This window comes from Podarcis melisellensis (assembly GCF_964234715.1).
Source record: "Podarcis melisellensis genome assembly, chromosome: 3".
In the NCBI taxonomy this organism is placed as follows: domain Eukaryota; kingdom Metazoa; phylum Chordata; class Lepidosauria; order Squamata; family Lacertidae; genus Podarcis; species Podarcis melisellensis.
In genome coordinates, this window is record NC_138530.1 from 59802152 (window position 1) to 59874240 (window position 72089).

Genomic DNA, 72089 nt, shown 5'->3' on the forward strand with positions numbered 1-72089 from the left:
CAGGGTGCTCAATAAGTTCTCCCTCTTGTATCATGGTGGGAAGGCCCAGTCCTGACAACACTGTTGTGTATCAGGATTAAGGATAGATGAATCTGTCTTGGTTTTCTCTTAGTTTTTTTTTTTATTTATTTGCTAGCTCAGTTCAGTTCTACAAATTTCTGCATAAGTTTGCTATTTTTAAAAGAAGTCCTCATGACAATTCATCAGTATTTCAGTGCTTCACAGACCTGGTCTCTGTGATCCTGACACCACCTCTGTAAGGTTGGTTGGTATTGTTACCCCTCCTATTCTAGGCAGAGATTGGAAACTGAGTGATAATGGCTTCCAAAGGCTACTTAGCAAGTTCGTGGCAGAAGTGAAATCTGATTTCTCACTCACAGCTGGAAATCCATGTGTGCGTGAATATATTAATGCTGTCCGAAGGACTGGAGAAGAAGTGGACTTAGCAGCTGTGTGGGAATATACACCAGTACTTGTGGGCAATTTCATTCTCAGTAGTTTTGGCTAGAGCTTCTATTTGGCAATATTTCTAAGTAGTGCAGCCTTCCTCTTGGCTGTTGTGAAGTGACACAGCTGCTTGTTCTCAACAGTCTGTTTTTCTCCTGACAGCCCCTGTATCCACTATCTGCGCTCCTCCCTAAAACACGAATTGTATGTTATCCAATATAAATTTTCTGGCCATTTCAACTGTGTTTCAAGAAATAAGTCAACCAGAAAGGAAGTACATTTCAAGGCTTTTCATTTTCAGGGAGCTTTTACTAAAAAATCCTCACTTAAGAAGGAAGAATGTTGCCCATTACTTTGAAATTTCTTGACTGACATCTTTAAATTTTACTTTCTATTTCCTTAAACAGACTTCAGGTGAACTTCACAGCTTTTACTGTTAACAGGCACTTCAATAGATCACTAAGTATTTCATTGGCAAGGTGAGTACTGCAAATCATCATCATGTTGGCATCTTTTATGGGACTGAGATTATCCCTCTTGTCGCATTCAGTTATGTTAATTTCATACAATAAAATTATAATTAAAGCCTAGTTGAATAACCATGATTAGCAAATGTTTCAATATAACATTTTGAAAGTAAGGTGTTGCCTGCTGAGTATTTTCATGTATCCTTCTCTTTTCTCTTCAAATCTCCTCCCTTAAAGATTCCAGGAAATGGTTCTGCTGATTCAGCTCCTGCTATTTCAGGGTAAGTATGTGCCTCTGGAGATTGCTTTAGAAATTGGCTCTTCTGTAAAACCTTGCTCTTATTTTTGTGCCTTACATCTTGCTTTAAAAATAAAATAAAATCTTATATGTAATCTAACCTCTCTCAAAATGAGCTTTTCAAGAAGAAACAATTATGAAATAATAATCCAAGAGGCATTGTAGGCAAGGAATGACAGTTAGATATTAGATGGAGACATCTGCTAACTCAGGAAGACGTACGTTTCCCCATTTTCTTGGGGTACCTGGTTCAATCCCTGGCATCTCTGTGTCGGTCTCAGAATGCACCCCACTTGAAATTATTGGAGAGTAGCTGCCAGCCAATGTAGACAATGAGCTAGATTATGGGTAGGCAAACTAAGGCCCAGGGGTCAGATCCAGCCCAAATGCCTTCTAAATCCGGCCCACAGACGGTCCAGGAATCCGCGTGTTTTTACATGAGTAGAATGTGTGCTTTTATTTAAAATGCATCTCTGGGTTATTTGTGGGGCCTAGGAATTCATTATCTCCCCCCCCTAAAATATAGTCCGCCCTCCCACAAGGTGGACTGAGGGACAGTGGACTGGCCCCCTGCTCCAAAAGTTTGCTGACCCCTGAGCCAGATGGACCACTGGTCCAACTCCATATAAGGCAGCTCTCTATGTAAGATGTCTCTGTTCCTCCAAACTGGTTGAATGGACATTAGAAGAGCAAATGTGATGATGATGATGATAATTTTATTTTATTTGTACCCCACCCATCTGACTGATTCAATGTAAGCAAGGGTGAAGTGATGCACATTGGAGCAAACAAAACGAACAAAACCCCATAAATTCACTTATACACCAATGGTTTCTGAAATGGTAGTGACTGACCCAGGAAGAGACCTTGGGGTCAAAGGAGACAGCTCAAGGGAGAGTATGGTGGATCAGGTCAATGGCTATCATGTCCAGCATTCTGTTCTCATAGTGGTTGACTATGGGAAGCCAGCAAACAGATTTGATCACACAAGCACTGTCCCATCCTGTGATTTCCAGCAAGTGGTATCCAGAAGCTTTGCTGCCTCCAACTGTGGAGGCAAAACATAGCCATCATGGCTAGTAGCCATTGATAGCCCTCTCCTACATGAAAATATGTGGACCCAGTGAAAAAGTCCAGCTGGAAGATTTCACAGGGCCAATATCCTCCAATTCTGCTTTGGTTCAAAATTAGATATGATGTCGATCATCACATTAAGCCACCCACAGTGGCTGGGGAAACCCAGCCAGATGGGGGGCTATAAATGTAATCATCATCATCACCACCACTACCACCACCACTGAAAACAGCAATGCTCTGTTAATTCTCCTCCTCTTCTTATAACATGTACCTAAGACAATGAGCACTCACACTTTACATCGTGGGTGCCCTTTGCAGGATCGCATGTGGTGCTACAGTTCCCAGGGAGCTTGCTGGCAAACAGGGGCTGGCTTGCGTCTCAGTGTTAATTTTTGGAGGTTCACGCCCAGCCTCAGTAATCAAGTTTCTGGCTGGGAGGTGGGGCCAGCCCCATTTATAAACAGGAGGCAGAGCCGACAATAGCCAGGTAGTCTGCTCTGGAGATTTGCCCTCCCTACCCTCCCTTTGTTCAATGTTTATTGTTTGCAGGTTAATTTTTTCTTCCTGTTTAGCGGGTCAGCTATGGTCTTTGACTGGTTGCTGTTGAAGGACCGGGAAGAAATTATCCTGCATTGGCAGGTTTTGTCTTCCCCATAGCAATTCATCACAACTTTGGAGGTTATGACCTTGGGTGGAATCCTTTAGTCTTTTCTTCCCTGGGGGGGGGGGCTGAAGTGGTGACTCACCCCCCGCGGCGGCGATTCCAGGGTTTCCCTCTTAAAGGGGTTATATATATGGCTGTCACTGGCCATACACTGAAAGGTCATCAGTGAGCTACCCTGCGTGTGGGGATATGGGTTTGGCTGCTTGCTACACTTATGTCTCGCAGAGCACCCCCATAACCCATTTAGGCTGAGGAGCCCCAGTTCCCCCTGGCTGGGGGGCTGGGAGGGATACACGCCCAAGGCCTAAGCCAAGGTCTTCCTACATTTGGAAGTTTAATAAAGTTGTGGCTTAATTTTAATTCCATATAACATTGTCAGAGTCTTTATTCCTTCCTTATAATTCCTAGAATTTTGAATTATGGTGCTGGAGGAGACGCTTGAGAGTCCCATGGACTGCAAGAAGAACAAACCTATCCATTCTTAAGGAAATCAGCCCTGAGTGCTCACTGGAAGGACAGATCGTGAAGCTGAGGCTCCAGTACTTTGGCCACCTCATGAGAAGAGAAGACTCCCTGGAAAAGACCCCGATGTTGGGAAAGATGGAGGGCACAAGGAGAAGGGGACGACAGAGGACGAGATGGTTGGACAGTGTTCTCGAAGCTACGAACATGAGTTTGACCAAACCATGGGAGGCAGTGGAAGACAGGAGTGCCTGGCGTGCTCTGGTCCATGGGGTCACGAAGAGTTGGACACGACTAAACGACTAAACAACAACAACAAATGATTCCTGGGGGCTGGGGCTGTCGCAGCCTGGTCACGTAATGCATAGTACTCGCAGTTGCTTCATTTCATTAACATTGGCTGAAGCAAGGGAAAATGCACACTATGGTAACATCACATCACACAAATTCCAGACTGTATGCATTATGGTCAGTGGAATGGAAACTCAAAACAAAATTGCTAGTTTAGATAGCAATCCCATGATTTGCATCATTTCTAATTGGGACTCACTGTGCATCAGTCAGTACAATGGAAACTGATGCGCTGCATACGTAGTCGAACTCAAACCAATGTCCCTTTTGTTTAGGCACTGCTATAAGCATGAGTCATTTCCACTCGCCTCCCTTTTATGTGAACAGGATGATATCATTCCTTTGGTGCATTATTTTAATGCAAAACCATTCAAACTATTCCCACACATATTAGGCCATTTTCGCAAGTCACATTCAGATCTCGCATTTCTTACAGCTAATTCAAATGCTAAACTCTGCATTGGCTAAAATATGCATTCAGTTCAAGATGGTTCTGTTCTTCTGCTTTACACCACACATTTAACTTCATTTGATATACATTCCAGATGAAGAATAATCTTACCAGAAGTTTTTGGACTTCTGTCCTTCATCCTAAGATGTTTTATCTAAGCAGGAGCTCCCAAAACAATCCCGAATTTTGCAAGTAGCACAACTGATTCATACTTGCATTTCTACGTGGCAATTTGATTACAAACATAAAGGAAATATGGTGCTTTCACCAAAGCCTTTATATTATTGCATTCTTCTTATTACATAAAACAAATGCTGTAAGGTGATAGCCTTAGCTGGAAAACAAATTCAACCATTTACTAACAAACAAAATCAGAAACAAGCCATTTTCTGCTGCACTTCTGATATTTGTAACAAGTCTTTAATCAACGTTCTTGCTAGTCTATTTATTTGAGACTGTGGCTTGGTTGACCTGAAGAAAAGCATTTCTAATTCACTGGGTTTATGTGGATTACTTGATTAATCATTTGTGACAGAGAATATCCAGTGTTATGAATGTCAGCATGGTATATATTGCTTTGAATAAACTATTCTTTCCTAGGATTTGGGCTGAGAGTTCTGAATGCCATTTTTGCTTTTAAATAAGGCAGACATTCAACATCTCCCATGAAGCCCAATGGAAAAGGAAGTGATTCATATCATTAATCCCAGGGTATGGTCTGAAGGCAGATGAGGCTAACACCTTGCAGAAGCTAAGCAGGTGTGGCTCTGGTTTGTTCTTGGATGGGCAACTACCTTAGAAGCATATTGTTACACACTACTCCACAAGCTGTCTAAGATTCCAGGCACTTACCCAGGGTATGTGTTTCCTTTTGGATAATGAGGCATGGAGGAGACTGTGGTGTTTTATGATATATGGTTTATTTACACATATATACAAGCTGAGTCTGGTTGGAGGATAATCTCAGCATCAAACCCCATGTAGAGGATCCCTTACTTTTCCCATAGACACAGCAAGCATGGGTTTAAAGACAGAGAAATCTGCCCTCTTTCTGTGTTTGGCACAGTTTAGTCAAACCTTGATTAATTCTAACTTTTACTAAATCCTAGAATTAGGGGTGACTTGCACACACAAACTCTGGCACCCAAAACCTATAACAATATGTATGCCACTTAGGGTTCCATAATGAATGAAAGGAAAGAAAAAGGTAAAAAAATACATTTTAAATAAATAAATAAATAACCTGCAGCCCGAAATAATTTACGTCATATTGTATGACAAAATGAAAATGCTGTTCGTCTACAAAAGGAGGGCTCCTCCAGAATTTATGTTTAGTGAGCATTCATCTTGATTTGCTTGCACAAATTATGCTGAGGTTATATAATATCCAGACTTTATTTAGCATTCATTATGATTTGCTTGTAGGGAGAAAAACCGGCAATGAGCATTTATGCTGGAGTCATCCAGATTTGCTTGCAGTATGTCTATATGTCTTCTCATTCACCATTGATTCATTCTACACTTTTCAATTCTGTTCCCCATCGCTATCCTAACTGCAGAAAGTTCATTTCTTTTGAAAAGTGGTTTGTTGTGCTAAGGTGGCAGAACATTTTAATCCACTTTAACTGTGCAAACCTAAATTTCCCAGTATGCACTTGAATCCCGCCTGCAAAATACTGGCAGACTGGAAGCACTACAGTTATAACCTAAGAAACCTCCACGAGTGAAAAGTAAAGGAAGGGGAAAGTACAGCTGGCTACTTCACGATTGGCAACTCACAATGGTTTGCTCTTAACCAGTTAAGAAGCTGGTTGTCTATATCATACTGCAGAGTGGTGAGGAGAATTTCACCACTCTGTTGCTTCCCCAGGTTTCTGAAGAGAGATGCAGATGGCTTATCAAGTAGCAATATGCATGCTGTGATAAATTATCATGTGGTAAATGGTTGCCTGTTATCTGGAATGGCACTCCAAAATAAAAACGATGTCCTGCTGGCATGGCAGGGAAGATATTACATTAAACTGACTATTTAGAAGTTTGCTAACCCAAAATCTGCCATGTGGGCTGCCTAATGATAGGGTCAGTTCAGATTTCACCCAACCTGGGAATAGAATTGAAAGGGTCCTATCATTTAAAATACATATTAAAATATGTAGCAGTGCAATATTCCTATGCCTTGTCAGAAGGAATTCCTATTGAATGTACTGCTAACTCTCAGGTATATGGAGTTATGGATGCAGCCTAAATAAATGTCAGAAACGCATGCTTTTCTTTGCAGAAACTGTGAGAATTCCTAATTACAGCATGGCTTCCCTTCAACAGGGCTTCATCCCTCTCAATTTCTGCTTACTATCACTGAAATTCCAGCCTTGATGCCTTAGGCTGATGGCCACACACACACGCAACATGAAAACACACACACACCTTGGCAAAGCAGTAACTGATTGTATAGCCTTAAGTGTATGATTAAAGGTTTATTGAAAAACAAATGCGCGAGGGTTTCTTTACAGTTCCACTTCCCCGAAGCAACCAGTGGAGCAAACTTATCATGATCTCTGTAAAGTAATTAAGCCCAGCAAGGGAAACAAAATGGTGTTTTGTTGTAAATGTGGCAAGGCTAAAACCATTTTTATCAAGCCAGGGTGTGGGTGTGTGGGTGTGTTTTGAGTTGTCAGGATCTCGCTGGGAGAGCTAAGTCACTAGAGGGCTAGGACAAAACAGACTTTATTCAAAGGCATGTTAAAGCATCCTATCACAAACAGTGCTTTGAGTCAAAAGTCCGATAGGCAGGCATACTCCCTTCCAGCACAGAACATGGTAGTGATGATAATAATGCATTTTGACATTCATTTGATGGCTGGGAAAGACCAAACTCATCATTTACAAGAGTGACATCTGTGGGGGAAATCCAATGAGGAGGGTTGGGAAAGCACTCACACGACTACAAATGCTTCCATTTGTTATTTTATTACATTGAAAAATGTTCTCAATATGTTACACAGCCATGACCATCCTGTGCCAGACTTCAGAATTGATTAAAATACAATGTGTGCCACCACAACCTGGCTGATTGACCATTATTCATTAATGTCTGTCAATTCAGTTCAAACTACCACTTCCCCGTACAGATTCACTCACTTACAAAACTCCCATCTGCCCCAATGCAGTGATGGTAATATACACAGGCAAGCAAAATTACAGATCTGGCTGGATCATGTCCTTGCTTGCACTGCTGCCCTCCTAACCTGCCTTTGAGGCTGTCAGCACCTATTACTGACCCAATCCATTCATTTCTGCACCATCTCCCCTTCTCCCCACCTGCAATTATTTCAGGAAAAAAGTAAACTTTGCTTGGATTTAGATCTTGTATTGAAGACTGAACCATTCTGATCTTTACGGGCATTACGCAAGCTTAGCCTGTTATCACCTAAAGTTAAACTGAGCACCGCACATATACATTGAAGACAACTGGCTCGCATTTTCATTCATACATCTTATTCTGAATTAATTACATTGTAAAACTGCATCAAGTGACTGTGTTTGACCCTTTAACCCAATTCTACATTTATTCTTCTGTGAAACTGTATTGTCAGATTAAGTTAAACCACTTTGCAATCCAAGTTAAGTGCTCTGCCACCCTGCAATGCTGCTTAAGAGATTGTTTTACACCCTATTCATTTCCATTGATTTGTAAAACCAACCTCGGCCAATGATTTTTCTACCATGTTTTTTTTATTAAATCTAACACAATTCATGTTGTCATGATTTCTGAGGCATTTCTTTTGAGGGGGCAAACAGCCAGGTCCTACAGATAGAAATAAACTGGAATAGATTTAAAGCCTAAACCCATACAGTTAAGAGAGACAGGGACCAATAATAAACAAAAGCAGAAGACTTAATTTGTTGATGGATTCAGAACATTCCTCTGTGTGGCGGCATAATGTAGTATGTCAAAAGATTGTGTGTGTGTGTGTGTGTGTGTGTGTGTGAGAGAGAGAGAGAGAGAGAGAGAGAGAGAGAGAGAGAGAGAGAGAGAGAGATATGAAATTACTGAGTTGTTTGGGAGTTTAATGCCACTGGGATACTGATACTGACTGCCGAATTTCATACAGAGGTAAGGAAAATGTGAATTAAAAACAACAATAGTGTTCTAATGCATAAGCAGCAGAGGCAGGACCTGCACACAACAAATTCATAGCAGACACAAACAATTGGGTGAATAAAGACAAAAAATTAGGATGCAAGCTGTGGATGTGAGCTGCTGCCCCCCAAGGATCCTGCAGGTAGTATTTCTATCCACCTGCATTTTAAGTGAATTGAATAGGGAGCTCTATGGTGGAAGCTGCCAGAGTATAGCAGAGCTATGTCTCCACCCAAGCCAGCCTAGCACAAAGGAAGTTTGGGTTGCAATATCTGCAAGACTGGCTCCCAGAACACCTTAACATTACTACAAAACAATCCATTCAACTCTTTGGAACTCAAACTCTGTTCCTCTGATCTGTCATCTTCTGCTCCATGTCTTCCCTTCAAAAGACAGTTTTGGAAAGTCTTGCCTGTCTCCTAATTGAGCAATGTCTATAACACATTATGAGAAATTCAACATCTTGGTACATCTCATTTTAACACCACCTGATGTGCTTCAGAATTTTGAACATCTGCAGGAGGTTTATGGTATCTCACCCACAATTAAACGAAGCAGAAGAGATCTGGAGGCAGCTGGCTCACAAATTTACTACATGCAGAGATGACAGGAGTGAGGAAATAGCTAATTACGTTGAAATCAGAATGAAACTACAGTTTCAGTATAGTTAATTGGGTCATTCAACTGTAGAATTTTGGTAAGCAAAGTAGGGAATATGAGATTTATGTTACAACCACTCCTAAACTGGTCTTCCTTTGATTTAGCATTATACCCATACAGACATAAGCTTAAGATCAGCAGATGAAGCTACAGGTGATCATTTGTCTGCTAGTGCATTTGATGATATGAAACATACCTTAGATGTCTCAGTGAAACACTTAATCTGATAGGTCAGACACTATAACAGCTTCACCAAAATTGTCCTGGCCCTTTGCTAGTATCTTCGTTAGTGTTGTGGTCAATAGTATGCTTACCGCCCCAACTACAGCACTGTTTCATACTGCCATGCAAGTGCATATAGTGGTTTGACGCTGGGGAAATTGCTTACATCAAGTGGGAAAAGTGAAGTGACCCATTGTATCAGGAATGTTTTCACTTACCAAAGTGCTGTTAAAAATATCCTGCTCCTGGCAAGATTTCTGCTGCAGTTCAGCGAGGATGCCGCTGATATGGTCTAATGAACAGAATCCAGTTCAGAAATGGGGAATTCGGCAGGAATCCAGTGCCCAAATTCAGGTTCATGAGAGATGTATGTAGGGTGTGAAGGAGAAGATGATCATGTACAGCAAACAGTATGGCATAAGTACATCAAATGTCATTAGCCCAAAGTGTCTTTCAAGATTGATGGGCTAAAGGGAAGGTAAGAACAGATGGCTCATGATTCATATATGATACAAAGCAGCCTGGGGAAGCAATGAGAGAACAGGTGTTTCTGGGGGCTGATGATGTTTTAAAGGTTAGCATGGATTGTGTACCTGCTCAACTTGCACATTTCTAAATTAAACAGAAGCGACACAATAAGAGTGCAATCCTGAACTCAGTGGATTTCTCATCCAAATAAAACATGCATAAGGACAACTTGCAAGTCCTCTGTATTCTATCTATACAAGAAAACTGTGAAAAGGCTGCCCTGAATTTTCCTACCACTCAAGAAGGAAACCAGCTGTTATTATCTGAACTGGTCATTTTTGAAGTATATACTTTTAAACTTTTTTTAAAAAATAATAATAATAGGTGCAATATGACTTAGGACTGAGTCAAAATGGGTGCTGTTCTTGAAAATGTTCAGTACTGTTGAAGAACATCACCTTTTTTTTTGGACAATTTTTCAGGGATTATATTAAGAGGGGGGGAAGTGTTTGCCTATTTAGAGTGAGGAATATGTAATGTAGAAAGTGTTGCCCTCAGTCTCAACTGGCTTTTTTCTCTCAAGTGACTTACTGAGCAGTCCTGCCCTGCAGTGATGAGGGTGCCAATTTTCATTCGATCAGCCTCCCTAGTCAGAGAGGAGTCCTGCTGTTGGAGAATGCTGTACTGTATGCCCCAGCTCCATCCAAGTGGCTGAAGGAGCCATTAGCCAATGGAAAAGCCCCAACACAGGGCATTTTGGATGGAGTGCGAGCAGATCTACTGAATCCAAGCCCTGTGGATTCTCCAAAGGGGTTGATCCTCAGGACTTCAGCTATGCCAGCATGGAACTGGTGTGGCCAAAATAGGAGAGGTAGGAGATACAGACCAATCGACCGACCAAAGGCACTTTCTGCTCTGGCCAGGAGGAGCCGACAAGGCATGGAATGTGGCAGAAGATCTGCTGCTCTGCACCTTCCCAGCCTCCTATTGGGATTAGTCTGCCATTCTCATAAATAAGTATGTCACCACCTAGTTCCATGGCATTATCATGTTCAATACATGATCCCTGATTGAGTAGGATCACACCAGGAAAATGAGGGGGCGGGATATGATGGTGGTAAAGCAGCAGCTCAGAGAGAGGAAGCAACGGTTGTAAACAGCCATAAGAAAGATAAAAGAAAAAGTTAAAGAGAGAATTTCAGGGGCAAAAGCATTATTTTGACCTGAGAAATCATACAGTGAACATTCAGCACAGCCCTAGTTTTATTTCTACAACAAAAATAGAATTGCATATCAACACATCTTTGGACGTACAGTGAAGGAGTATTTTCAGTTGTTGTTGGGGAGGTTTTTGTTCTCATCCCATGATCTATCTTATCTTTCCAATTTTGCATTTTTTCCCCTAAAGGATACTTTCATTCTTCTAATTAACGACTCTCCTGATACTTTCATGGATTCTTTCCTTGTTGCTCCTAATTTAAACTATTTTTACTGTCTCGTGCCATGCACACTAAATTTGCTTGCCAACTCCCCTGCTAGTTTGTGACCTTGTTCAAGGGGACAGTGTGAGAGCAAATAATGATGCCCCTGTCCCAGCTGGAATCTGAAAAGCATAGTGCCATCACTACTTGTCTAATTTGAGAGTCGCAAAGAAGCACAGGAACCAAAACTGTGGTTTGTGATTTATCTGTGAAGAACAGGCACTAATGAACTGCTCCATACACACCCACAGCCCGTGGGATTTCTTTCCTACTCTCAATAGCACAGCCTTTGTTAGTTAACACTTCATTTGTAACAATCACAGGGGTGATGGAGACTGGAGGACTGTGGTTTTCAACAACGGGATATGGGAAGCTACAAATAATAAAAAACCCTATTAATTTAGGCCACACAACTCTATTGATTTGCTCAATCAACCTTATAGTTTATGTTGTTATTTATTAGTTTCACTGCTGTTTACTTTTCCAAACACGTTTTCATCCACAACGAGGACAACCCTCATGGGTGGCCAACCTCCTTGGTCCCACAGAAACATTTGCAAGTCAGAAAAAAACCTGTCATGGGCACCACACCCCCCCCAAACAAGCACTACAAGCTACACAATAGAATCCTTCTTCCAAGACTAATTTCAGCAGAGGGAATTGACTTTGTGGGCACCTTTGAGGGGGCAAGTGTGTTCATGGGTGCCATATTGGTGACCCCTGCGCTACCCCAACCTTCCCCAAGGTGGTGCCCTCCAGATAGGACTACAACTCCCATCATTCCTGACCTTTGGCTGTGCCATCTATGACAATGGGAGTTGAAATCCAGTAATGTCTGGAGGGCATAGCATTTGGGAAGGCTGCTCTACAGGTTAACCAATGTGAAAGGGAAACTGGTATTATCACAGAAATTTCTGCAGACCATAAAAAGATAAGAATTGTCTTGCCCTCTCAATGAGCTAGATGGGTGGAAATTGGAAAAAGGAAGAATTCCTCACCAACTCATAGTGGAAGCAGAGATGGGTAACACACCCTTTAAAAGGCATGTATTAAGAGTCATCAAAGTTCATATCCTGAGCTGAACAACCATGAGCTTTGACAAAATCACCACTCAAAGTAAGGCTCTTCCATAGACATGCGTAGGATAGATCTGGATTGATGCAGAGTTCTGCAGCTATTTTGAATTCTTTTGAGGGTAAAATTCTGGTGGTAACAATGCGATGAACAGGCACAAATGCCAACGACACAAAATGCTGTGGTCATCAAATCCACCCCGCTGCTAGCAATTAAAAAAATAACTGTTTTCAGCCAGAGTGGTGTCACTTCCAATGCACCTTCTCGTTTTGTTTGACAGTGCCACAACAAAGTGCCTGCTTTCAGCAGGACATGGCAGTCAAATGAAATAAGTTCTTATGTATAAAGGCATTTGCTTAAGTTAGCCATCAGAAAAAAAGGAGTGAGAGAGGGAAAGAGGAAGGGAGGAAGGAAGGGAGGAAGAAGTATTTCTCTAGCTTATATGTATTTAGTCAAACACACCTGCTTAATGTTTTTCAGAGAATCACTGCATTGGGTCCCCTTGCACCTGCAAACAAGCCATGTGAATTATAATCAGAGATTTGTTGTGTCCTTTTTGGTAAGGACATTCCTGAACTGCATGAAGCTGCTGCTTTCATGCTTCGGATGCCCTTGCCCGAATACAAGTAAACAGGTTTTTTGTTTTAAGAATACAGTCTCTGATGACTTTCCCCAGCATTCACTTCATGCATATGCCTGTACCTCTGTTCTGAGAATAATTAGCAACGCCCACTGGCAAAAGGAGACCTGCAGCAACCTAGCTGTGATATCTTGCCAATGCCAGCTGTGCTTCAGTATTTATTTACTGAGATCACCGTATTTACACAGGATGAGCTTGCTGAGATGGCAAAGGGCTGAGCTAAGACCCAGCAGTTAGGCTACAGCTTGATTTCAGAAAGGGGAAGCAGCAGGCATGGCTCACATTAACTCTTCTGGCAAAAGAGGACACTCTACTTTAAATAAGGCTGGTGGTGTTTTCTCCTATCGGTGTGACAGAGCCAGCTTGAATTTCTCTTCCATATTTTAAATCCCCTGAAAACTGAGATACAAGGTTACACACTTTCTCTGACCCTCTCGCTTTCTCTATCTGTCTTCTTCTGCCACCAGTCTCTTCTCCCAACAAGTGGGATTCCAGATGTGTCCAAGACCAGGAAGTATTTATTTATTTTTGGTACCATTTGCTGGACTGCGGCCAGATTGGATAAAATAAAAGAGGATGCTTCAAATTACAATGCAGAAGGTAATGTTAAAATTCAGGGCAGACCCGTGCCTACCTTATTTTCTAGAACTTCCATTTACAAACCAGTGGGGGAGTTGAGGAAGCTTGATGAAACTGGGCTAATCCAATTCCTTTAGGTTTATTCACACCATATACAGAACCCAGCTATAAGCTGCTTCTAGCCATGTTCAAGTGCTTGTGTGAAGTAATGTGCACTTGCTGATTAGTACAGCTCATCTGTTGAACACACAGGTACACAGACTGTACACTTGTTGAATGTTGCGTGTGAACAGCTGTGCGAGTGCACAGTTCAATTACTGGTGTCCATAGCTACACAGATTGCTGACTCATTGAATGTAACTTGTGAACACTCATTCTGTCAAGAGCTATAAGCTATAAGAGCATTACAGTGGTACCTCGGGTTACATACGCTTCAGGTTACAGACTCCGCTAACCCATAAATGGTACCTCGGGTTAATAACTTTGCTTCAGGATGAGAACAGAAATCAAGCGGCGGCAGCACGGCAGCAGCGGGAGGCCCCATTAGCTAAAGTGGTGCTTCAGGTTAAGAACAGTTTCAGGTTAAGAACAGACTTCTGGAACGAATTAAGTTCTTAACCTGAGGTACCACTTTACTTGTTTGAAGGGGCAAACTGTGTTCAAGGAGCAGCAGTGTTGTGTCTTTTAGCCAATCTCTCTATGCTGCACTTGAAATTGATACACACAACAGTTTCTATTTCTTGCCCTTGGATGATATTCCAGATTCATATGATGACCAGAAAGAACTATTGGCAGCAACCCACTTTTGAAACCTCTTTAACCTAGATAACCTTGCAAGAGAGAAGCAACACTTATAAGCTGCTGCTATTATAAACCTCCCTCTGAGGCCCCTATTGAAGCACAGAGGACCGGAAGGAAGCCTATTTAGACTGCTATTTAAAAGGGGAACACAATGGTACATCTAGATTTAAAGTGGGATGACGAAAAGGTATTGAAGGCTCCCCACCACTTTGTTCACCAAAAGGATCTGCTGGACCTCAGTCTCCTCAATGAATGGAAGGAGGCTTTCCAATCACAGAATACCTAGTCTGGATTAGTACATCAACTTGAGTAAGTTCTTTTTTAAAATATTTAATTTATTTAGTTCTACAAAATCAATGACACAATTAACATTCTTGAAAATATTAGAATTAAAACAAGATTCTTCCGAACCTTGGGACTCCCCTCCTCCCCTCCTCCCCTCCATGGATTCTTTAAATACCTTTGTCAACTGTATATTATAAATCATCCGAATTACAGTCCTCAGTTGTATCCAAAGTCTTTGTAACATTGAAGGAATTACTGAACGCCTGCCAAAGAAGTCTTGAAAATATGTTATGATATATACTGTATTGTGAATTTTATATGTATTTACATGGAAACCTTAATAAATATTTTATATATATATAAAAAGAACGCCTGCCAAAGAGTTCAAGTGCTTATAGCAGGCATAGGCAAACTTGGCCCTCCAGATGTTTTGCACTACAACTCCCTTGATCCCTAGCTAACAGTGGTCAGGGATGATGGGAATTGTAGTCCCAAAACATCTGGAGGGCCGAGTTTGCCTATGCCTGGCTTACAGTGTTCTTTTAGATACAATCTATATTTCTCCCGTTCTCTATTGAAGTTTTGATCTTCCTGATTTCTGATTTTCCCGGTCAGTCTTGCCATCTCTGCATAGTCTAGCAATTTAATCTGCCAGTCCGCTTTCATAGGCATCTTATCTTTCCAATTCTGGGCAAGTAGCATCCTTGCAGCTGTAGTAGTGTACATGAACAGTCTCTTCCATTCCTTCAGTATATCTGCACCTACAATTCCTAAGAGAAAGGCTTCTGGTCTTTTAACAAAAGATACTTTAATTTTTTTTAAAAAAATAATTATATATCATTTCCCAGAATTCCTTTATCTTTTTACAATTCCACCACATATGATTAAAGGTGCCCTCTTTTTCCTTACATTCCCAACAGACATTTGAACTAGTCCTATATATTTTCGCTAACTCACTGGGAGTTAAATATCAACGGTACATCATCTTCATATAGTTTTCTTTCAACGTATAACACACTGTAAATTTTAAATCCTCTCTCCAAAGTTTTCCCTATGTAACTTGAGTACATTCAGTTGATGTGGTGTAGTGGTTAGAGTGTAGGACTAGGGCCTGGGAGACCAAGGTTTGAATTCCCACTCGGACATGAAGCTCACTAGTCAATGTCACGCAGCCTAGCCTGCCTCACCTCACAGGTTGTTGTGGAAAGAAAATGGGGAGGAGAGAGAACCATGTATGCCACCTTGAATGCCTTGGAAATGAAAATGTAAGGAAGAGATGACCTGTTCTATTTTATTCCACCATGGTACTCAATGTAGCATAAACAGTCTTTCATGTGGTCTCCAACCCAGACACTGACCAGACCTGGACATGTTTAATTTCAACAGGGGTGGTTGTATCAATTGTCTTCAGATCATGGCTGACTATAGTGAAATAGGTGCATCACTTCATAGCTACAGAGTAGGCAGATCAATTACGGTCCTTTGTCCCCCAAAGAATATTGGGAAGCATAGTTTACCCTTCATGGAGCTACAGTTCCCCTGTGCACTTAACAAACTACAATTCCCAGGATTCTTTGGGTAAAGCCATGTTCATTGAATGTGCTTCACATGTATGGTGTGGATGTGATTCTAGATTCATTTTTCTTTTTCTTAAGCATGAAATCATGTGCATTTCTTTTTTACCACACCTTGATTAAAATTTCATAGGGCTGGCATGAGAAAACTAAGCGGGTGTCGACAGTTTACAGATGGCTTGAAATTATATGGGGGGGGGAATCACACATGATCAAGCAGTGAAATTTCATAAATACCTTAGACATAAGCAACCTCAGATTTAATCTACCCTGATTTATGGGAGTTTTGCCAAGAAATCTTCACAAACACTTACTATGGTTTTCCATCAGGTATTGATTAAACAGAAGGCACATCAAACAGTTCAAAAACCGTAGACAATGATGACATAACTCGGGCAATGAGGCTTGAATTAACACTGCCTTATTGTCAATTGACTGTTTCAATTGCCTATTTCAATCTGCACAGGATGTATTCTGTTTTTCGGAGTGGGAAGCGTTACTGATTTTAATCAGCGTGGAGTGATTAGCATTCGCAAAAAAGGAACGTGAGGAACATCCAAAGCATGGATTATATGACTTCTTCTGCTATGTCAAGGATGATGGTAGTGCCTGTGAGCTTTATCGAGTGCCGGGGAGAGAAACAGATCAAGTTGACTTTCATCATACTAACGTGCAATAACTGATGCCAGTCAGAACATAAGAACTTCGGGACTGCTCTGCTTGATGAAGACGACTACTTCAATATTCTCTTTACCAGCTGTGATCTCACAGATGCTCTGGTGATGTCAGAGTCACCTTTGGGTGGAGCGGCGGGGCACCAATTGGACAAACTTACCAATCCGCAATTAGATCCCTTTAGTTTCTGAGGCTTTGCTATGCCTGTATTTATCTTAAACAGAATTGCCAGTCTGTGTTCACACAGCAATGAAGATTGCATGGCCTTCCCTGTATTTTTTTTTATTAAATATTTTTATTAAAGTTTTCTTGGTTTACAAAGGTATGCACAATGTCTCTTTTTTCAAGTTACATTTTCCATAGGTCAGTTTCATTTGTTGAGACATTAGGGTTACATTAGGAAGAAAAGGGGGGAAGAGGTGGGGGGAAGGCGAGTGGGGATGGGGTCAGGAGGTGATGTTTCTATTTTGCTTAATGTATGTGTGGGGTTTTGTTTCAGTGTTGTTTGTGCGAGTTCTCTTTGTTATTTGCTTGTTTTCCTTTGGTGGTGAGAGAAACTGGGGTTGGCCTAGGGTGCGGTTGCTTGACTCATTGCAAAGTATTGGAAGACACAGGATCTACCCACTCTGGAAGAAAGGCAGATGAAGGTGATGGACTATATGGGATTGGTTGAAATGACTGGCAGAATCCGAGACCAGGGAGAAGAGTCGGTGGAAGAAGATTGGAAGAAATTCAAAGAGTATTTACAGAAATATTGCAAAATTAATGAATGTTAGAATGATGTTGGATAGAAATTAAGTAGTTTCCAGCTGTAATGTATTAAGAGAATATGGAAAAAAAGGTTTAGAAGTTGGTTTAAAGTTTATTGATAAGGATTTGCTGAACCTACAATCTGAATTGGAATACAAAGAAAGGAGGTATGAGGAGGTCTGGGAAGTAAGTTAAAGGAAAATAAGTTATGGAAAATTTGCGTGTTTTTAATTATTTTTATTTTTCTATTTTTGTTATTTTTTCCTTTTTCCTTTTTGATTTTTATTGTATTAATATTGAAAATTCTAATAAATATCTTGTGGTTGCTTGTTTGTGATTGGCTGTGGTGAACTTTGTTTTCGTGTGTTACAATTCCTGCTCCGTGATTGCAGTCATGGGATTGTTGTCTTTCACATGATAGTATATGTTTTGACTCCACAGAGTTGGAAGTGACGGAAACAGGATGTTTGTGCTACTCTGTTCCGTGAAGTGGAACTATTGTCCTTTGTTTTTTTTCTCTTTGCTGTCTGTTGCTAGAGAGAGAGGGAGCCATGTTGCAGTGCTCCGTGTCTGTTTATATGTAAATAAAGTAGATTAGCCAAAATCCTGAGTTGCTGAGGACTGTTATACATGATGCACAAACTCTGCGGATCCTAAGTGTGCCGGTGTCAGTTGGCATCAGTAGCTGTGATGTTCAGGCTGAAGAAAGCTTTTGAAGCTCCCGAACGATCGACCAAGAGGGAGAGAACATGCCAGTCGGGCATGTGTCTCTGCCAGGGTCCTACTTGAGTGTAGGCTGCACTCCTGACAGGTGGGTGGGTGTTTTTGAATCAGGTTAGCCCTGTTGATTTGTATGCTGCTGGTAGATTCTTATCATTGTCTTGTTGGGCTGTGTACGTGGTAAAGGGGGGCCATACTGGGGTGAAGGTATCTTCCTCTATTTGTCCCCATGTCAGTTTCAGTTTATTGGTTAATTTATGGCAAGATTCCATTGCCTCTCTGTGCCCATGTCTCTGCGTGTCAGCCTCTGGAGCTGAACTGGGATGCTTTTACCATCAGTGAACTGCTCCAGCCCTAATGAAGAAGCTGTACACTTTCAGAAGAGCTTCACTCCCCATTCTGGTTCCTGCACAAATGCACTCTGATGATGCTGCAGCTTGTCTCTCTGGGCTTCTCCCTGATCCTTTTTCCTTAAGTCCACCTGATGCTCCACTCTCCCACTGTCCCCCTTGAGCAAAGGGCATTCTCTACCCTCTGCAGACCAATGATCCCCTCTCCAAGTGTTATGTCACAAGCATACCTTTTTCCATGGGCGAAGCCAGGTTTTTTGCTGGGGGCAGGGCATGCCATTGGTGGTGGTGGTGGTGCTGGGGGAACAGAATCTCAGTCACCCATGTATTTTTATTCATGGGGGGCAGCTGCCCCTCCCTTCCCCCCTTGGCTACCCATGCCTTTTTCCATCTTGCACCCACCTCTTGTTTCATCTTCAACAAATGTGGGAATAAACGGGGCTCTTCTAAGATAGTCCTCTATGATAAGCTGCACTCCTGAACTGAAGTGATCCCCCTTGAAACCAATAGGACTTAGTACAATTGGTTATCTATAGGATTGAGCTGTGAGCTTCTTAGAAGTTTTTTTTTTCCAAGAGAGAAGGAGTGTATGGACGAGATGGATGGATTGAACAGACATTCCAAACTTTTTTCCTTTAAAGGAGGAAGGGAAGGGAAGGTTGATTTAACCCACAGACCTTACAGGAAAGTTGTGCTCAGCTAGGCAGGTGCTCTCTCATCTTCTTTTTCTTTTTTTCAGGGTTCTCTCTCTTTTTAATGTTGCATATTGATTCACAGCTGGGGAAATAGTGGAACAAAGAGCAGAGATAGTAGGAACGGTGACTTTCAATATCCCTAAAAGTATGCATAGAACCTTGCATTCCCCTGTAGTCTAAGCTTACCAGACGTCCCCATTTCCCGGGAACAGTCCCCGGATTTACAGATCATTCCCCATACAAAATCCATTGAAGTTGAAAAGTGTCCCCAGATTCATTGAAAAAAATCTGGTAACCTTACTGTAGTCTCTTCCACCAATGCATTATAAACATGTCCCACTTTTCCACAAAACAATGCCAAGTTTGCCTCTGTTACTGTACTTGGATGAGAGTCATTAATTTTAACTTATTTCCTATTTCCCAACTTTTGATCATCTGGTCTTTAACAGTCTAAGTTCTATACTTTCCTGACAGGGGTGATAACATGATCCTGTATGTTTTCTAACATGAAATATAGTTGTATGGGAAACCATATTGATAAATTTTCTTATTTACTTATTTACTTACTTATTTATTTATTTATTTAATTTGTTGAGCTGGGTGGATATGTTATTTATTATTTATTAAATGGTTGAGCTGGATGGTTGTCCAGGGTGCCAGGCTGAAGGAGGCACCAAACTCAGCTCATTGACGTTTTTTAAAGGTAGTGCCCGCAGTAAGCTAGCGTGACAAAAAGCAAGAGTCCGTAACCATTTTCCCCCAAGGTTCCACAGTTTATATAGGTACTAATTTACAAAAGAATCTTCCTGAAATTAGTTTTAAAGTATGTTTCTTTTTTCATTTTTCACTTTGATGTTGGAAAAAAATCAGTGGAACGTAATCTGTGGAACATAGCCTTGCTTTGGGGCAATGTTGCTGAGCACCTAGCACTTCAGACACTCTAAACACAATAAGCACGACATACATTATACAGTGGACCCTCCGGATACGAACATAAATCATTCCAGGGGTCCTTACGTACCCCGAAAAGTCTGCAACATGAGGCACCGCTTCTGCATACGTGCATGCCGTGCAGAGTGCTTCTGCATATGCATGCGTGGCTAAACTCGGAAGTGTATACCGTGTTTGCCATGTTTGCAACCCAAAAGTTGTGTTATCCAAAGGCAACGTAACCTGAGGGTCCACTGTAATAAAATTAAGTTGTAAGCTGTAAGAGGTCAGCTGGATGCTTTTTTTTAAACTCATATTTTTTTCTAAAATCTTTTTTGAAGATAATTCTACAGTGGTACCTCGGGTTACATACGCTTCAGGTTACATACGCTTCAGGTTACAGACTCCACTGACCCAGAAATAGTACCTCGGGTTATGAACTTTGCTTCAGGATGAGAACAGAAATTGTGCGGCAGCTGAAGGAGGCCCCATTAGCTAAAGTGGTGCTTCAGGTTAAGAACAGTTTCAGGTTAAGAACAGACCTCCGGAACGAATTAAGTACATAACCAAAGGTACCACTGTAATGGACGTTGTAAAATAAAAGATGCTTGCCAAAAGAGAGGAATTCCTACCTGACCTTCATGTTCAACTGCCTCTTCTTGCAGCACTTAGGTGTGGGGTCCTTGAAAGTGGCATCAGCATCAAGGGCTTCTGCAAGATCTTTTGCTGTGAAAACCACTTTCCCTATACAATGTGATAAACTGCACATTCCTCCATGCATGAAGTAGCAGTCGTGATGCCTGTTGTATGCCTTGCTTACAATATTCAAATGGAATAGGACGTCCTACCACGCTATGCTCACTCAGTGCTCACTGGATCCTGAAGCTTAGACTCCAGTACTTTGGCCACCTCATGAGAAGAGAAGACTCCCTGGAAAAGACCCTGATGTTGGGAAAGATGGAGGGCACAAGGAGAAGGGGATGACAGAGGACGAGATGGTTGGATAGTGTTCTCGAAGCTACTAGCATGAGTTTGACTAAACTGCGGGAGGCAGTGGAAGACAGGAGTGCCTGGTGTGCTCTGGTCCATGGGGTCACGAAGTGTCGGGCACGACTAAACGACTAAACAACAACAACCACGCTATGATTGATTTCAAGAATCTGAAGTCCATCAGCTGGTCTGCTAGGCAATGTGCTTCATGGCAAAGACCTGCCACAGGGTATGAATGCAGTTTGTCATTTCAATGTAAGGAGTCTTTTTTTGTTTTGTTTTGTTTTGGTCCAGTCAGGTAAGCAACATAATCATAGACTTGGCTGCAGCAGTCCTTATGTCAATGTTGTTTTCCTTCAGTGTCTTCAGCAAGAATTCCATAAGCCTTTCTCCAGTTGATTCATGAAGTGCCCTAGATTCTATGAAATGTTCCTTTACACAAATCTTGCCTCAAAGAGGGCAGCCAGCTGTGCCCTAAATAGGGCAGAGGTCTACATAATGCCTGATTTACCTACCTATTTATTGAAAACATGTGTATCACAGCTTTCTGCTAAAATTCTTCTAGCTGGCTTTCCTTTATTGGGGGGAAAAACAGATTTGCAATAAATCAATATAAACAACCAGATGTTGACTACAGTAAACAAAAGTAAAAACTATTAGAACACAATAAGCATTGGGTAGCTAATGCTTGGGTAAATAGTTTTAACTTAGCACCTAGAAGCTATTAAAGCAAACATTAAGCAAACCTAACCAAGGTGGTATTCCATATTAGCACCAAGGAAAAGTCTTTCTCCCCTGTCACCATCATCTTGACCTCTGAAGATGGGGCCACTTTAGACATAATCTCAGCTTCTATGTCCTGCCACAAACTGTCAGACTGACCTAGTTAGAACAATGGACGTGTTCAGAGGTGTTTTTCTTTTAGAATTATGCCACAACTTTTCTTCCCAGCAGTTGGAACATCTTTTGCAGTGAATACAGAATAAAATAAAATAATAAAAAGGCAAATGATGCTCTGACTGCATCTTCTATTCAAATATGGGATAACATCACCTTTTTGATGTTCTCCAGGCCAACAACTCCAAGTTACAGCAAATTTCACTGGACCACATTGTGTACTGCTCATGGTTGCTATAACCCCGCACTAAAGACACATGACGGTAAAAGGGCAGAACTGTGGATCACAGCTTCAGTGATTGTAATGTCTGACCTGCAACATTCTTAATTAGTTTAAGTGCTCCTCAGAAAGCTCAGTATGACTATACTTGCTACCAAAGTGTAGACTATTAGGAACCACCATTCCTCCCAGTTGGTGACTTGCAGTATCTTGATCCAAACATCACACCAGTGCTATAACTGGTCTTTGCTCACCACTCACACACCTGAAAGGTGTGCAGAAGAGGTTCTGTCAGCACCATCAGTCACCTACCTGGTGAGTCTTTGGAGTCCGTGGGCCCTTGGGTAAATCAGAGGTTGATATGGATATTACTTCCCTACTCTGATGCCTCAAAGTGCTCGCCAATGGGCTCTGCATTTTCAGTTAAGACAGGAGAGACTCAGTGGGCTTGTCCTCTATCAAGAAATGATATTCTGAGGGCCTTTTTTCTATCGGGAATGATGATGTCCTGTGGTCTCCTGTGAGAAAAGACACTCAGTCCACCAGTTACAGGTTGATGGGCCTCTCCCATATTTTGCCACAGCAGTTTGGCACCTGCACATCTCCTTTCCCAAGGTAAGGTTCTATTCCTCTCCTTTGGAAAATGGAAAAAGGGAGAGGCAAGGAGGTCTGGAAAGCCATTGCATTTCTGGGAAATACAGTTGAATGCTTCAAAAATCTTCTTAAGGGGGCTTGCACAATTTATAGACAGTGCTTGAGGGACTCACTTAATCACCCTTTCCTAGGAGAAACACCCTCCCACCCAAAAACTGTAGGTTTCAGTGTGGTAGGTACATATGTTAAGTCATTGTCCTTATAATGGGCTGTTTTCAACAATGAATTGAACAATAAATTACCTCATGATCTCCTGCTGGCTTGTAAAATTCTTCATTATATTGGTTTTCTCTCAGTGGCTGTTCTATAGGTTTTGAACTGAAGTATTAAATCAATGCAAGCCTTGAATCAATGGTTTCCTTTGCATGCTTTAATTGATTCATGGAACAGTCAGCAAGTCTCCATGTTCAATCGCCAGTGAATATTGGCAAATCAGTTATATTGCAAGAAATTTGCCAGCATTTGAAGACCAGAGATTTAAAATGAAATATACTCTGCTAAAGTTCTTATGACTTTACTTTATTGTCCATAAAATAGTGAAGTTTTAAAAAATCACAGTGTTCCAATCTGGCTTTTTCTGTGATGCATCATCCTCGGTCACTCCCCCCCCCCCTCGGTCTCAGAACTGCGTCCCTGTTGCAGGATTAATGTTCCTTTAATTATTTCAGACATAAACCTAATGTTTTCCCAATGGTCATAATGGCCCAGAAATGTTTTGTCACTTGTTGGACAGATACTTTATAGTCAAGGAAATCTTATGGCAGTGACAGGATTCCTTGCTTTGGGCTGACTCACACAACAGTATTTCATTTGTATTTATTTTTTTAGCTCTCCCTCAACAATAGTGCATTAGGAAGGAATTCTGCGTTAATTTATCCTTGCATGTTATGTAATATACACTTGGATAGGGAAGATCTTCCCATACTTGGTTCATGCTTTCGTAATATCTGAGATCAACTACCATAATGCACTTCACATGAACTGCAAATCTGGCAGTTCCTGGGAGGGGAGGTAGTAGCTGCATGGGCTGCCTCTTAGCTTCCTGAGCAATCTTGTTCTACTTCCATTAAAACCTTGGATCCCAGTGCTAGACCTTTTGTGAAGCACTATTTTAGAAAGCTGTACGTGGACATGATTTTCCACCATGGCCTTTCTGCCTGGTTATCTACACCACATTTCTCTATGGCTATGTGTTTTGCTGAAGAGGGCAAAGCTTCCCTTCAACTGCACCCCCAGGGGAGAAGGGCTGAACGAGATGGGTTCTTGACCTGATCCAACAGAACTCTTATGTTCTTTCAGTGACAGATGCTGCCTCAAAGTGCCTTGTTCCACTTTGCCACTGGTAGCAACTGCTGAATTGCTTTTGCTAATTCAATTCTGCCTGGTAACAACATGTGGAGAATTGGTTGAAAGCAATGACAGAGTCCTGGCTTTTGTGCATGTTTAGGAGTAATATCTGGCCTTTGGGCTGCCGCTGACTTGAGTCTTGAGCAAAACTGCAAAGCAAATGCAAGTCAGAGGGATATGCACATCCCTGCTGGCTTCTACCAGGTTTAAAAGAGAAATAGATGGTGCTCATCCTTCATTGTATGTATGGATGGCTGAAGAGTGGTATCAGGAGGCAGTTGGTTACATACTTGTGTACTGAGGAGATTGCAAAGTTTAAATGCAATGCATTATAGGTGGGGCTACCTTTGAAGATTATTTGGAGACTGCAGCTGGTGCAGAATTTAAAAGACAAATTCTTGACCAGGACATATAACACTGACTAGGCCCTAACATGAAACACCAATTCTGGCATTACTGCACTGACTACCAATAAGTTTCTCAATTAAAAAGGGCTGGTTTCGTATGAGCTTTGTATGGCTCAGGACTTCAGTACTTCAAAGACATCCTCTCACCACATGAACCAACCTGAACCCTGAGATCATCACCTGAGGTTCTTTTCTGTTGTGCCTCTTCCATGGGAAGTCTGGAGGATGGCAACATGAGAACGGGCCTGTTCAGCAGTGACTCCCCACTTATGGAGTGCTCTTCCCAAGGATGCATGCCTGGTGCCATCATTATCCATTTTAGATGCCTGGAAAATCTACCTGGGCATTTATTGAAGTTTTTCTGGTATCTGTGGCCTCTTTCGGTGGAGCAGGAACTGTCTTTTATCTGCACAATTGTGCTCTTAGGTTTTCATTGGTTCTTTGTTATACTTGGTTTTAGTGTCTTAGTGTTTCTGAAAGTCAACGCCCATGAGGAAAGTGTATAAGAATAATAATGACAATGAAAATATCAAACAGACAAAACAGTCTGGTCCAGTCTAATATCAAAAATATGTAAATTGGTGGATTTTGTACACAAAGCAGAAATAAAAACCATTTAAGTAAGAAATGAGAGAAATCTAAAGTATCCTAGATAAATCCATAAATAATAAAGATGTTGACACCTGAGGACACTTAATTATCATGCCTTTCCTTTAGCATGTATTTTGCTCCCTTTCATTTGCTATTAGTCAGCTAGCCATTTATTTCTGTCTTCTTCCATCAACACATAGGATTTTTATTGTTAATATAAATGTGAGTGATATTAGAGATAGCTCTGAGCTTAATTGCCTAATTGATTCACCATAGCTGCAATCAGGAATGCTAATTAAGCACTGGTTGAGCTTTATACTTGCGGGGGGGGGGGGAGGATCAAATTGTTATAGAAATCTGTTTGGCTTTCATTCTAATAGGCATTAAGACTTGCATTGTGCACTTGCATTTATTACATTCTGACACATTTCCCCATCTTAATGATGTTATTAGCCTCTCTGCACAAAGTAAATGCTCTTCAAGCCTTTATAAATTATTCTTTAAGTATCTGATAATGTGCTTAAATGGGCAACACTCTATAGGAGAAATGAGAATCAATACTAGAGCCTAAGGAGATGTCTTATAACAGTACGCATTTAGATGCTGAAATGGTAGATACATTTTTGTTATATCTTAGATTCTTTCCTTTGTATAGAACTTGTTTCTCTTGCTTTTCATCATGGGTAGATGTAAAATGATGGCATAATTACAATTCATAACATTGCATTAAATTATCCCGAGAAGATCTGGAGATAAAAACTAAGCTTCGACTCCAACACTTTCAAACCTTACAATGCAAGATGTAGATTTGCATAACCGGCCTTTGTTCTCCCACTCCACTGCTGCTTCTTAAACCTGTGACAATGATGGCACGTGCCACCAGCATCTGGCAGAGCCAGAGTCTCTCACTCACACCAATATGTCTCAGGAGCCTTATCCAAGTCTCCAGTGTAAATGCTTTTGACAATCACAAAACAATTTGGACTGCAGGCTCAGGCACAGTGAGCCTGCAGTTGTGGGGCGGGGAGAGACATGGGAAGAAGTAATAAACACAGGGCAATAAACTTTATCGATTACAGGTGTTAGTAGGCTTTGGCATAGGCACTAGATGTGTTTCCAGATTCAATCATCCCATCTTCTGGCTGATTATTTTCAGGGTCAGTCCTGAGTTAAGGATCACCCTATGAAGAAGAAGAAGAAAAAGAGGAGGAGGAGGAGTTGGAGTTTGGATTTGATATCCCGCTTTATCACTACCCGAAGGAGTCTCAAAGCGGCTAACATTCTCCTTTCCCTTCCTCCCCCACAACAAACACTCTGTGAGGTGAGTGGGGCTGAGAGACTTCAAAGAAGTGTGACTGGCCCAAGGTCACCCAGCAGCTGCATGTGGAGGAGCAGGGAATCAAACCCAGTTCCCCAGATTACAAGTCTACCGCTCTTAACCACTACACCACACTGGCTCTTCACACTATGAAGTACGTCAAATCAGGGTCCTCCCTCCAGGAACACAATTTGAAAGGAGGTTCTATGGCCCATCAGTCTCCGTCTCAGCCTACAGACAGAAACACCCTCCAAACCCCTTTCATGGGGTACCCCAATTCCATGAAACAGGGAGGGGCTCCAGCCCAACCCCTCTAACTAGACTAATGATTCAAACCAATGCCTTATCCACCAGCAAGTTGTGACAGTTGCTATGAGGTAGGCAAAACCTCCAGAGAGGCCCAATTCATCTGCAGACAAATTCCTCTCTGGCCCCCAATACGGTGACCAAATAATTCCATAGTAAGATCCTAAACATGCCCTGTGCACTCATCTTCAGACAGGGCCATACCATGATGCTTAGGGTGGGAGGCCCATCACCAATTTGTTGCTAGGTGCTGGCACAGCCCACTTAAATGCGTTGGAACCCAGGTGGGGGTAGGCCACATCCAGGCCACACCCACCTTGCCTGCTCACGATTGGCTCTTTCACAGGTGAACCACCTGAGCTGCCCTCAGAGGATGTAACATCTGCTGGCTGTGCAGGAACTGGGAGTCTTTTCCTGGCTGCACCCGGCAGCAGTCACCACTCACCAACAGAAACTCGTAAGCAGTCCTTCGTACATTTTAAAGATGTCATACAAGTATCAACACTTTTCAGAATTCAGAATTTGAGCTCAAAGTTCAACATTTGGATTTTGGAATCAAATTTCCACATTGAAGTCTGAAAATTAGCCTATTTTGGCTGGTCAGAATGAATATATGAAGTTACTATAACATGGAAAGTCTAATGCAGGTTACCCGTCAGTCAAATACTGGTTGTTTAAGTATGTCAGCTGTCAGATAGGATCAAATACGGAAAGCTGCTCCATGACAGATCCTAAAAACATTGAATGCAAAATGCTGGTGTTAAATATTGGGTATCTGCCAATAATTTGCCAAATATGCAAAAGCAACTCAGAAAATAATGAGCAGAGAATGCTCACCTTGGAAATATGCAGAGCAGAATTTTGAAGGAATTTTTTTTGCGATCAATTTGTTTAATCTCTTCTATACCGCCCAGTGCCAGAAATGCAATATTGTCACAGTTTCACATTGAACACTTTACTTTGGGGGCCGGGGGGGGCCGGGGTTCAAACCTTAACACATGATACTAATGGGAGACAGACCAAGATAAACACTTTTGCAGATTGTACAGATGAGCGAATGGACATGAAATTTCTCCAACAATCCTTTTACACACGGATTTCCAAAATGGGAGATCTCATCTTCTAGATTTACTCCTAACTTAAATCACCATCTACCCTCTGCTTCCAGACTCCCTAAATGCTTCCAGACTCAGTCCGACTCAGTGTGGGGGCATGCTAGTTTAAAAATTCATAGGACTCAAGGCTTCTTCATGCTCCTGACATTCACCTCCCTGCCTCCACCCAAAAAGCCCCCCAGAGCTGGAATTCTTTGTTAGTTCCTAACATAGTTAATTCATACCCATTAGAAGTAAGGGGAGGGTTTTTTATGGCCAGAGTGAGCTGGCAGGACTTAGGAAATGGTGGTTACTTCCTCGCAGATCTCTCTCATACATCCATGCAAACACATCCACCCACTGACAAATCTCTAAAGTGCTCCTTCACAAACTGCTGCACCCTGAAAGATCCTTCCCATTGCTTAGCTTAACGATAGATAACCCAAGTAATTCTTGCTCACATGTTCAAATGCAGTTCACTACGAAAGTAACCAATTATCGGATCAGGACTGACCTGTGGTATCATGGGTAGAACTCTCATACACTTCCCTAGGAAGCCATTATAGCAATGGGTGCGATATGCCCCAGCCATGTGGTTCTGTCATCTACACTTCATTAACATCAATGATTCTTTGCACTTTGGGGTGCTATTTTTTACATTTAAAAACCATTAAAAGGCAGCAACTTCAAATGGTTCATAAATGAATCTCCCAGGAAAAGTCGACGATGACTAAAACCTCTTTGGAATTTGATTTAATGAATTAAGAGTTTGCGAAAATTATGTTTATTAAGAGGATATGTTTCATTTATACAAATATCTATTTATGAGCCTAAAATGCCATTTTGAACATTATCCTCTATTACTGTACAATAGCATACAGTAATTATTTTGAAAGTATTGCTGATGTTATAAGAATTTTAAGCTCATATAAAAAATAAATAAATGTTCATAACTGTATATATAAACCACATGTCTGAAACCCCACAGATTAGGTCCTGAACAAATTGACCTCAAATATTTCTCTGCAAGGTCAAAGTGAGAAACCTCCCCATTGTCTCTTTACTCACAAATCCTGGCCTCACAAATCCTGTCTTAAGGGCACATTAAGATATGAACAGGGTGTAAGCCTGTGACCTGTGACCTAGATTCAGAAATTAAGTAGTTATACAGTAATAACAAAAGACAGGCGTGCCTGGCGTGCTCTGGTCCATGGGGGTCACAAAGAATCGGACACGACTAAACAACGAAACAACAACAACAATAACAAAAGAGTGGCCAAAACCGAGATAATTCAATCAGGTAACTTGCCAGACAGGAGATAAACAATGCACTCAGATTTTTGTTGTAGACTGCTTTTTCTGTGATGTAGGTATGATGTATCTGAAGAAGAAGAAGAAGAAGAAGAAGAAGAAGAAGAAGAAGAAGAAGAAGAAGAAGAAGAAGAATAGTAGTAGTAGTAGTAGTAGTTTGGACTTGATATCCCTCCTTTCACTCCCCTTAAGGAGTCTCAAAGTGGCTAACCATCTCCTTTCCCTTCCTCCCCCACAGCAAACACTCTGTGAGGTGAGTGGGGCTGAGAGAGTTCAAAGAAGTTTGACTGGCCCAAGGTCACCCATGGGTTACACCCCTTCTGTGATGTATGTATGATGTTTCTGAGGGTAGTCTGGGACTCCAGGGCGGGCAATTTAAAATGTCTATATAAGGGCTTGCACACATGGCTCTGGGTCCTCCTCCTCTCTCCTGCGTGTGGTGGAGCACCCTGTTGCAACAGTTAATAAAAATCAGGCTTACTAGCTGCTTTGCTTCTCAATATTCTCTGGTTGGTCTCTGTTATTTTCTCCTACTGATAGAGAACCTACAAAAGGACTCTATATGGGCTCTTGGGTACCCCATAAGGGAAAAGGAGCAGGTTTTTTTACTTATATCACTGAAAAGCTAATATCTGTTCTTAAAAGAAAGCAAACAAACAAACAAAAACACCTTGTTAACTCTACACTAAGCACTGATCTCTAAGGCAATAAGCTTCCATTACATTAACAAGTGCTCAATAAATAATTTCCCCGGTACTACGTAAAATAAGATTTTTGTATTGCTTTAAGCAAACATGTTAAAACAGAAACTAATTACTCAAAGCCCCACCTCCATCAATATCCTGTTATGTACTGTTTCCATAGCGATGAAAATATTCCCAGCAAGGGGGAGAAAGCAGTTTGTGATGTAATCTCCTTTTCACAGAGAGACAGACATAATATTATGTAGCATAAACAATATTTTTGTTCTGTTTGTTCTGTTTATAAAGAGTTACCAATATGTGTTTGAGAAGTCTTACACAACACATGAATGATGGCTATGAGATCAATCCAATAAAAACTTAATGCGTCCATTCACTGCCGTATATTATTGGCATATGCATTCATTGAAAATGAGCCACCCTGAACAATGCAAATATGTGAATATGTTTATTTCCAGGGCTAGGAAGTTATATTTCTTTGCTGCCCTTTTGCAGTTTGATATACAGTCATGGTAGGGGATTCTTGTCAATCCTTTGATGAATTACAGGTTACCGGGAGCCTAGACCATCACTGTTCACATTATAGCCTTTAATATGAAACCACAGCCACAGCCAAATACTCTTGGAATAATCGGTACCCGAAAGGAGGAGGATGCTCCTGGCACTGCCTCAAATTAGTATTTCACTATGATCGAAAAGGTAAAAAGGGACTCCAGCCAGCTAAGCACATCCTCAAATAGCTTTATAGCTTCCTCACTGGGCAAAACTCCACTATAACCTAATATTGAAAACTGCTCCATCGCCTGTGTGGGCCTTGAGGGAATGGTTTAATAAATCAGAGGTTTTTCATGCCTCTATATTTCTCAAAGCAATACAGGAATCACTGCTGATGCATACACACTTTAAAATATGAAAAATAAGAGGGGTTGAGAGGAAAGAACCACTTTATAGCAAGCAAAGCATTGGGGGCATTGTATATCATGGAGGCAATCCACACCTCTTGTGATTGAATAGTTGATTTGCCCCTGAATTCATCAAAATGTAGTTGGTACCTGATGAAGCAAGAACTGGGGCAGGGGTTGTTCAGTACTTGGATGCTAACTTCCTAGCTTTTACATATGCACTTCATTTACTTCTATCTTATTTTTGTATCTATGTTCATGAGTAGCAGCCACTGACTTCACGCTTGCGTATAAAATGGAGCTGACATGATCTTTTGGGTGGGGTGTGTATGGATATATCAAAGGAAGGATCAGAACACTAGCAAATACACAGGCTCGTCCTGTAGCCCCACAACAAAGGATTGGAAGGAATAATTCCTCATTTCAATGAGATCCTTGGGACTGAAAGTTGAGAAGTGCACCAGGGCCCTGCCAGTTTGGCATTGACCCAGATGTGCAGGCCAAGCTTAAGGGCCAACCCAGGGCCCCAAAGCCAAGCTGGCAATGGGTGACCCAAGAATGCCCAAAACCAAGAATGCCACAGATACCCCTCCCAAAAAAACCCCCTGTGAAACACTTTCTGCTCAGACTAAAAGCTATTTAAACCAATTAGAAAACAAACCACTCAATAATAATAATAATAATAATAATAATAATAATAATAAATAATTTTTTTATTATTATGAGTTTCCCCAGCTACTCTGGGTGGCTCCCAATTGAGTATTAAAAACAATACAGCATTAAATATTAAATACTTCCCTAAACAGGACTGCCTTCAGATGTCTTTTAAAAATAGGATAGTTGCTTATTTCCTTGACATCTGATGGGAGGGTGTTCCACAGGAAGGGCACCACTACCGAGAAGGCCCTCTGTCTGGTTCCCTGTAACCTCACTTCTCTCAATGAGGGAACCGCCAGAAGGCCCTCAGCACTGGATCTCAGAACAAAACAAACAAAACAAAAAAAACTCCCAGTGTTATGGAGTAGGCAAAAAAGAGGAGCCCCTGGGCCAGTTTGGGTCTCCCCCAAAATTCCTACTCAGCTCCCAGAAATGGGCAACCAGCAAAGCCCATACTGCTTAGGGTGGGTGCAAAAATTGGAGCAAAGTGAGGCACCCTGGGGAGGAGCTCCTTGATAAAGTGCAGGATTGGCTCATTAGGGCCTGTCTACCATTGCCTATTGCCCCCCTGGGCAATATCACCAACTCTTCTTTTTTAAGGGAGCTCAGGATGTGGCTAAGACGCCGTCATTAAGTTGGGAGTGGCATTCCCCTGTCTCCTCTCCCCATGGACCTCCACAACCCTTCAAATCCCCCCTGAAAGGTTGGGAGAACCCCCTGAATGATGCGGGTGGGGGGGAGGAGAAAGGGGAATCATTCAATTTGGTAAGGAGAAATGTTTGTGCTCATGGAATGATCAGAAGAATTATCTGAATTTCGATAAGGTTTTCCATGTTTGTGAGCACTGTAAACCAAATTCCCATGAACATCTATTGAGAAAAATGGACAAAATGCTGTAAGTGACCAAGCGACTGAACTATAAATCTGGTGTGACATTCTAATATGTCCAGGTCTTGCAGTGTCAAATCACAATCTATCATAAAACTTCTAAAAGTGAATCGGGTAATTTTAGGTAAAAAGAAGTTCCAAAAGAGGCTCAGCAGGTTCACGAATACATGAAAATATTACTATTGCTCAAAAACTAAAATCCCTATTTTTCCAGTTTTTACTTTTAAATATATAATTTTCTGTTAGCATTTCTCATTTGCAATACAGGCATCTGTCATCGGTAATGAATAATGTGCCGGAGTGACACTTTTTATTTAGAAAAATAATAAAATGCCTCATTTGTCTGCAGCTCGGAAGACAAGAAGTATGAATACAGTGATGCTGTCAGTGTTGACAACTAGCATATTCTCCCTCCTTCGATATGGGCATAATTATATGATCCAATTCTGCCTGATGGTTTTTACTCTGCAGAAAGAGCAATAATGGTTTGAAAAGTGAAGGCCTCTTCTTTTTGTGTGTGATAGTTGCTGATTTGTATAAAATATACTTTATTTTTGTAATGTATGAAGTTACTTCCCAACATTTGCATCCTAAGTAGGCATCTATTATTCTGATGACAAATTAAATTATTAGTGTGTCTAAGCTTGGACTCTTCATGTCTTGAGGAAGATTGATTGGCAGTAGGTTCGGAACAAACAAAAGGCAGTATTTCTTTATGTGATACATAATTAGTAGAATTCATTGGCACAAACACAAATGGCTTTCTAATAGGAATAGACAAATTCATAGAGGGCAGGACAATTGACTTTGAGTTGTTATGATTAGGAAAGGAACTTCCCAGTTCAGAACCAGTAGACCTCAGATTTACAGATCCTGGAAACAAATGGCATCCCCTAGGAGGAGACGGAGCGACTCGCTGCATCATCTCATTTGGAGTTCTGGTCATCAGTGCCATGTTTCTGCTGAACCCCAAGGAGACTCCTATGCCATCAAACTCTGACAAGCAGCTCACAGACTCCTTGAAGGACCACCCTGGGAAGACAGCTTCACATCTTGAAACCCCAGCGCCAAGAAGTAGCCAATGGCTGCAAAGGAAGGCATCAGCCCTTCAACTGGCCAGATGCAGCATTTGGGGCATAGGGCCTTTCATCAATGAATACCTAGACCACTCTGTAACAATCTGCCATTTGCTCCAAGTCACTGCCAAGACAACTATGTTCTGCCTCGGGTACAGATTTGCTAACTGCGCTGAAGGGGGAGATAATTCAGTACCTTTGACTCTTCCTTACCAAACAGTGGGACAGCAGGATTTTGCAAAGAGCTCCACACACATAGTCCCAGCTGCTTCAAGTAAGCTTCAGTTTGATACAGCAACATGCTACTTTTTTCTGTATAACAAAATATGTTATTTTATTTTTCTCTGGTATATGTTATTTTGAGAAGAAGGGAAACCAAAGCAAATGACTTTATGATTTTGGCATCTTCAAATCATTTGATACAGGCACTCAGCAGAACTGTAGTCTCTCACAAATTGCCATTTGTTAATGAGCATATGGACTCCTTAGCTCCTTGCTATGCTATTGTTAGGTTGTTTCAATATATAAAAATGCTGCATAGTACACATTCAACAGACTTTGAATGAATGGCTTTTACAGGTTGGTGAGGCACTGCTTGACCTTCCTGGTTCCGGTATCTTATATTTTATGCCCTGCGTTCTGCTAAGTATGTATTCAGAGGTGATGAGTGACAGCACCTAACCTGGAATGGGCTCAGCAATTTCTAGCAGTGTCATCTTGACTTGATATTTATTTAGCATGGCCATGTGTCTTAGAGGACAGTTCTCTATTTGAAGGGCTCTCAGGGGCAGTGGAAGAGCATATACCTGTGCTGCTCAGGGCGGGCGCATTCCCGAGGGGTGTGGAGGGTGCCCTCCCAGGCACGGGATAGCCGCGTGCACACCCACAGATCCCACTTCCTTCCTCTCCTCTTCCCGCTCACCTGCTTCCTTCCCGTCCTCTCCCCTGCCTGCCTGCCTCCTCCAGCTGGGACACAGGGCAACAGGACACAGCCTGCTCATGACTCCCTTGCCTACCACCAGCCGTCAGGGGAAGGGGGGAAGAAGGAACCGGCAAAGTGGTGCAGCAGCTCCCCCCTTCTCCCGGCTTGAGGTAGGCGTGGGAATCCGAGTTGTGGGCGGATGGAACACCAAATGTCACCCCCACTCAGGGATGACACCTGGAGCGGTGCACCCCCACCACACCCACCTTCCTCCACCAGTGGTCAGGGGAGGACCCTCTTCAGAGGCATCCTCTATTTGAGGGGTTGTTCAGTCCCAGGCTGGTTTAGAGCAGAAACAAACCATAAGAAGGGAAAGCAGGGCCTTGAAGCAGGGTTGCCATACGTCTAGAATTTCCCAGATATACAGTGGTACCTCTGGTTACAGACACTTCAGCTTACAGACGCTTCAGGTTACAGACTCCGCTAACCCAGAAATAGTACCTCAGGTTAAGAACTTTGCTGCAGGATGAGAACAGAAATCGCGTGGCGGCAGCAGGAGGCCCCATTAGCTAAAGTGGTACCTTAGGTTAAGAACAGTTTCAGGTTAAGAACAGATCTCCAGAATGAATTAAGTTCTTAACCTGAGGTACCACTGTATACAGAATACTGCATTTGATGAAAGTGTCTGGATAAGAATTGGTCACATGTTCGGGAACCTCTGGATGTATGGCAGCCCATGTTGGCAGTGCCGAATTTCCATAAAAATAGATCAAAAATGGCAATTTTGCAAAAAAACAAACAAACATCTGGACAGTAGATGATCAGGCCCATATGTCACCTGGTCACAGTCTACCACAGTGGTAAGATTTATTGGATTTCTGCCTAAATTACAGTAATTTTTCTCTTTCTGCATCTATACAGACATATGGAATAGCATATGCAAACAGCATGCATGTCTGTGTCCTCTTTTGCCTTCTTTGTGGTTGATGAATTTTCTCTTTCTGTTTTGGGGAGGAGATGCAGAAGTGGGCACTCAGTGTCTGTGAATGAGAAGAGCAGACTTCCAGTTGTGAAATGGGGCTCCCATCTGCAGCCACCTGTCCACTCCCAAAAGCTGGTCCAGAGGATTGGGAGTCCTCTAGAGCAGATGTGGGAGGCAAGGGAAAGCTCCATTGCATGAGCTACACTCCACTTTGTCTGTTCCATTTGTGGCAAGTTGCTACCCCAAAGTCTCCTAGGTCACACAGCAGAGGAGTACAGTGGTACCTCTGGTTAAGTACTTAATTCATTCCGGAGGTCCATTCTTAACCTGAAACTGTTCTTAACCTGAAACTGCACTTTAGCTAATGGGGCCTCCTGCTGCCGTTGCACCGCCGGAGCACGATTTCTGTTCTCATCCTGAAGCAAAGTTCTTAACCCGAGGTGCTATTTCTGGGTTAGCGGAGTCTGTAACCTGAAGCGAATGTAACCTGAAGCGTATATAACCCGAGGTACCACTGTATTTACATGAGCAGGCTGGATCATATGGGTTATGACCCACATTTGTGTCAACAGGAACAAGGAAGGAATCAGGGATTCTTACAGCATATTCCTATGCAGGTCTACTCAGAAGTAAGTTCAATGAGGCTTCCTCCCACGTAAATTTGTACAGGTTGCAACCTCAAGAGAGAGTTGTTGGCCTGCATTCTTCTGTGCTGCAGCACCTCTGCAAATGTCCAGGGGATAGTATTACAGCTACCAACTCAGCAGTTATCTGGTGACACAATGGGCCAATAGTTTTCTGCCTCATCCTACGAAGCCTGTTTGGCCCAGCCACGTTTTGCATCTGAACTACTGATTGTTCAGGCTGAAGCTAAGCTGCCCTCTTTCCCTGCTTGCCTCCAGACCACCAGTCCTGACCATGTCCATCTTAGGACTTACTATTCCGGGGGACCATAAAGTCAAAATTTGGCAGGAAAGCTTACCAGTCTAGTATTACTGGAATAACAATAATAAAATTGTTTGAGGGATAAGTAACTTCAAAATGAAATTAGGAAAGTGGCCCACCTAGCTCTTGTAATATCTTTGGGGGAAAGCTCTTCCAGTTCCAATCACCCCCATAGTGCAGTGCTACTTATTAGTATTTATTAATATTTATATTATAGCAGAACACAGCCACAAGAAAGATCATATTGCAACACCTATTCAGGGACCAGATTCTTATCAATGGGAAGATGATTAACTTATTTCTTCTAATAAGATTCAAGAGCAATGGGAGGTCTAACAGAATGTGTTTTTCCCCCAGATTTTCTCTCTTGGATTCTGTCCAACTGCTTGCCCTCCCTCAATAACTCACATTCAAAGGAATGCAGGATTTTCTTCTTTTTTTTCCTTGGTACTGTGGTGCAGTAAAATGTTCTTGCTGACACAGTAGATTTTTCTGCAGGGTCAGTATGTTAACATTACAATAATCGTTGCTGCTTCACATTATCTTCTCTTTCATTTGCCCCTTAAAACACCCCTATCTGTTTTTAAAGAAACAAGGGGCAGGATGATGTAAGCATTCTTAATGTGTTGTTTACAAAGAATGCAATTATGAACATTAAATTGAAATCAGGATCCCTCTTTCAACACAGTGGCTTTCAATGCAGAGCTTCTTTGTGATATAATACATAGGCTAGTTTTCATGTCCTTGCATTACAATTAACAACCTTCTAGTATATATTTATTTCTCAGAAATCCCCTAAACCATGGATATCCAGTGGAGCAGTTCGATCATTTTAGATTCTCTTTTGATGGCAATGTGCATTACTTCACTCACTTAGTTCACTTAATAAACTCAAAATGTGGTGAGCCAGTCCTGCTGTGCTTGAGAGTCACCCTTCTGATTCTCTGGAACCCTGGAACCTGGCCCCAAATTTATGGTGATATACCTTATTTAGCAGGTACAGTGGTACCTTGGTTCTCAAACTTAATCCATTCCGGAAGTCTCTTCCAAAACCAAAGTGTTCCAAAACCAAGATGCACTTTCCCATAGAAAGTAATGCAAAATGGAATAATCCGTTCCAGACTTTTAAAAACAGCCCCTAAAACAGCAATTTAACATGAATTTTACTATCTGACAAGACTGTTGATCCATAAAATGAAAGCAATAATGTACTGCAGTCACACAACCAACCAATCAGTAGCTGAACTGGGCTCCACACAGTCACAAAAACAACAAAAAGAGCCACAAAAATGCAAAATAGCAAAAACAAACAGACCGCAGCGTAACACTCAAAACGGAAGTGTGGCACTCAAATCAGAAGCGTAACACTCAAAACGGAGCACGTTCGGCTTCTAAAGAGAGTTTGCAAACCAGAACACTTACTTCTGGGTTTGCAGTGTTTAGGTTCCATGTTGTCTGAGAACCAAGGTACCACTGTATATGGGGGGCAGGAAGAGACCAGGAAAAGCAAGGAAGCTGCCTATTGGTCCATCATGCTCAGTAATGGCAGCAGCTCTACAGGCTTTCAGACAGGGCCCCATTCCAGCACTACTTGGAGCTGGCAGGGACTGGTCTGGGACTTCCTTAATGGAAATAATGTTCTCTGTCAGGGAGCTACAGCCCTTCCCAAGAGGTAGCTCTCCCACTCTTGTTCCCTTTGTGGCATAACTTTGTCAAATGGCAGAAGTAGCAGAAGCAGTATCAGAAATAAATGTGTGCAGTGGGTTCTGCATATTTCAGAAAGGGTGGCAAAAATGATGACTAGCTGAAGCCCCATTGATTTCAGTGGGTCTACTCTGTGTGACTAAGTCTGGATCCACTCCTATCTAAATAAATGACTCGGCTTTAGATGCATTGTAATTAGGATTGCTAACTGACCAGAAAACAAAAACATATTAGTCTGCTTCTGTACCATTGGTAGCAGCTATGCAATCATCTAGCTTTTCATGACATGGATATAAGCCTGATTGTCTGTTGACATCTGAAAATCAAGCTGCTATTAGAGACACAAAACCAGCAGCCAGTAGAAAAGTTGGCACTCCTGGCTGTCACAACTTACCTCTTATACAATACAGAAAGCTGCGTCAGTTATTGTGTTGTTTTGGTTTGAGGAATGAAATCCGGGCTGCACCAAATATTCACCCTTTTGGATAGTCAGGCCCCCGCTCTTTTAAGTGCTTGCTGCTGTTCACTGGAACTGCCCCACACTCTCTGCTGCTGTTTCACTAAATGTTCTGCAAATTATTGTATTCTGATCTTCCTGCTTTTTTAATCTGATGGAGGAATCCCTGGGCTATATTGCCAATTAGCTGTGGCTATGAGACAATATCACAGATAAAGCAGAATGGGGGAAATGCTTCCATGAGTCATGGGGTGATCTCAGCCAGTCAGATAATTGTTTGTTCTTGCTCTGTGTAGGCAGACTTTGGCATCCTTTCCATGCAATCTCCCCGCCTCCTGGAAAAAAAAGTGAAAGGAGAGGTGATTTTCAATGCTGCCAAAGCTATTTGAGTATATCAATAATCTTTCAGCCCAAGGGTTTCATACTGATTTTAGAATTTAATGCTAGAATAGGAGTATTACGGAAGGATATCTAGAAAAGCAATAGTCCTGATAGCTATATACAACCCAAAAGAGGATGGTGCCCTTCCTATTCTATTACTAATTGGACTGTTAGTAGACACTCTGTCCTGAACACTGGTGATAGGATAGCATCCTCCACTGCACCCAAGGGCAATAGACTGACTTAAGCAGGGCTTAGCAATACATCCCTTTGGGTCCCACCTTATATTTGTCACATGCAGCACCGTTTCCTTTCAGTTGCAGTTCATCTTCTGCCAAAATTTCCTTCATTTGTCTTGCTGTCTGCTGTGGTGAAAGTACATAACTTACGTAACTTAAATAATCAATTATTCCACTCTATTAATTTCAAGCCAAAAGAAATGCAAAGCAAATGGTGTGTGTAATCAATTAGACTTAATTTGTGGGCTGTAAGCAACAGCAATGGTGAACACCAGTTGTATTAGCTGGATTGATTTCCATTCCAAACATAGGACAAGTAAGCAAACAGGCAATTTCCACCCCCATTTCTATTTTTGAAAGATTTCTGTGACATCCCTCTGCCTGAAGCAGTGATCTCATTGCCTAAGGATAGGTCTGGCCTTGGATATAGCTAACATGGCTTTGCAGAACTGAGGTACAATGCAATGAAATATGAAGTACCTTTTGTCCTTCATTCCTCATCAGCAGCTTGTTGTCAGAGTGGAGCTTGGTGAGCCAACATCTTCTCTGGCAAACCCCTGCGACTTTCACTTCTGGCACACCCCTCTAGATCATAGGGTAAGCCAACATTCCTGAAGGGGCCTGATTTGGTCATGAGGATGCCATTGATCCCTACTTTATTACTCATGCTTACTTTGAGAGCCTATTATCTCCAAAGTGTCACTATCCCTGCTGCACTGTTAGGATCGGGTTTAGATTGGCAGCTGATGAGGGAGGTGGAACAGGAGACAGCAGCGACTAAATAGGAGCCTGAACAGGAGGGTCCAGTCTTGTCACCTAGAACCAGGAACTGCCTTCAGAGATTGGGGCAGACCCTCTGACCGTGCCAGTGTGTTTTCAATCCCAGCATGCCCATGAGGTATGTCTCATGAGTGAGAGTGCCACGCCTTATTTTTAAAAGTTTGGCAGGTGAAGTGTGGAACTTCTTGGGATATCTTCATCATTTCTGTCCAGTTCTGGGCTTCATGCCTTGCTCTTGAGTTCCTGTACCATGACTCCTGGGCCCTGTGTCTGCTGCTGAGCCTGAATTCCCGTGTCTCCTGCTAGTTGCCTGAATAAAGCTATTTTTCTTGCTCACAAGTAAGAACCTCTGCTTGCTCATTCTTGGAGAGGGAGCCAGGACACGGAGGATATTCATATACATATGCTGCCCTTGCAAGACTGAATAAAGGGTTAAGCAGATTCTGACACATAGTTTAGGAATCTCTTGAGAACGTTAATATCAGATTTGATTAATATTGTGAAATGATAGCCTACTCATTGTTGCTGTGAAAGAAGTCACATGGCAAGCCCACGAGGCTGTCATTTCAGCCCCAACCTGGTTGCTCTGAGATGAGGTTATCAATCTGTTATAAATCCAGGGCCATCAGTCATTCTGCATGGTGCCATTGCATTGCGACTGACTTGATTACAAAGAAGATGAGGATGTTTCTTTGACTGGTGACAATGAGCGCTATTACCATAAGAGAAAGGTGATTTCATTTCATCCTGCAATCAGAGTATGAGATGCTCTCTAATCCATTGTATTTCAGTGGAGAAATGTGAAACTTTAATTGACTCCCATTTGCAGCTCCATTCTCACTTGAAGTGTCATTTGACAGTAGATAATTCAAGCTATAAGACCACTTGCAGTCAGCTGTGCTTGCCAAACATTTTATACATCCTCAAGCAGGTGCCAGGAGGAGGTTGTGGTCTATTGTGCACTGAGCTCAGTGAGGCAGGATGTCATTTGGTGAATGAACTGGAGGTGGAAATAATATCCATAGAGACACTTCACCTGAGGGATATAGGGATTTTATTTTATGTGTTTTGTTCTTCTTGAGAAATTAGAACTATACCTCGATTTTACAGCACAGCCCTAGTACAAACCTGCTGAGGGTCCACAGGTCCACCATCCAGGGCAACTAGACTGGCAGGAACAAGAGACAGGGGCCTAGATTCAGCAAACTAAGAACACTAGCAGAAGCCAATGGAAGGACTCCTGCTAGTGTTGCAAGGCTTCTCCCCTCTCCCCCGTTGTGTCCCTTTCTTCTTCTCCAGATCCACCCTGAAGAGTCAGGAGAAGGCTGATTGCTTTGTCTGGCAAGCAGAAACACTTGCACTGATGGACTGATCAGAAGAGCATGATGTTTAATTCCTCCCAAGCGCTTGCCTTGTCACTACAGGACTCCTTCCCATGGGATGTTCAGTTGATCTCTTGACTCACTTTCAATTAGGCTTTTTTATTTCAGCATGCTTTAAATTTCTGATGTCAGTCCAAAGATTGGAAAATTGGTATTGCACTTTGTTATCGTTGCTGGTCTGGATAAATATTTGTTTATGCTTTTATCTTATTTAATGTTTTATTTAAAATGTGGTTTATATTTTAAAGTGTTTTTTTCAGATTCGTTGTTTACATTATATTAGTTTGCTTATGTAGTAAGCTGATTTGCCATTAAATAATATTTTTATTAAAGTTTTTCATAATACAATAAGGTAACAGCTACAAAAAATACAAACAAAGTAAGTAGCATATGAAGTCCTCTCTCAAAGGTAATTCTTAGCCTTTACTACCCACAGAAGGTAGTAGCCCCTCCCAGCTCTCACCTGGCATCTCTTCTTTCTCCTCCCAGTGTAGTAAGCTGATTTGCATTGGAAAAGCAGGATATAAATGCAACAATATCAACAAACATTCACATACCAGTTCAGCCTTCATCTGTACGTCCCTATGGCGCTGCCTGGAACAAATCGCTCTATCCTGATCTGGTTCTAAAGATTGTTCACAACTCTTAGGGCACAAAAATCAGCTAATTGTAAATTCCTGCTGCTGAGTTTCCAGCAACAGTTTTATACATACTTATCTATGAGGATGTCCAATTGAATATAATGGGTCTCACTCCTAACGTGAACAGGATTGGATTGCACATAATAAAAATAATCTGCTTCTCCTTCAGATTTGTTGTACAATACTGTAGTCAAATCCACTCCCGTGTCTATTGAAAGCTATCTTTATAAAGGCTTTCACAAAGGAAAGTGGCATTTTATCTCCTCATGTGGAAGCCCAGTTGCATGAAATGTCATTGTGCTTTCCCTCTGTGATAACACCATATCAAGAAATTTGCTATTTAAGGATAGATATTAAAGGAGTATATGGTTCGCTTATCATAGACAATTTGATAATAGGGAATGGTTTCCAATGGGAGGTCGATGAAGACTAGCATCAAATTGGATTCATCATCAAGAATAGAGGAAGTAAAACTAAAAATTCCTACATTAGGCTCAAAGGGACACCTTCCAGCAACTATTAACATGTATATCCGTTTCCCAATTGTACAGTACTAAAGTTTTGCCCCATGAATGATCCAAGTGAATACAATAAGAAGATACTTCTGAAGAGACTAACCATGGGTTGCATGTTCATGGCGATAGTGGATATGGCCAAGGCACATGCACACACAAACACATATAACAGTTGCACACACATATGCATGGAACACACAAATACAGAGCAGAATGGGAGATATTGAGACGGGCAGATAGACACACACATTTGCACATTGACACAGGCTGGTATATAGTCATACACAAAGACACACTCACCAAAGTTGGGTTCCTCTCTGGAATTTTTACTCCCCATAATATGCCCATGATTTCCCCCGCCCCTTGCAAATGCTTAATAACGTCTATCACTTATCTATTTTGGTATGACTTTCTTGTGGTACTTTTGACCCTGATGCCAGTTTGGTATCGTTCATCAATTGTTTGATCAATGGAGGGTTAAATACTTTTAGAGGGGAATCTTTAAAACAGTTAGATGACTTTCATTTCACCCTTTGTGAAATATTGGCAAATATCTGAAGTGAACTTTATCCCGCTGGTTCACTGCATGCTCGTTGTTCCCATGTGGATGAGTTTCAAAGAAACTCCTACACTTAACATAAGGCAAAAGTACACACTTTTTAAATGTTCTAAAAATAAAGAAAAATGCTCATGATTTTCTGAACAGTGAGAGATTTGCACCAGATCTGCAATTTCAGCTACTGCAGGTCTCCTTTCCAGTTTGTACCACTTGTAACCTTTTTACATTTTTTGAAACAGATTTGCTCACAGAATAAATAGAAGTTATCCAGCTGTTTAGATGAATGCATTATTTCCTTTCAAAACAAAAAAGGGAAACAAATCTAAAAGCACATGTAAAATATTCCTTTGAATTTTATTCTAAATCCAATTAAGCAGCTAAAAAATAAAATGGTTGTTAAATCCCTCATTGGCTTCGCTTCGCTTAATTCTGGCCTTCAAAAGCTAACCCAACAGAAAGATTTTACAACCTTCCAAAAATATCTGAACAATCCAGCATTGGAAAATCTCCAAAGGATAGAAAGCTGTATGGTTGTTATGGGTCAGCTGTTCTCGAAAATGTCTGTGATAGCTAAAGCAGCATGTGGATGATATAGTCCAGTTTACAGGCTTCCCACAGGCATTTGGTTGGCCACTGTGAATGCAGGGTGCTGGACTAGATTAGCCATTGGCCTGATCCAGCAGGCTATTTTTATGTTCTTAGCATAAGTGTATTTAATTTTACAGATTATGTTGGGAGGAAAAGTATTTGAGGATAGAGGGGAGTGGCTGAAAGAAAAATAATTTCCAATGCAGCAGGTGCCCTTATCCTGATTTCCTCCCTGTCCCTGCTGCCGGGTCATCCCACCCTGCTGTCACTCATCCCCAAACCCATGGTCATAGAACCATGTCACTGGAAAATAGGGAGGAGTAGGTAATTTCCAACATTTCCTTTCACCTCCCACTATTTCTTCATTCCTCGCTACTCATAAATCAGCTGGCAGTGCTAAGGCAGTGGTCTCCATTGGTGACTGTAGCAGCTATCAGAACCAACAGCTCACGCAATCACTCTTGAGGCTTTTTTCTATGTAAAGACTTCATTGGCAGCTTCTTTTGTTACCCATATCTGTGTTTCAAAGTGGTCCATTTGGGGCATCAGATTCTTGGGTATTTCCCTTATACTACTTGCTTTTCAGCAAGCCACTGACAGTTGGGTATACAACATGAGTTATTCCAGTCTTAGCACATTTGAAACCTTATTACCATCCAGAACACATGCAGTAAAGTGGAATTACCTCTAACCTGAAGTCCCATTTTATGCTTGCTTGATTTCATCAGCCGCAGGAAATGTAAGGATTGGCAAAGATTGACTGAATGCTCAGGGAAACACGAGGCCACCAACCCCCCAGGAGAACAAAACTTTACCAAACAAATCTATTTTTTAAAATGTTCACGTTGTTATTTTCTGCACCATATATTCCCCCCCCCCCCCCGCAAAAAGTTCCCTCAGTTTTGAGGATTTAGTCCAATGATGTTAAAACATCTCTCATTAGTATGAACAGAGATACAAGGTAGGGCAGGATTTGTACTAGTTGCATTAGAAAAGGGGGAGACTGACAGTTGCCCCTTTAGCCCCCAACATCACTGCAGGATGTGACCAAACTAGACAACAATGAAAAGCGCAGGAGCCCTATTCTTGATTTCACTTGGCTACTTATTGCTGTTCCCCATACATGAGTAATGAGAGTTGGTTCTGCTAGTTTCCTTTTTTCTGCTAGTTTTCTTTTTTTAACATTTTCATCTTTGTAGGTGTAAGATAAACTTCCCAGCACCCAATATTAGAAAGCAACTGCTCACTTAACGAAGAATTGGATAGTTCTTTATTCTCTACTCCTTCCCTTGCCCAGAATAAATCCAATTTTCTATCCTTCCCACAGCTCACCACCTCCTATGCATTAACATGTATGCCAGGTGTGCTGGCTCTTCCTCTATAAAAGAAGTGACAGAAGTGTCTATAGAGCTAGCTAGCTAGCTAGGATTAGGATTTATTTTAAGATATGCACCCAGAAAAGGGGAAATATATATTTGTCACTGCCAGCACTGCAAAATCACTTTAAATATTTTTCCTGCCCTCATGGCTAAACGGTTCCACTTGCAAAGCTCCTGAGATACTATTATTAATTTTGGTACTACATTTGTTTCTCAACCCACATTGTACAGTTAATCTTCATAATTCTTCAGTGTCTTTTATTTACAGAGTCGTGATACTTAGAGGTTTAACACATTCAATGATGATGAATATGCTCTATTTATTCTTATGTAGAAGAGCTGGTATCTAGTTCAAACGCTCAGTGCTGTTTGTTTATTTCCATTTCTAGAAATGTGTGGAATCATTCCATAGATTCAAGCTCTGTATGAGTGAAATGGGATAATGATGTAAGAAAATTTAGCACTGGATTTGACTGTTTCAACAGTTTTAATTGCTTCATATATTGTCCAAACATTTCCTCCTCTAATTGGTACCATAGTCAGGGCTGATTCGCACATTCTGCGACAGCAAATCTCAGATCGCCACTGAGTGCACACTCATTAGGGAGTTGTGATCAATCTTGGTGGTATATCAGGCAGGATTTTATGAGTATTGGGTAGCACCTCAATGAACAACCAAGGAGGATGACATTACAAATGTTATTTTTAAGCTTAATACTGTGGGTTTCCTGTGTGCTTTGAATACATAGAAAGACAGGGTATAAATGGTATCTTCTTGCTGTATTGTTTGATTCTCATCTGTACACTTTTTTCTTTCCTAGTGTAATGCCCTTTTAAGATTTATGAATTGCTTCATCAGAATAGGTAAAAAAATATTTGCTCAACCAAGTGCTTTGGTCTATTGTTCCTTCTCTAGGTGTCTGTTTACACTTGCTTGTGTTTTGACTAATGAATGAACCTGATTGTCTTTTTTGGAGGCCTGCACATTGTTGAGCTTGATTCATAAAACCTTTGAGAATTAGGCATCACATGGTGTCAGAAGTTGGTGTGGATTTCTTTTCTTTTTTGGAGCTGGGAGTTGTCAGTGCATTTTTGCACACATTTACCAGTTTAGTAGTTGTGAACATGGATTCCTTTTGGTCTCTGCCTCCAGTGGTCCTGGGCACCACCATAAACCTTGCCCTAATTTGCCTTGCTGGGCCCAAACGTGAACTTTTGCCTTGAGTCAGACCCCCTTCCCTGCACACAACCGGAGTTTTTGCTTGGATCAGAACAAGACACTGGAGTGACAGAGTCGCTAGTACAATCAGTCTGGTACACAACTGCATAGCTCTGAGTATAGCAAAGGCTTCAGTAAATGATCAATCTAGAGAAGGCCTAGTGTTTTGCAACTCAATCATTCATCTCTTTAAAAAAGGAAAGAGAGAGGCACTGAGTTCCCAGATTGGTTTAGGACCACACTGGGGACCAATGGAAGCTCCCCCCACCCCGGGAAATAGCAACTCTCTGTGTGTGCGAATTTTATTGGAACTGCTGGGGGAGGGACTAACTTACTCCTGCATGTTGCGATCCTAATCCTAATTTGGGGTGGGGGCTGCTATTTAAATATTTATTTTTAAAAAACTAGACACATGATTTGCAGTCACTCAATTCAAGTCACATCTAAAAAGGTAAAGGTAAAGGTACCCCTGCCCGTACAGGCCAGTCTTGACAGACTCTGGGGTTGTGCGCCCATCTCACTTAAGAGGCCAGGGGCCAGCGCTGTCCGGAGGCACTTCCGGGTCACATGGCCAGCGTGACATCGCTGCTCTGGCGAGCCAGAGCCGCACACGGAAACACCGTTTACCTTCCCGCTGGTAAGCGGTCCCTATTTATCTACTTGCACCCGGAGGTGCTTTCGAACTGCTAGGTTGGCAGGCGCTGGGACCGAGCAGCGGGAGCGCACCCCGCCGCAGGGATTCGAACCGCCGACCTTTCGATCGGCAAGTCCTAGGCGCTGAGGCTTTAACCCACAGCGCCACCTGCGTCCCCTAAGTCACATCTACTTCATCCCTAAATGTCCTATAGTAACTAGATGGGCAGCTAATTCCAATTCTTACCTCAGTTAAATGGGTATCACTAGTAACTAATTTAGTGAAGTGCATTGCACTCGAAGAATTATTATCATTAGTAGTAGTAGTAGTAGTAGTAGCGTTAGATCAATCACATAAATGAAAATGAATTGATGACTAGGAGCTAATAGATTTCCCAAGAATATATTCTAAGCTAACCTATTCTAAGCATTACCACCTATTCTATACACTTAGAATAGTGGTATAGACCTATTCTGGTTCCCCCTTTCCTAAATATGTTCCAGTGTGGGCCCTTCAGTGGTGGCTGCTGCCCATTTGGGCTGTTAGTGCAGTGGTGGAGCCAGAGCCAACGATAACTGTAGCCAACCAATACTTGGTTTGCTCCCACCCTTCTCCTCATCCTCCATGCTGAGTTCTACAAGGGCGACATGGAGAACATGGAGGAAGAATCTTGCAGTCAATGTCGTCCTCTGGTCTGGTTGTGAATAGAAGGCAGGCAGATGGGAGCTGGTTGAGCACAGACTGGTTACTTGATGAGGCAGCGTCCCATTCGCTGTAATGGACTTGCCTCCTTTGGGGGCCCCTGGTGCTTTTTGTGGGTGTTTTGTGCATCATGTCATTTATACAATAATAGTGCAATAACTGCGTATTTATCCTGGATTGCCCACACACCATTCTACTTCATTAATTGTTCTGTGCTGCTTCCCCAATGTTACTGCATTATTACAACTGGAGGGCCATTCTTCCACTCTAACACAACAAAAGTGGGCAGAAATCTCCCGAACAACCCAAAGCATTTGTGGCATGAAAAGTTACAGAATTTAAGCCAGGAGCTACAGAATCTGCAGTAATTGTAAACAAAGCAGTATGTCTCCCCTGAAACTTTTGCAGGTGCATTCAATGGTATTGAAGTTGAGATCATGTATAACAGCCCTGATACCATCGTGAGCACAAATCATCAGGAACACACAATTAAACTGTCATCTGGAGGGGCCCTGCATTCATGCACATACTTTGTAAAAGAGCCTCCGGTTACTGTTCCTGTGTTTTATATCTGAAATCAACCTCAAAATCTGAAACAAAGTAATGGCATGTATTTCTAAAGAATATGAAACTTCTACAGCCTTGACTTATTAAAATGCCTGCCAAATTAAACTTCCACTCCCCCTTTTATTCCTACTAGAGCTCTTGTGGAAAGCTCTGCAGCTGAGTCAGCAACTTGAAGCAAAATGCATATCTAATTCTTAATGTCATCTCTTTTGCCTCAGATTTTTTAGCCTTCATTTGTTCACTTAAGTATGTTTTCCCCTGACTCTTCCACTCATCCATTTGGCTAAATCTGAAGCACAACAACTCATTGTTCTTTGATGGAAGAACGATTGTATACATGGGCAGGTTTTCGTCTCAGGGCTGTTTCTCACAGTATCTCATTGTGACAGGATTCCATGCTGCTGTGGCAACCATCTGTATACTGAAACCACGTGGGCCAGTGCCAATTGCATAGCTCAGGTGATGACTGCAAGATCCATCTAAGTAGCCCTGCCCATGTTGTTCCTGTATACAGTTCGTTACCACAGCAGCATGGAATCTCAACATGGAAAAGCAGCTTCCACAGCGCAGGCATAACATCACATGAGAAAGGGGTCCTGTCTGGGCTTTCTGGAACTCCACATCATCTTTGGTTGTGAGGCACTTGGAAAGGAATCCACATGCTTGTAAAAAGCCAAGTAAATTAGCAGTACTATATAATTGAAAAATAATACCAATAACACTAATAATAATTTTATTAATTACATTGCACAAGACATCTCAGAGTGATTTACTATAGTATAAAAACATACACAGAAGAATCACATATATAAATCCAGTTTAAAAAAACATCAGCATATATAAAAACAGTTATAAAGTTTAATACTACAACCACACCTATATAAAATAATTCATTACAGTGGTACCTTCGTTCTCAAACTTAATCTGTTCCGGAAGTCCGTTCCAAAACCAAAGCGTTCCAAAACCAAGGCACGCTTTCCTAGAGAAAGTAATGCAAAACGGATTAATCCATTCCAGACTTTTAAAAACAACCCCTAAAACAGCAATTTAACATGAATTTTACTATCTAATGAGACCATTGATCCATAAAATGAAAGCAATAATCAATGTACTGCACTATAAAATAAGTAAGACAGTATTGTAGATGATAAAAATTAATTTTTTTCCCTTACCTGCACTGATGATAGTCATTGTTTGGATGGGAGCTTTTATCCATTTCCACAGTCACACAATCAATCAATCAATCAGTAGCTGAACTGGGTTCCATATGGTCACAAAAACAAATTAACCAAAAAAGCCTCAAAAACAAAAAATTCAAAATAAATAGCACCAAATATAAGCTCCAAATATCACCTCAGAACACTGCAATCAGAAACAGAAGACTTGAATTACAAAGGGGGGGATGCAAATTAGCAGCACAACAGTAAAACTGGAAGCTCAGGACTCAAAATGGAGCATGTTCGGCTTCCAAAAAAAGTTTGAAAACCGGAACCCCTACTTCCGGTTTTCAAGCATTTGGGTTCCAAGTTGTTCGTGAACTAAGCTGTTCAAAAACCGAGGTACCAATATATATATAATTCATACCCAGTACAGACACCAGCTTTAGACTGGCCCTTTAGATTGTAGCAACTTTGCTGCAAAATGTGGTAAGCTGGCCCTGCTGTGTTCGTGGGCCCTCCTGCTCAACCCACTGAGGGCGACCCTGGATTCTGCCTCCAATTCCTGCCCTGAGTTGTAGAGGAGGAAGGGTCCTTAAAAGTCATTTTATCCAACCCCCCGCCAATGCAGAAAATCCATAATAGGGGACCATTCAGTCTCTGCTGTGAAACTTCCAATGAAAGAGAATCTGTTCCGCCATTGACCACCATTCCTACTGTTTCATCTAAATCCTTTTTCTTCTACTGTCTTTTGGATCTTATGCACAGCAGCAGCAGCAGAGAACAAAATTTCTCCATCTTCTATATGACAGCCCTTCGAATATTTGAAGATGGCTGAATATAGGAAGCTGTTGTACACTATTGGTGTAGCCCACCCAATATTGTCTACACTGACTGATGGTGGTTCTCCAGGGTTTTGGACAGGGGGCATTCCTTCCCCTACCTGGAGTTTCCAGGGATTGAACCTAGAACCTTCTGTATCCAAGGAAGATGCTTAGCACTGACCTATAGCCCTTCCCAGCTACTGCTACAATGATTATCGTTAGTAGTACAGCTGAATCTGAAATTAGTGCCACACTATATGCATACCTGGGGTCACGAAGAGTCGGACACGACTAAATGACTAAACAACAACAATATGGCATACCATAATATGAAGGAGCAGCATTTCAGTAATGACAGGCCATTGCCACATATGAAAATGGCTTGAAGAACAAGCGGAAAATATTTTCTCTCTCTCTTTCTTTGAATGATTTTCCTTTCAGTTGCTATATTCACCTCTGAGCTGGTTAGTCATTTTCAGCCTACCCAAATGCTAAGCAGCAGAGTGCACGGGTCACAATGTGGGTCATTCACATTCAAACCAAAGAGGCCACTGCAGTGCACAGTGGTCCACATTAGCTCTCATACCTATAGCCTTAGATAATAGTTTGAAGGCAATGAAACACAAACTCCTTGTGATCATATCTGGCAACTTTTCAGTTAGTTCAGCTGTGAATACAATCCACATCCAATGTGTTTGTAGACCCACAGCAGCAGCTACAAAACACCACACACCCTTATTTCATATAAGATCATCTATTGACCTAGAGGAACTTAGTTACTCTGCCCTTGTCTCTACAAAATATACTGAACGTTAGAGCTGAAGGTTTTGTATTAAACTAACTTTTAAGGTGTGTGTTGTATTAAACTAACTTTTACACTGAGTAGACTAACTGAAATTCATGGATCTAAGTTTACTATGTTTTTATATATCTATTTCCTCTGGGGTGATAGGACTGTCCATGAATTCCTGTTCCTCATCAGTTAAGGTTGGCATGGTCAGTCCTCCTAGGAATTTTCTGATTTCCTCCTTGGGCAGGTTGTGGGAGATATATAGGTTGGAGTAAAATTCTGCAAATTCTGCAGTTATTTCTTTGGAGGAGAATGTTATATTGAGGTCTTTTTTGGTGATGCAGTGTATTCTTGTTTTGAGTGATTTTTTCCTACACATGTTTACTAATAGTCTCAAGTTTTACCCGCCATACTCATAGAAGCACTGTCTTGAGTATAGTTACAGGTAGGTAGCCATGTTAGTCTGCTGTAGTCGAAACAAAATAAAAAATTCCTTCCAGTTGCACCTTAGAGACCAACTAAGTTAGTTATTGGTATGAGCTATCGTGTGCATGCACACTTCTTCAGATACACTGAAACAGAAGTCACCAGACCCTTATATATAGTGAGAGGGTGGGGAGGGGTATTACTCAGAAGGGTGGTGGGAATGGGTGATTGGCTGATAGGTGTGGTAAACCTGTTGACTGTTAACAACTGCAATTGGTCTTACAGGAAAAAGCAAGGGGTGAGATGGCTAAAAACAGCTTTATCGTGTATAAGGAGATAAGAATCCAATGTCTCTATTCAGACCAGGTCTCTCCATGGTTTCAAGTTTCGTAATAAGTTGCAATTCAGCAACTTCTCTTTCCAGTCTATTTCTGAAATTCTTTTGTAACAAGACAGCTACTTTGAGATCTTGTATAGAATGTCCTGGAGGACTGAAGTGTTCTCCTACTGGTTTCTCTTGTGATTCCTGATATCAGATTTATGCCCATTTATCCTTTGGCGTAGGGTTTGCGTATAGAATGTTGATCATTGTTTTAGTTGATTTCCAGTGAGTTTAGTTCCCTCCTTTTTTGTTCTATAAGTTTAAGGAGTCTTTTAGCTCCTGTTTGTAGTGTGATGAGAAGGTTGTGATATCTTGTTCTATTTTGCTAATTATTGAGAAGGCTTGTTTTTAAGGGATGCTTTCTCATTTATGCAAGCTCCTCTGGTGACTGCTTTCATTGTGTCCCAAAGGAGGGCGATTGTTGTATTGTCTACATCATTTTCTTTGAAGTAGTTTTGGAGAGCATATGTTTTATTATTGATTGTTTGTGCTCCTCGCTGAATTAATTCATTAAAGCCATAGCTGTAATTTCATTAACACCAAGATAGTTGTTTTTTACATTTTAAAATACTTGAAGGAAAAATTGACTTTCTCAATTATGTACACATACTATTGTATCTATGTCCTTGTTACTGTATTGTATATTTGTTAGAGTGGGAATGAAGCACACACAATGCTACAGTGTAATTGGGAGATGTTTTAAATTGTTGTCACTTCAGTTGAAAAGAGTGTGGCTGTATATTAAGAGAAAACTGGTTTATGGACCATATTTGCAGGACTAAAAGTGGGTAGACAACAGATACAGATAACAAACAGCAACCCACTTGTGCTATTCAATCAAGAAAGCAGGATGACTCTTAAATGAGATCAAGCTGAACCTGAAAGTGGTGTCTTACACTATTGGGATGAGTTAAACATAATATGGAGCAAAGGTTTATCAATAATTGCCTGAGCTATCATAATGTCAGGGAAAATATACAGCCAGAGGACCTGTCATCGTGAGTGATAATTCTAAGATAGCCATCCAATATGGGGACATGTCTCACCTTTGTGGCAATAATTCAGAGATGGCTTAGGGCAAGAGAAAAGTAGCTCCTGCCTTAGGTCTCTCTACTCACCCTCATTGTCTGATTTACTGAATCAGGTGTTTGAATTGGAAACAGGCGAATCAGGTCGGATGATTCTTTAAAGTTAAAAATGAAGCACAAGGAATCAATACAAGGCAGGATCTCACGCCATTCCATTAATATCTGTAGGAAATAGTCGTCCTATGTTCACAGACTGAATGTGTGAGGTAGGCATCACAGATTCAAAGTCAAGAATTCATGGCTGCTCTGGGTAGATTGTGACACTGAGAATAGATATGGAAGATAGTCAAGAAGATGAGGCTTAGGGAAGAAAGATAAGCAGTTCAGTCATAGACTTCTTGGGTTGGATCTAGAGAGTGCTTCCACAAGCAGTACCTTTCCCTGAGCTGAGTTGCATTCAGTGGAAAGGAGAAAGGTAGTTTTTCCCTTCCCCCTTCTGCCTTCCCCAGTGCACCAACACTCTGCAGCAGGTATAGGGAGCTGCATGAAGGTATGAGAATAAAGAAAATGGCATCCATCCCCATTCTGCCAGTGGAGTTCCTCTGTGCAACAGAAGCCTTCCATCAGAGCCCTTCCATTTGTAGGAGGTGATGTTTGGAATAGGCTCAATCTACTGCACCAATTGAAATGGTGTGGAGACGCTATAGAGAAACGTCCATCAGATAGACAGCTGGAAATACAGGGATGGACTGAGGAGGAAAGGTGGATTAGTAATGATGGATGGCAGATTTCAGAACTGGGATGTGAGGTTGAAAATGAACTCCCCCAGTCTGGCATGACTGAGGGGAAAAGAACGTTCCAGTAACTAGAAGATTGTAGAGACAAAATCATGGGTGGTTGTTTTATTTGTGAAAGAAGGCAAATATGGCAATCATCTATTTTCATCAGCCTTCTGCTATGCAAAGACTTTTTTCTATCAAAGAGGGGAAATGCTTTAAACAACAAAAAATATGACCCACTTTATTTGTTCTAACAAGGAGGCAACTACGAAACACTGCAGTCTTTTCCATTAACAAGATTTGGTGTAAGATAGTTAGGTAGATAGATAGATCTCCAGGACAAAGGGAAGTATCCCCATAACTTGAGACTATTATATTATGTTCTCTTTGTCCTGGGGGTTGTCTTCCTGGTCTTTTGTGGGCGTTTTTTGCATTTCATGAGCACTTTGGGGGGAAATATTATGGAAAGAATATCCACAGAAAAACTGCTCGTGCTAAGTAACTGTCAGAGAGTGGGTTTTGAAATTGTAATCCAAGAATTCACATGGGAAATTCTAAGAGTTAGGCTGTTTCCGCTATTTCAAGTGAACATGTAATTTCCTCATTCTTTTATGGAAAATCTGCACTTACACAGCTTTAACAATGAGTCATCTGCCAAATAAACCATAATTCCTTAGCTTTACCTCTGTTTCTCTTACTCCTTCAGTTCTGCTGTGTTATTGAGATAAATCAATAGCCACTAACTGAGAACTCAGTTGTAGCTTTGCTTAAACAATCAAAAGTGCCCCACTATTGATGCTGGAGTGAGGAAAATATGCAGTGGTTCTCTACTTCAAAGGGCCTAGGCAGTATAGGCCAAATTATTTGAACAGGTATCCATTCTTTCATTTATTTATTTATTTATTTATTTGACTAACCTGATGCCATCCTATTCAATAAACTTGAATGCTTTACAATTGTGTCTTTTCTAGGCCTCCATTTTGCAAACACATTGGTTTCCGAAAGTTTTGGAAGTCAAAGGGACTTCCAGAATGGATTCCATTTGACTTCCAAGGTACGACTGTAGTAGTTATTGATCACTTGTTTCAGAAATAAACATTTATCCAGTCTGCTGTCTTTCTGTTTAGAATGTATCCACACAAAATATTTATAAAAACTGTATTAACAGTGTCACAAACTGTAACTACCAGCAGATAGTCTCAGAGTTGATATGATGAATGGATACTGTTTTCACAAACTGCAGCCAAAATTTCCAGCAAGTAACAGGATAAATGTGGTGAGGAAAACGTGTTGTGTAAATTTAGCCTAGGATTGCTCAAGTGTTTTTTTCTACACAGAAGCAGGCAGCCCAGACAAGCAATTAAGAACATGGCTATTTACACATTTATTGATTTTTGTCATTTTTCAAACTCCCCAGAAAAGGAAAGTACACTGTAACATCTAAAACAATTTGAAATCACATTGAAAAACAAACCAAAGTTAACAGCATGCAGAAGCCATTAAAAACCAATAGAGCAGCAATCCCAATCCCAAAGGCAAACAGTGGAGTAGAGAGGACATGAGCAATGCCTTTGAAAACAAAAATATTTATAACTGGCAACAAAAGTTATATAAGAAAGTTGCCAAGCAAATCTTTTCAGGAGGGCAGCAGTGGGGCTGGTGAGGGAGTTTGCTACGTGAAGACCATGGAGGCAGGCTGGACAGTTTATGTCAGTAGCCAATGATGCCCACAGCACTCCCTGCCTCCCCATTTAAACACCACAGAAGTCAGAAAAGTGCTTCAGTGAGTGGTAGCAGGGCCCCCAAAAAGAGGGATTCCACAATGGAAAATTAATTAAGAATTCACTGCCCTTGGAATTTACTGCTCCTGGAACTTAATAGTGCAGGCAAATTCTCTCTCATATGTTAATAAATTACCATGGCACTGTGGCATTTCTGCCTTGGCATCTCCTCAATTATTATTCTGGCGTTATCCCCGTTAGCTACTGTATAGCCTTAGTCATATAATTCTTCATCTAAGCTGTGTCTCCTTATTCACTTTCCTTTGTCACATGAAATGTCTATGCACTTCTTTGCCTTGTCTAACAGAGGCTGTTTTCTAGTGGCCACTTTCCTAAGCCTTTTGAGACAATTCAGAACATAGCTGATGATAATTCCTGCAAACCCACAGTCGTATTCAATGTAACACTAAGCAAATCATTCCATTAGGCACACGGATGACACTCTGGTCCAAAACTCCTCATGACACATGTTGAAAGCATTAGGGATAAAATGGCACCCTGTGTCACTTTGGGGAGTAAGCCCCAGGGGGATGAAGAATATTCTTCCAATGCTACTCTCTGGACATGACCTTGCAAGCAGAAACTAAATCAATGTAACACAGTGCTACCCATGCCCATCCCCAGTGCTATTTTTCTAGAAAAATGGTATTAGAACTTGCCATGAACGCCTCCCACTTTCTCTTAGAATGGCAATGACACCCACCTCAGAGGTGCCGGAACTGAGTTCTGGTGAGTTTTCCCTGAAAAAAGGCCCTGCCCATCCCACAGAGTGTGGATGTCATAGTCAGTGGTATCTCAGCCACTGGGAGACTGAGAAGGAGAAGGGTTTCCTAGTCCTTTCTGCAAAAGTCATCAGGGTGACCAGAGCTGATTCAGACATGAACCCAGCCCTGAATCTAAATTGAGATGGATCCTGGCAGTTCAGTCTCATTCAAGAATGTCTTCAGTGGTTTTTCCATGACTTTGTCAATCACCTGGTCCCTAAAAAGGAGGTATTGGTAACAGAATACAGTGGATTATGGGAATGCACAGTCTACAAAACAGAATCCAACAGAAGTGATATAGAAACTTGCATGCTTCCTCAGCAGACATTTAATAATTTGTATTATTATTGCTTTGGGTGGAATTTCGGAGCAAGCTTAATGCTGGCAAGTGACATTTCCATGTTATTTATTGTTCAGGAGGTAGTGAGCTGCAATCTAGCAAATCCTATAAAAATGTCAGAGCATCCACATGACCACCACTATGCAAATATATATGAACCCATGATAGCATTATTGTAACACTTACAAAGGGTATGCAGTGACCACAAGATTTTCCTTGGATTTATTTCTCTAGCATTTGGAAGCAGCCCAGTTTGTTTCAAATCCACATTGTGTTATTCCTGTTCTGATTGTTATTCAAATCCAAACCTGATCAGCTGAAACCTGAAACTCTGTTCCATCCACATTTACTATGATGGTGAACCTAAAAATGGTGTGTTTTCTTGCCATTTTCACATAAGTAGACAGGAGGACCAGTCTAGGAGTTTTAATGCAGGGAACCTTAAAAAAAGAAAGTCTCTAACTTCTTTATTTTCCACCTGAACTGGATGCAGTCTGCAGGCCTGGTGTGGGAATAAATCATGCCTAATTCCAGAAAACTGGGTGAAGTGGATCTCCCACATATCATGATTCTAGCATTTTAGAGTGGGAAAAGAAAAATTACGTTTCTGTTTAATGTAGAAAATCCCTGATACACTTTCAGATGACTTGTTAACTGTGTGATTGACTAAGGAAGTTGAGAGCATGACCTGAACCACCCTGATTTGCCTTGTCATTTGAGATGCACAGATCCAGTGCAGATTCCTAACATTTAACATGGCTGATAAAGTGAACTCTAGGCCATAAAAGCTCATCCTATTATTATTATTATTATTATTATTATTATTATTATTATTATTATTATTATTATTATAAATCTTCAGTGTCCCACAGTGTTCTTTATTGGGTTTCTTAATGCCAAAAGTGACATGCAAATCTACTCTACAATGGCCCAGTAATTACCCCCAGATGCAATCAACATTATCCCAATAGGAATTTGTTTATGACCACACGCAGAATATGGTACTGAATATGTTGTGACTGATTTCCTACCATCATTGTTTCTGCCTGATGTTTGCTTGGTTCCTTTTCCTTTTCTTTTAGCATGAACTAATTCCATCGGAACATCTCACAGTGGTAATTAAGATGTAAATCTGGAATTGTGTGACTTGGGGCAGGGCAGTTAAAATAAGTTTTACTGCGATGCATTTAAAGCATTAAATAGATTCTGCAAAAGATTAACTACCAATTTCCCTTTTGTCAGAATGAAACATGGAACATTTCTGTTATGATAACAAGCATGGAGGAATTTCACAGAGGGAGAGGTGCTGACATTCATATTCACAGTACTTATACTTGTAAAATTTTGTCAGTGTGCCTAAAATATTTCTCATTATCAACAACACTTTTGTACCCTTTAGCCTTCGTATGAATAGTAACTTATCTTTAATACTTTAATTCACTATTTCTTTCCTTGCTTCACCCCTCTCCCAGTTAATTTTGTTTCATATCACTTAATTGTTCAATATGCATGCCAAAACTGATATTGTCTACTGCAGGCGCAGCCAGCTATCACCCAGAGCAAGTCTATGTTGTACTTGGAAGCCTTACCAAATTTTATTCAAGGTATGGTGAAGTTTGTGTGTGTGTGTGTGTGTGTGTGTGTGTGTGGTCTGTCTTCTGTCTGTCTTTCAAGAGATTCTGCACTTGTTCCATTTTTTCTTTTGGGGGATTGTATTAAACATAGTGCCCTGGTGCTGTCTGTGTGTACATGTTCCATAACTGCGAAGCCCTCATAATTCAATCATCCAAAATTATTGAGCTACACAACCCCCAAATGGGATAGGTAGGGCCAGCCCCACTATTAGACAGAGGAAGGTAGTGACCTCAGGGTGGAGGGTCATTTTGAGTGTCAGGAAAGGGCAGCAAATTGTTATTGATTCCTACTGTAGTTTTACTCCTAGGGAGACACATTTTGGGATTTTCAGCCTCACGTACCAAAATAACTCAGCCAACTTTGCATACTGTGCACTTTTATTTGGGGGGAGGTACACAATTTTCTGCTCTACCTGAGGCAGCCAAATGGGATCTACATAACAGAGGGTCCTGGTTACGCCTGGGACCCAAGAGCTCACCTGACAGGGTTAAAATGGGGGGGGGGGGAGAAGTCCTAGCCATTCCCCTGGGATCACACCAGGCGATTTTAGCCAATAGCTAGTGGGTGCCTTGATCCCAGGGGCTTTAAAAACAGCAGTGTGACACAAGGAGGGGCACTTGCTTTGCACTGTTGAACACCCGCCCACCCTCCCTAGTTTAGGTAAAGTCGCTTGGCCTTGTTTGGCTTGGGTCGCCTGTTTTGGAACAGGGGCTGGGTAGGAATTTTTCCATTTGGCAGATTGCCTTAAGGCATTTGGTTTTCGCCTACCCCTTAGCAAATCGTCACAACTTGTAAGGTGGCGGTTAGGCATTGGCTCAGTTGATTGGGGGGGGGGGAAGGTGTGGTCATCACCTGCCCCTCCAGGAACTGGGTATTCCATTAAAGGAATCTGGGGGTCCTGGATCTTGTCCGAAGTCCGCTTGGGGGGCTAGGGCCATGCCACGACCCCAGGAACCCCAGGGTGAGCTTAGGTTGGTCCTCATTGACCTAGCTCCCTCGTTTGGTTTACCCCATTGGATGATCACCCTGAGAGGTGGAGTCAGTTATAGTGGGGAGTCAATGCCTAAGACAATACCGCTCACGTGACTGTATTTCAATAAAGTTGTGGCCAAAATTTGCCCCAAAACTTAAACTAATATAAGTGCCCATGTGTATTTATTTTGGGGGTGGGTGGTTCTTGGGGCCTCAAGACACAAATGTCTTGACCCAGCCATAGCAGCATTTTTACACATAACAAACCAAAATAAACTAACTTCTGTTGGGAAAATAGAAGTTGAGAAACTTGAGAAAAGAGAAGTTGCCCATCCCCAGTCTACTCTTATTATTCCTTTCACAAACGGTATTATGAAATAATTATGAATGTTTCTATAGTAACAAAACAAATCTTAAAAGGAGATCTCTCTCTCTCTCTGTGTGTGTGTGTGTGTGTTTGTGTGTGTGTGTGTGTTTATAAAAGGATATATTACAATAATAAATATTGCTGTGGAATTTTAAACAGGAGTGAGGGCATTGTGGCTTTCCAGATGTTGCCAGACTACAACTCCCATCATCCCTGAGCAATGGCCATGCTGGCTGGGGCTTGTGGGATTACAGTCCAACATCTGTAGGGCCACTGCTGTCACAGCCCTATTCTACAGGAAGGGTAACAAGTGTGGTAGGTAACCGCAAATAGCACATTTTCATGAAGAAGCCATTGTACCATGAAACTCAAGAACTTTGCCAGACAAATTTATTTATTCATTCTTTTTTAAAAAAACCAACACTTTTCCTTTCCTTCCTTTCAGTCCATTGACAACTAGGGTCACTTACAGCAAATAATAATAATAATAAATCCCCTAACATGGTTTTCTTTCAAACAGTTCATTTTTATTACAGTCCTTGATTTACTGTTTTTTGTTGTTTACTTATTTATATATGTGGATTATATTCCAGGTCTAGTTTAGTGGAGACAGTTGTTGCTGTGTTGATGAGATGCAATAGGAGAGGCAGAATAGAAAGATGATATACTGGATCGACTTCTGCTGGCGCAAGACTAGTCAAGGTTTCAGTTAGACAAAAATAAGCTTAATAGTGCTGGGTGCTATCAAAGTCTATATCCACTTAGATTAACTTTCAGCAATGACATTCATATTGTATAAATTATAATCTATCAAGAAAAATGATTTTTAGCAAAAGAGCATAGGCTTCTTATATTTTTAAAGAGAAAGAATGTCAATGATTTTATAGACAATTCAACCACAGAAAAACCTTCACAGCCCCCTAAATGCAAGAAGCTAGCAATTCCTACTTGCACAAAACACATATTTTCATGCTTGATGTTTCATTCAACCCCCCCCCATAACTTAGTTCCAAATGCCACGGTGCATCTTGGAATCTGGGTCAACATGACCACATTCACTATGGGACCACTTTAAACAGTCATAGCTTCTCCCAAAGAATTCTAGGAACTGACCTTTGTTAAGAATGCCTGGAGTTGTTAGGATATCCTCCTTCCCCTCACACAGCTACAATTCCCAGAGCGGCTTAACAGTCAATCCCTCTTCACAGGGAACTCTGGGAATTGTAACTCCATGAGAGCTCCAGGGGTCTTCTAACAAGTCTCAGCACCCGTGAAAAACTACAGCTCCCAGAATTCTTGGGAGGAAGCCATGACAGTGGAATCAGAGTGCTATAAATGTATGGTGGGAATATCACCCAAATCTTCACAAAAGGTTTCTAAAGAGAGACGTTGCCCTGTGCAGTGTGCAGAGGTGGTATGCCAGAAAATTGAAATTCTTTTAGTGTCGTGCAGGACTGGAGGCTATTCTGGGCTTTGTTGTAAGCTTGTTTTGCCCCAAACCAATGGCTCTATTATTGAAATTGTCTGCAAGTCTTCTACTATACATTTAATCATGAGAGTGTAGCATGATTACAGTATAGGAATTCTACATCTGAGCAGCAAAGTGATGAAACATGAATGAAAGAGTAGGAAATAGCAAACTGTCTAAGCAGGAATCTCAATGGATTACCAAGAGTAACATGACAGAACTAGAAAATAGGTAGAACACTGAGAAAATGTCCGTAGGGTGAATTAAGTATATTGGGATTCATGAATGATCTTCAGCGATTATCTCTTTTTTCCACAGCTAAGACAAATGAAAACTGGCTTTTGCAACATCATCATCTCCTGCTTACAGATAAGTTCTTTCTCAAGGTTATATTTTCCAAATATTCCCTGATTTGTAAATCCTTTTAATATTTCTCCTTTCCCGTTAACCTTGGTGCTTACCTTTTGGGGTGGGAACACAAAATTAGAAATGACTTGCGGTTTTTTTTTTTTTTTTGCTTTTTGAATTTGCACTTCTCATGCTGGTTTGTCTCTAACTCAATTTGTCTTGATACTCTCCAAAAGTATGGTGAGATCCAGTAGATGCCAATCCCAGAGTAGCCAAAAATGCACTCTCGATGTGCTTTACAACTTCCATCAGTCCCAGTAAGTATGGCCAATACTGAAGATCTCATAGGAATTGTAGTCTATAACCTTTGGGTAGCCCTGGTGTAAACCACCCAGGAGCAAGTGGCTAGCTGTGGGAGCATTGCATCTCTTTTGCAACTGTTTTTATGACTTCCCCTGCTGCACAAAAGGAAATAGTTCAACAAATGAAACTTTCTGCATTCGACATGTGAAGAAATATACTGAAAGCTTTAAGTGGGGTTAGGAAAGTTGTTGCTCTCCAGATGTTGCTGAACTGGAACTCCCAACCAGCCCTATCAGCCACACTGACTGGAAGTGACACGCCCTGGAGTCCAACAACTTAGAATAACAGAATCATAGAATTGCAGAGTTGGAAGGGATCCTGGGAGTCATCTAGTCCAACTCCCGGCAATGCAGGCATCTCAACCAAACCATCCATGACAGATACTTCTTGTATTTTCATTTTGTATTTTTGTGTCGTGAAGCACCCTGTGATCTTTGAATGAAGGGCAGTATACAAATTTTAATAACAGCAGCAGCAGCAACAACAACAACAACTTCCTCATCCCTGCCTTAAAGAGGTCATTTGTCAGGTATGATGGTGCAATCAAGTTTTATCTACATTTTATTGCGGAAGGGCAGTTGCTCAGTGGTAGAATGCTGGAAATTGCATGCAGGCAGGGCTGGGCTATCTCCTCTTGGGACGTGTGGAGAGCCAGTGCCAGTAAACATAAATAATACTGAGCTAGAACAGCTAGTGGTCTGGCTGTACAGTCATGTCTTGGGTTACAGACGCTTCAGGTTGCAGGTTTCTGGTTGCGCACCGTGCCACTCCCGAAAGTACCGGAACAGGTTACTTCTGGGTTTTGGCACTCTCACATGCGCAGAAGTGCTAAATTGCTCTTTGCACATGTGCAGAAGTGCTGAATCATGCCCCTCGTGTGTGCACACACGGCACTGCAGGTTGTGAACACTGCGGGTTGCAAATGTGCTTCCAGCACGGATCACATTCACAACCTGGGCGTCCACTGTATAAGGAAGCTCCCTATGTTCCCTAGACTATTTTGAAAACGTTTATCTTAACTTCCTGTTTTACATTAGAGCACACAACTGTCCTTATTTGGGAGCTAAACAGCTCAGAGCTTCCAAATTGCTAGCCATCCAGGGGAAATTGAATTTTACAGTTTTAATATGTCCAAGGCATTTTGCTCATCACAATAAAGAGGGGGAGAAGCCCCTCTCTGTCACTCACATGAGATCCCAGCCCTGGTGAAACTATAATACCTGCATTGAAAATGTCATCACACCTCTTTCACATTTTAACAAACACAATTTTCTTCCAGATGGTTATTTGCAAAGGATTTGACACAAGTGGCAATCACTCCCCTCTGTTTTCTTCTCTTTTTTAAAAAATCTGTTTAGAAGACCTTCCTCTTACTTTTCAAAAAAAGGAACTTTCGTAGCTGGGAAAGCAATGGAGAAATGCATTGAAAAGAGTGGGATGAAGAATGATTAACAAGAAGATGTGTAAACACCCAAAAAGGGAATCAGGATGAATGCAAACAAATCAAAATGAGTGCTCAATAAATATATTTATTTTTCTAGAGCAAAAATTATTATTATTATTATTATTATTAAAAATTTAAAACTTCATTTAAGTTCCTCTGCTTTAACAAAAAAGAGAAAAGCAACAGCTTCATAGCCCTTAAAAATTCCACAAGCAGTGTTTTGTAAATGCCTGCAAGGCGTATTGGGGAACAAAAACAATTGGGAAAAAGAAAGGCCAGTATGAACCTGCATTTTTTTTTAAAAAATGTACAAGCAAGAAGACACACCACTCAGCTATCTCTTAATTATTGTAAAATAAGAAAGGAACAACACCCTTCCTCCTCATAAAAGATTATGAAAAAAGTGAACCCTTTTATTTTCCCCACAAAAACCAACTAATTGTTTTAATTTTTAATATTTGAAATATGTTTCTGTTTTATTTTTATTTATATATTTTAAATTTCTGTATGTCTGGGAAGAAGGGTGGGATATAAATTTTAGTAGTAGTAATAAATTTTATCCACTTTGGCCAAAAGCGGAGAAAGTTATAGCTGTTTTAAATTCCCTGTTATAGTGAATGAGGAACTGCTTAGAACCCAAAACACAGATCAGATCAGAGGGGCACAGAGTGACTCAGAAACCAAGGAGAATTTTTGAATTGTCAATGCAGATACTGGGCAAACTGTGAGCATAATGCACAAACCTAATACACACTATTAATGGGAAAAGCCTGAGGACTACCAGCCATTAAGGCCAGGATTGCTACACCAGGGAAGATAGCCACTGAATGCATTAAATGTGTAAATTAGTTTCTCTGATAGCAAGTTATAGCCCTGATTGACAAAGACCCAAGTCAACACACTTGCAAGGAACTGCTCTCCACCCTGCAGGTCAAGTAGACTGAAGTGATTGCTTCCTCTTAGCCACGGTGTGTACATTTCAGAAAATAACTCTTTGATACTCCTCTGTAAAATTTCTAATATCTGAAACTTGAAGAGGTAGCAGTTGAGAAACTCTTTTTAAAAACAAACAAACAAACAAACAAGCAAACCAGTGTTTGCTTTCAGAACTAGAAGGGAAGCAAAACACTTTTTCTTGATGAACAATAAATCTGACTTTGCTGTGGCAATTGAGAAAAGAATGGTGCCAGCAGTGTTCGGTGATGGAAATACAATGGTACCTCGGGTTAAGTATTTAATTCGTTCCGGAGGCCCATACTTAACCTGAAGCACCACTTTAGCTAATGGGGCCTCCCGCTGCCGCCGTGCCACCGGCAGGCACAATTTCTGTTCTCATCCTGAAGCAAAGTTCTTAACCTGAAGCAATATTTCTGGGTTAGCGGAGTCTGTAACCTGAAGTGTATGCAACCTGAAGCGTATGTAACCCGAGGTATCACTGTATACCAGTTTCAAGCTGAAGAGATAAGGGTTATTCTTTTAGCTTCTTTTTGTGAAAAAAGAATCCATAATATTTATTTCCTGATTGAAATGCACTTGCATGTGATAGGTGAATTATGTTATGTAAGAACTGGATGTTCCTTGCACAATTGATCTTTGGAACAAAAGTGGGGGCTTGACTCATCACACAGCCTGATTCACACAGCCAAAAGGAATCTGGGGAAGTCATATTTAAAATGACTAAGCAGGATGAAAGAAATGGAACAACGTTTAATTTAATTCACAGCTTTGTTTTGATTCACATGGGAAACAGTAATACAACACATAGTAGGAGATAACAGGAAACATTCTGTATAAACCTCAGATTGATAAAGGGCTGAGAATTCTATAGATGATGTATTGCATTTAAGTCGTGCATGTGGCACTTTCACCATGAAAAATGTGAATGCCTTGATATATTATATTGTGTTAAGAGCAATAAATCTAAAACAAGTAAGCTAACTATTCTTTTTAAGGTTGCATGCTTCTAAATGTTGGCTGGACGCTGATAATCTGACTGGGGCTCGAACTCTTTTTTTTTTTAAAAAAAAAGACATACAAACTGGGAAAAGTTCAGAGTATAAGAATGATTAAACATTTAGAAAACAAGGCACATAAGAAATAATTTGGAGGGAAGCAATGCTATGGGGAGATAGAATTCATAACAAAAGACGCTGAGGGACCTTGAGAAGGACAGGGACCAATTATTCTTCTTCTGTTCCCAGTGAGAGAAATTAATAGGTTTATACTAAGCTACAGCCCAGTATATTATATTTATGTGAAAAGAAAAGAGAACATCTTTATAAGAAGAACTTCAATGCTTAATGGAGCAGGCTGCCAACTGATGTGAAATCACATTAACTGGGGGCTGTCTAGGTGAAATTATTATTGCCAATTGGTGAGGTTAAAATCAGTTTTGTAGGGGAGGGCAGCTTACATGGAAAGCACTTTCCAACACACATATTTCTTTTTCTTTTTGTAGAGGATTGCTGCAGTCGCTAAGGGCCACAGCAGATGTCATGTAGGAATTTTGTGATGGGATCTCTCAATACCCTTTTCTGTGTTTAAAGGACCTGTGTACAGTATGTCCTATGCATGAAGAAAGCTGCCTCTGATTTATTAAATTTACCTGGGAATAAGTGCTATTGAACTCAGTGGGGCTGTTTCTTTCTTCCAGGAAGGAATGTATATAATTCTGCTGCCCTTTCCAAAGAGGATATGACAGGAAACATAGTAGACAGGTTGCAAAACAGTAAAAGGATTAAAGTTTCTATATAGGATTAGTTGTGTAAGAGTCACTTATGTGGCATTTTATTTTATTTTTACCAAGAAAATATGCATAAGATTTCAGATTTAGATTACAGATTGATATGCATTTCATAGACATATCTGTGGAAACTTTCCATCTTGTATTTGGGGGGGGGGATGATGTGATGGATGAGCCCTTCATTATGCTGATACAAACGTACCATCTTTTCTCCTCTCTTTTGAAAACACTGTAAATGTCTTAACCAAGAACCTCTTTTTCTGCATCACCTACAGAGGATTAAAAAATAAATTCTTCTGTAGCCCACTCTCTGTCTTACTTGACACTTATGGAGAATTATTAGCCATTTAGGATGCACAGAATGCTGAGTGCTAATAAACTGCTAATAAACTTTGAAGTAATAACAGCAGCAACATAAATTTATATGAACTCAAACCAAAATGCTGAATCTGACCCCACATGTAGGTGGCTCCTTCATCATGTTCTGCTTCAACTGACTAAAAAGGAGCACAGAATACACATACAACACAGAGGTCAAATGAAGTGACTGTGAAAGATGATAACACGACCCAGAGTTTTCTTATCTATCATTCTGCAATAGACCAACTTTGAAAATAAATTATTATTTTTTCTAGAGCACTTCTCCCCTAATAATAACAATGACAATAATACATTAAGTTGGATTCAGAGATTGTGTAAGTGGAAGATGGAACTCATGAAGCCAATCACTGATGGAGGAGAGAAACTTTCCTTCCCTCCTTCTTCTAATGACCTCCCTCTTCCTTCTAGTGTGAGCAACCAATGAAGCCTTCCTTCCATTTACACAAGGGCAGCTTTGATTCCAAGCTACAGCACTGATAAGACTGCCACGTTTTGATTGTGGTAAAGGTAAAGGGACCCCTAACCGTTACGTCCAGTCGCAGACCAGATCATCTCACTTTACTGGCCGAGGGAGCCGGCGTTTGTCCACAGACAGCTTCCGGGTCATGCGGCCAGCATGACTAAGCCGCTTCTGACGAACCAGAGCAGCACATGGAAACGCCGTTTACCTTCCTGCCAGAGTGATTCCTATTTATCTACTTGCACTTGACGTGCTTTCAAACTGCTAGGTTGGTAGGAGCTGGGACTGAGCAACGGGAGCTCACCCCGTCACGGGGATTCTTTTTTTTTTTAATATAAATTTTTATTAAAGTTTTTCAATACAATTGCATGTTTGGTAAAACAACATTGATTGCTTAACATCTTTTCATTACTACTTTGGACTTCCTCACTTGCATCATTGTAAAATTATTTTCAAGCAAATTATCATTTTGTTCTCAGTCTTAAATTCAATCATCAAAAATACAGTCTCTTCCTTTCTTTTACAAGAAATATATACTTTCCTTATTTCCTTTATAATCAATCTCATATCTAGTTTGGTGGTAGACAGTTATTTCTACTCTGACATCCTTGTTAACATTCAACCAAATTACAATACTTTTGTAAATAAATCTTGAATTTCTTCCAGTCTTCTTCAACCCTCTCCTCTCCCAGGTCTCGGATTCTGCCAGTCATCTCAGCTAGTTGCATATAGTCCATCAGCTGCATCTGCCATTCTTCCAGTGTGGGTAAATCTTGAGTCTTCCAATTCTTGGCGATCAGTATCCTTGCTGCCGTTGTTGCATACATGAAAAATGTTCTGTCCCTCTTTAACACATTCTGGCCGACAATACCCTGAAGGAAGGCCTCTGGTTTCTTAGTAAAGGTATACTTAAATACCTTCTTCAGCTCATTATATATCATTTCCCAGAAGGCCTTCACTTTAGGGCAAGTCCACCAGAGGTGAAAGAATGTTCCTTCATTTTCCTTACATTTCCAACATTTGTTATCAGACGAATGGTATATTTTAGCCAACTTAACTGGGGTCATGTACCATCTATATATCATTTTCATTACATTTTCCTTCAGAGCATTACATGCAGTGAAGTTCAGCCCAGTGGTCCACAACCTTTCCCAGTCTTCAAACATAATATTATGCCCAATGTCCTGTGCCCACTTTATCATAGCCGATTTAACCATTTCGTCTTGTGTATTCCATTTCAGCAGCAAATTATACATTTTTGAAAGTACTTTAGTCTTAGGTTCTAACAGTTCTGTTTCCAACTTCGATTTCTCCACCTGGAATCCTAATTTTTTATCATTCTTAAACACTTCTTTAATCTGAGCATAGTGTAACCAGTCTCGCACTTTATCTTTCATTTTCTCTAAACTCTGCAATTTTCAATTGTCTCCATCTCTTTCTAATATTTCCCAATACTTTGGCCAGTTGGCCTCCATATTGGGTCTTTTTCGGGCCTTGGCCTCCAAGGGTGACAGCCACCTCGGAGTTTTATTCTCCAATAAGTCTTTGTATTTTGTCCAGACATTAAACACTGCTTTCCTGACAATATGGTTCTTAAAGGCCTTATTGATCTTAACCTTATCATACCATAGGTATGCATGCCAACCAAAAGCATTGTTAAAACCTTCCAGGTCCAGTACATCTGTGTCTTCAAGAAGTAGCCAGTCTTTTAGCCAGCAGAAAGCTGCGGCTTCATAATACAACTTTAAGTCTGGCAGGGCAAAGCCCCCTCTTTCTTTCGCGTCAGTTAGTATCTTAAACTTAATTCTGGGCTTTTTGCCCTGCCAGACAAATTTAGAGATATCTTTCTGCCACTTCCGGAAGCACTCCGTCTTGTCCACAATTTGTAATGTTTGAAACAAAAACAACATTTTTGGCAATACATTCATCTTAATAGCGGCAATTCGGCCTAACAAAGAAAGTTTCAGTTTTGTCCAACTGTCCAAGTCTCTCTTAATTTCAGACCAACATTTTTCATAATTGTCCTTAAATAGACTCAGATTTTTCGCTGTTATGTTCATCCCTAGGTACTTTACTTTTTTAACTACATTTAGTTCTGTCTCTCTCTGAAACCGTTCTGACTCTGTATCTGTCAAGTTTTTCCCCAATACCTTAGTTTTCTGTTTATTTAGTTTAAATCCCGCCACCCGACCAAAGTCTTGAATCAGTTGTAATACTCTTTTCGTACTAGATTCTGGCTCCTGCAGGGTCAAAACAAGGTCATCTGCGAAAGCTTTAAGTTTATATTGTTTCGCTCCGACCTGAATCCCTTCCACCAACCGGTCCCCTCTGATCATATTCAAGAGCACCTCCAAAACCGAAATAAATAACAAAGGGGAGATAGGACAGCCTTGTCGTGTCCCTTTTTCAATTTTAAACTCTTCTGTAACCACATTGTTAACTATCAATTTAGCCTTTTGTTCTGAATATATTGCATCAATCCCATTCTCGAACCCCGGACCCACTCCCATTTCTTTTAGATTCCCCTTCATAAACTTCCAGGATATGTTGTCAAAGGCCTTCTCCGCATCTATGAAAATTAAAACTGCTTTGGTATTTATGTCTGTTTGTAAGAGTTCCAATATATCAATAATGTTCCTTGTATTAGCAGACATATGTCTTCCTGGGAGAAAGCCTGCCTGGTCTTTATGAATTACTTCGTTTAAAACCTTCTTGAATCTGTTTGCCAAAACGTCTGCAAATATTTTGTAATCCACATTTAAAAGGGAGATGGGACGGTAGTTCTTAAGTTGTGTCTTTTCAGTTTCCGATTTTGGTATCAATGTGATAAAAGCTTCCTTCCACGATTCCGGCGCCTTCTTCCCCTCCACAATTTCATTGCTGACCTCCATCAGTGGTTGTATCAGATAGTCTTTCAGAGTCTTGTAATACTTGGAGGTCAACCCGTCTGGCCCTGGAGATTTGCCCTGTTTCATGTTCTGGATAGCCTGCTCAATCTCTTGTCGTGTTATTTTGCCATTCAGAATTGTTCTATTTTCTTCTGACAATTTTGCTAGTCCATTTTTCTCCAAGAATTGTTTCATCTCAATTTCATCTTGTGGCCCTTGAGTATATAATTTTTTGAAATATCTCTGGAAACACTTTCTAATCTCTCCGGGGTTCTGAATACTTCTTCCTTCAATCTCTAAATTTGTCACTGTATTTAATTTTTGTCTCCTCTTCAACTGCCAGGCTAGCAGTTTTCCACATTTATTAGCCGATTCAAAAGTTTTTTGTTTCATTAATTTAATCTTCCATTCTATTTCCTGATTTATCAGTTTAGAATATTGTGCTTGATGGAGTTTGATTTCTCTCAGAATCGGCTGAGACTTCGGGTTGAATCTTAGCTTCTTCTCTAATTCTTTTATTTTTTCCAAAATTTTGTCCTTCCTTTCATTTTGTTTCCTTTTCTTTACGGTATTCTGTTGTATCAAGAACCCCCTCATCACGGCCTTGCTTGCGTCCCAGATAATTCTTTTTTCCACCGTGGTGTTCATATTAATCTCAAAATTAATCTCAAAATCCCGTCACGGGGATTCGAACCACCAACTTTCTGATTGGCAAGCCCTGTGCTCTGTGGTTTAGACATACCTTTAAATCCAGCATCGCCCAAGTGTTGCCTGGTAGTGCCCAGTGAGGGAGTAGGGTGAGGCCCCAGTGCCCCCTTGGCTTCCCAACACACTGGATTGCTGGTGCTTACTGGTAGAGGGAAGGTGTGTGGAGCTTGGTGTAGTGTGGTGTGTGGTGGCAAGAGCATTGGATTGGCTCCACCGCAGTGTGCTGCACCACACCAAGCGTAAGGTTATCAGATTTTTTTCAAAGAATCTGGGGACACTTTTTTTATTTTGAAAAGAGGGGGAAGGGTTATTTAAAAAGTTATATATATATAAAAGAAGTAATGTCTTTTCTTCTGTGGTCTCCTCTGTTGCACGACCTTCTTCTGGGCTCTCTTGGAGCACTAGCAGCTGTGGAGTAGGCTTGAGTCAGGGCTGGGCTCAGCCACATGTCCTTGCCATCCCTGCTCTCCTACCTGTCCTCCTCAGCGGCAAAACCTGACACCCCCCCAACACACACCAAGCAAACAGCAGGTGCAGGAGAATGGATTTTGACTGGGACTGAGGAGGATATAATTAAAGATCCTTACCCCCTCCTCTGCTGGAGGAGACTCTTGAGAGTCCCATGGACTGCAAGAAGATCAAACCTCTCCATACTGAAGGAAATCAACCCTGAGTGCTCACTGGAAGGACAGATTGTGAAGCTGAGGCTCCAGTACTTTGGCCACCTCATGAGAAGAGAAGACTCCCTGGAGAAGACCCTGATGTTGGGAAAGATGGAGGGCACAAGGAGAAGGGGGCGACATGGTTGGATAGTGTTTTCGAGGTTACCAGCATGAGTTTGACCAAACTGCGGGAGGCAGTGGAGGACAGAGGTGCCTGGCGTTCTCTGGTCCATGGGGTCACGAAGAGTCGGACACGACTGAACGACTAAACAACAACAACAACAACAACAACACCCCCTCTTCAGGAACCCAATCTAGATCTATCCCCCCCAAAAAAAATGCCACTTACAATTCAATGTTAAATAGTCATTCCCAAAATTGTGGATGATATTGCAACTAATTTGGCAGTCAGTTGTCTAGTTAAGGCAAACAGAGTTATTTCACATTGCTCAAATGCAATGTAGCAATTCTTGTGGCAACAACCCTATATCCAGTAGCAAAACACCAGCTGAGCCATTGCTGTACAGGCACTACATAGGCAACATGATTTAGGTGAATATAGTTAATAAATTGTGAGTAGAGGGTGAAAGAGAGAGAATTGTGAGTTTAGATCCAGGTTAACTACTCTGGGATTGTTGGGGGGGTCTTGTGTGTGTGCGTGTGTGTTTTTTAAAAAACCATCTAAGTTCTACATAAACTTTTCAGTCTGTAGCTTTCCCACCCTGTCATAATTTTATGATACCATTTGAAATCATGATGTCTGCCATCTGTGCTGGGGATGGCTTAGCAATGAGCTTTGCAAACCTGTTAGCTCCCTAGATAACAAGTGCAGCTCTTGCCAAAGGTCTCACTTCCAAAAAAAATTCCCCTTTCCCATGCCTGTCATCAGACGCCCTCTTGGTATCTCAGCTCCATCTAGGAACTCCCTTTAGAACTGTCATCCGTCCTGCTCCATCAGCTGAGTGACAGGGCCTTCTGCCCACCAATACCCAAGATTCCACCTCCTCTTCCCCTCTTGAGTCCAAAGTGTGACACCTGCAGAGCACAGTTGAGCCCCCCTCTCATCAGTCCTCAAAACATGTCCCCAATGTGTCACCAGAAATCTCCCTCCCCCCCAAAACACAAACACACACACACAGAGGGTATGAAAAAGTATAACTTT